Source organism: Oryza glaberrima, chromosome 10 (genome assembly GCF_000147395.1).
Source record: "Oryza glaberrima chromosome 10, OglaRS2, whole genome shotgun sequence".
NCBI lineage: Eukaryota > Viridiplantae > Streptophyta > Magnoliopsida > Poales > Poaceae > Oryza > Oryza glaberrima.
The window spans coordinates 1,232,370-1,304,458 of record NC_068335.1 but is presented as its reverse complement, the minus strand read 5'-3'; the positions used below and the strand labels follow the sequence as shown (position 1 = coordinate 1,304,458).

Sequence of the window (72,089 nt, the reverse complement as noted above, 5' to 3'; positions counted from 1 at the left end):
CGCTGTTGTTCTCTGATAGTTGTTGGCCTACCTGGCCCTAATGTAAGTATTTAACTCTTTTAGCCTGAATTCATTCGTGATATGTTGTGATCCAACTATGTATGTGTGTACCAACTACTGATCCAGGGATTGGTACGGATAAACACAGAAGATTTCCGATTTCCAAAATCTGGGGTCTACAGGGGGTAATTCGTACTTTTTCCTACTAGAAATGACACATTTAGATATTATAGAAGGTAATTGTCCCGGTAATATATGATTAATGATTCGTTGTTACGATAATATTCTTAATGATAAATCAAGATATATAAATCCATTAATGTTATATATACAATTCTTAAAAAATATGTTAAAACATATTTATTCATAATTGTTATTAAACATTTACGCCAATTAAAATAAATAACATATAAATATATTTAATAGATAGAGAGGTCATAGTCGCGTGAACACACGACTTAAGATGCTAGTTGTCAATGAAATAGTTGTACTAAAACAAATTAATCGCATTGGTACAATTATCATCTGTCATCCACCAAATATCAATCATGAATTTGATACACAAATTGAGAAAGAAAGGAACAATTAAACTCTGAGTAGTAACAGCACGTAGCTCTGTTAGTTCTAATCAATTTTTTACTTTTTGTTTGAACTTGTGTGTGTGTATATTGAACTTAGACTTGCATGCCGATGGAGTGATTGCATATAGGTTTTGAGTTAAATTTAGTAAGAGGTCCAATCAAATGATCATTTCTATATTTTTCCTGTGTTTTGCAATCCTCTATTTTACACTTAGACCCTGTTTAGTTCACGAGACGAAAAGTTTTGGCGTGTCACATCGGATATACGTACACACATTTAAAGTATTAAACATAGACTAATAATAAAATAAATTACAGATGCCGCCTGTAAACTGCGAGACGAATTTATTAAGCCCACTTAATCCGTCATTAGCGAATATTTACTGTGGCACCACTTTGTCAAATTATGGAGCAATTAGGCTTAGAAGATTCGGCTCGCAATTTACACGCAATCTGTGTAATTAGTTTTTTTTATGTATTTAATACTTCATATATGTATCCAAACATTCGATGTGATAGGCAAAAAGTTTTTGTTTGGAAATTAAGGGCCTATTCACTTAATTTCAAATCATAGGAATAGGAAAAACGTAGGAATAACATAGGAATGCATATGCAAAACTAAGGATAGGAAAAGCATAGGAATGGCTCTTACAGATAGTTGGTAGTAGGAAAAATACAGGAATCTTTATATTAAGTTACCACAATCAAGATTTGAATACTCTAATAATTTGTGTAACTTAGGTTCAGATACATAATGAAACGAGTGATTTGCCTTGATCCTACGCGTAGGAATAGAAAAATGAGGTCCAAAGTGGATGTTAATTTTCCTACCAAAATCCATAGGAATCACATATAAAGGAATTCTTCCTTTGCCATAATCCTACAAAACGAATGGATAAATATTGATTATTCCTATAAGAATGGTTTTTCCTCCATATTTCCTATGAAACGAACAAGCCCTAAATAGAGCCTTACATTCCCGATAAAATCATATGTTTTTCCTATTCCTCTATTTTTTTATTTCTACGATTCAAACGGGCCCTAACTTATATTTTTTTTGAGATGGGCCCTAACTTATATTTGAAAGCAGCAAAATAGAATTAAACAAAAAATTCAAGTATTAACGCGTTAATTGATTTGTATTAAAGATGTACTAGTATAATATATTACCAGTAACGCTAAACACCAAGCATCATGCTACGCATTACGTAGAGTACCTCACTATGGCCCCCTTTCTCTCTCTGTTTTTTTTCCTAGTCCCAGGTGTATTCCCCCTCCCATCCCTAATTCCCTATGGGTCCGTATCAGCAAAGTTTGGCTTAGGTTGAGGGGTGCATACGATTTTTTAGCAGCACGTAAAATGTGGTAAGCTATTAAATACTATGTTAATTGAGTATTAATTATTACAATCTTAAAAATCAGGTCTATTTGACTATTTTTAAGAAAAACTTTTATATACAAAGTATTTAAAAACATAACGTTGGGAAACGAGTTCACGGTAAATGAAGGAATATTTTGGTCGAGTTGTAGAATCAAACTTAGTCTAAATCTAAACCATCCATAGGTGAATGTTTTTTTTTTTAAGACTGATCACCGGAGAGGATAGTTCCCTCCTGAATTTTCATTAAGAAGGGGTTAAGTACATAGTACAAAGAGCACATCAGGTTACATTAATTAGATCTTAAGGAGGAGAGAAGATCTCTGTACTATGTACTTAGATTAAGAGGAGAAACCAGGCATCTGAAAATGCTTAGCAGGCACCTGCGCTGGAGCAACCAGCCTTGCCAGGTCTTTGGCACTTATGGTATTGAGCTGAATTTCCATGGAGCACCAGAATGAGGCCGCGAACGAACACTGAATAAGGTCCTGTTCGAGAACCCAACTGAGGCTGTGTTTAGATCTAAACTTTCAATTTTTTCCATCACATTAACCTTTCATACACACTCAGTCACATCGTACCAATTTCAACCCAAACTTCCAACTTTGGAAGGAACTAAACACAACCTGAGGTGAGATTAAGTTTTAAATTTTCGTGGCACGCTTTTTTCAAGCGGTTAAACGGTGCGTTTCGTGTAAAAATTTTCTATATGAAAGTTATTCTAAAATATCAGAGATTAATCCATTTTTTTAAGTTTGTAATAATTAAAACTTAATTAATTACAAGTTATTACCATCTCGTTTTATGTAAAATACTTAATCCTTATCTTCATCTTTACCTTTAGGAGATTCAAACAGAGCCTTAAATATGTGTGATGATGTTTCATCAGCAGCATTGCCGAGCTCACATTGAGGCAACTGCACAATCTTCTTCTTGTGGACGTTTGTGGGGAGGCGCTCTTTAGCAAGAAGCCATGCGAAAAACTGAATCTTTTGGTGGAGCTCGGTTCTTCTAGACAAACACCCAATTGCTACATACCTCTACGAGTAAACAAGAGGGCAAATGCAGAAAAAGTAAGCATTTACCCCTTTTCGGTTTAAAGAAAAATCAGAAAACTCACAGTACCCTCTCCTTAAAAATAAGAAGAGACAAAGATTGAGAGTTCGGGAAAATAACATGAGATATATATAGATTGGAAATATTACACAGTAAACAAATTATTTTGACAAATAAATTATTTTCTCAATGGAAGCTACCAAAGCAGGAAAAAAGAATAGCTAAAATAACCCCTCTCTAAAACAAGGAGAAAAATAAAAACACAATTTTTTTTTCTGGCTAAAAGAAGAACACCAAGCAGTGCTCCATCTCTATCAACAACGGAGCTAGCTCCGAGGACAGTTAGGCGGGCACCGGGCTTTATATCGCTGTCATTGCACGTTTGTAGAAATGACATCAGCGACAGGGAAATATTAGCCTGTTTCTTTCTCGGACTATTCATTGTACTATTAAAATGAATTATTTGCTACATGCTTCAAAAAATATTTATCTCGAAAAACTTTTAGAAAATTTATTTCTTAAGCTACTTGTTAAGCTATTTATTAAATATATTTATTCATTTTATCTCTATAATAGATACTTCCTCTATTTCACAATGTAAGACTTTCTGTCATTGCCCACATTCATTTAGATATTAATGAATCTAGACATATGTATGTATTTCATTAACATATATATGTATATAGGCAATGCTAGAAAGTCTTACATTGTGAAACGGAGGGAGTAACTTATACTACTAATCCACTCGATAATCGTCGTATGGGCTTATGAAGATGCTACTGGCTCAGTCATCCGTCTCATGACTCCATGTTCGACGCATATATCTTCATTTAGAGGATGAATAATGGATTGATTGTTGTTATATGAAAGTTCTCCATAACTTTACTCCCTCCGTTTCATTCATTTTACAAGACATGTCTTACTTTATTTTGAAGTTAAACTTTATTAAGTTTCTTTTACTATGTTTAGAGAAAAATATAGTAATATCTATAACACCAAATTAGTTTCATTAAATTTAACATTAAATATATTTTAAAATTATATTTATTTTATATAAAAATATTGCTACATTTTTCATAGAAAGAAATTAAAGTCAAAGTGATCGGGCGATTAAGGTTTAGAGTTTTGACGCAAGAATTAGACGTCACCTCTACTCTACATTTTCTCCTATATATAAACCCACTGGTGAGGCTCAAGGCTTAATTATTGTCTACTCCCTCCGTCCTAAAATATAAGTACTTTTAGCATAGTGCCAAGTCAATCATTTTTAACTTTGACTATTAATAGCAAAAAAATAATAAAAAATCATGTAAAATTGATGTTACTAAATTTATCATTAATCAAACTATCATAATATGCAACTCTTTCTATTTAAAACATTTTATTTTTATAGATATTGTTGGTCAAAGTAGCATCTCGAAGACTGTATCGAGATCTTAAAAATGCTTATATTTTAGGACGGAGGGAGTATTATATTTAAATTCAATCTGTTTCTACCGACCACACAGACAAAATTTATGTCCCCGATCACTTCTTGATCGGGATGAAATCTGGTGGTTTTTAACTCCTGCCAATCTGTAACGACAGTGGCCGATACAATCGTCCGACAAAATCATCCCTTCTTCCATAGCTCCATTCCCTGAAAATTATTTTAAACTGTGCCACGGTGTCTTCCGTGTGGCATTCAAGCATGTGATGTGAATGGGCAGTCGACGTGGAGGGCTACGGATTCCATGGAGTTTGTGTGCAAATCCGCCACTATCTTGAAGATTGATACTATTACAACAAAGGACACAAAATGATTCGAAGGATAAACATTATGGACATGATGTAAGTAGGACCACATTTTTTTTTATGATTGATTTGGCACCACTGCTACAATAATGCATCCTTGGTTAGCCTAATATATGCTGATTATAAACCATATGATTTATCAGAAAAAATATATTTTGTAGATAAAACTTTTATACATGTGTGTTTAGAGATTTAAAACTGAATATTAGAAAACAAACTATTCAAAACTACTAAGTTTTCAAATTAAATTTTGGCAGCGGCTTAATTATAAGCTAGTATAGGTAAATGGTGGGAGGAGATCATTAGTAATTTTAATTATGAATATAAACTTGCACGTCTACTGATCCTATTTAAGAGCCTTAGCTCTTCGCCATAAGATTGCACTTGTAGTACTTAACTGCACGAAGAACACCATGGCACAACGTGTCCAAGAAGAAGATGAGCAGATGATGAGCACCGATGACTTGATCCAAGCTCAGATCAAGCTCTACCACCACTGCTTCGCCTTCATCAAGTCCACAGCACTTTGGGCCGCCATCGACCTGCGCATTGCGGATGTCATCCACCGCAATGGCGGAGCCGCCACCTTATCCGACCTCGCGCTCAACGTCGGGCTGCACCCGACCAAGCTCTCCCACCTCCGGCGGCTCATGCGCGTGCTCACCGTCACTGGCGTATTTGCTGTCGAAGACCGCAATGGTGAGGCCATGTATACACTCACCCGAGTCTCTCGCCTTCTCCTCAACGGCGATGGGGAGGGAACGCACGCCCTGTCCCAAATGGCGCGTGTGTTAGCCAACCCACTCGCCGTGATCTCTCATTTCAGCATTCACGAGTGGTTCACCACCGAGAAGGCAACCACCATGACACCCTTCGAGGTGGCGCATGGTTGCACGCGGTGGGAGATGATAGCGAACGATGCCAAGGATGGCAGCGTGTTCAACGCCGGCATGGTTGAGGACAGCCGTGTCGCCATGGATATCATCTTGAAGGAGAGCTGTGGCATTTTCCAGGGCATCAGCTCTCTTATTGATGTTGGTGGTGGCCATGGCGCTGCAGCTGCAGCCATAGCAATGGCATTTCCAAACATCAAGTGCACTGTGCTGGATCTGCCTCATATTGTTGCTGAGGCTCCCGCCACTCATAGCAACATCCAGTTTGTCAGTGGTGACCTTTTCAAGTTCATTCCAGCAGCCGATGTTGTTCTACTTAAGGTACATACTTAAGTGACCTTTGATATGCTGTGCTTTCAGCTGTTGAGTAGCTTCTTTAATTAATAATTATGAGTACTAATTTGTGTTAGTTTTGCATGTGATTTCAGTGTCTTTTGCACTGTTGGCAAGATGATGATTGTGTCAAGATTCTGCGACTATGCAAAGAGGCAATCCCGGCAAGAGATGCTGGGGGAAAGGTGATAATTATTGAGGTGGTTGTCGGGATTGGATCCGAGGAAATTGTTCCTAAGGAGATGCAACTTTTGTTTGATGTTTTCATGATGTACGTCGATGGCATCGAGCGAGAGGAGTATGAATGGAAGAAGATTTTCTTAGAGGCTGGATTCAGTGACTACAAAATCACCCCGGTGCTAGGTGCCCGATCAATCATCGAGGTTTACCCTTGATGCTTCCGAAGGTGTACATGTGCATCTCTCCGTGGAACCTATTCTAGTTCAGACAATTGAACTAAATACATAACATGTTGGTTATAAACATGTTTATGTTAGTCTTTTGACTTCCTTTCGTTCATGAGTCAGTAGCCTTGAGGCGTGTGCATATTCACCCTGAGGCCATCGTTTTTTCGTTTTTCTGTTGTCGTATGAGCTACAGTATGTGCTCTGTGGGATGGTACAACTTATGTACGTCGTGGCTTGAGTCTTGGGCATATTGGTAGCCCGTGATTTCCATTTTTATTTTCATCACAATAAGAGGAAGAGAAAACTGAAAAGCTGCAATGCAGTTCGCAGCGCCAAATCTCTCTCGCTTTGTCTGCACACCAAATGTTCATGTGTGTTCATCTGTTCTGGTGGTAACAAGTGGTATTAGAGCAAGCATCGAAGATCGGTCATGGCTCTATGCCTGGATAGGAGAACCATTTCTTGACAGGGTCGAGGAGTTGCTCCCGCTCACCACTGCCACATGCATGCCTCAACGATGGCCGAATGAGGGGTAACGTTGGCAAAGAGGTCATGGTGTAGTGGGTGGTATCCCAAGCTAACGAGGAAAAACTACACCGAATGGACAACTGTGACGAGGATGAGCTTGCAGGCGCAGGTCTTGTGGGAAGCCTGAACAAGCTTAACTAAACAATACTACCCATATTCTCATATATTGGCATCAAAATTAACAACCAAATTTTTTTCTTTAAACATGGCTAAAATGCACGTAAATATTTGCCACAACGTGTAGTCAAAATAAGGTGCTTAATTCGATATTACTGACACCTCAATGATTTGCTAACACATTCGTAATCCTAAAATATAATTATTTCCTAGTTACAAAGGAAATAGCTAAACTTTAAAACAGGGGACTGTATATTTATATTTTGAGAAAATATATATACCGCTAATACACTAATCGTGTCTACGTGGTAAATTTATTTTGGTTTTGCTAAAAAACTGTTTTTATTTAGGGAACTTTCGATTTTTTTCATGTCTGATGCGCTTTAAGATTCATGCGCCTTTTTAGTTAGGAACTTTTTGATTTTGTTTTGTCATCCGATGTGCTTTAAAATTCGTGCATGGGAACCTGAAGAGGATCGAACCAGTTACCTCGCGTGAGTGGCATGGCTACTTTTTGTTTAGTTACATTCTATGAATGTATTGTAGTTACAGTATAATTGCACTCCAATTACAGTATAGTTACTTTGAAAGTTTTCCAATAAAAAACTGTCGAATGCTATATAGATACTCCTATTTATTTCCCACATGTGGTGGTGAACCTCGATCGTTTATCATATATAGCAACAACTAAATATTATGGCTTGTCCCTAAACCCTAAACTCTAGCACCAATAATTCATCAAGTCTAACAATTAAAGAAGATGTTTAAGAAATGAAATTTTGCTGGTTGCTCGATGCTTTTTTAGGCCATTCTAAGAGGATAATAAAAAATGATGTGCCTAAGTATAGGTCAGTGAGGCTGGCGGCAGGCCAAAGGCAGCCCATCAGTCGACGCCCAGGCCAACTACCCAATGCCCAACGCTTCTCCCACGCAAACGTTGCCCAGGAACTACTGCAGTGCAGGGATTCTCATGGTGGCAATCTGGTTCATCTTCAATTCGTTGTCAACGATTGTGTCATCTTCCTGCAAACAAAATTTAGTTAATTTAAATCTTAATTAGTTATCAAAACTGATTCTCTGGATAGGCGTGCTTCCCGGCCGCTTGCAGTTTGGTTCAGACCAATGTAATTACAAATTCATCACAATTTATTTCGAATCCAAGAGAAAGATGAGCACAGCACATCACAATTTATTTTACTAGCTTCAGCAGGTGAACTTCAGCAGTATCCATCCATTTCCCCAGTTGATGAGTGCATAATATTTCTCTTTGATGTAAAAATGATCTCAGCGTAAACATCGCACATTGTTGATCGATCCTTTGGTGATGGCTCTGTGCACTTTAGCCCAAGCTTAGCCAATTCTATGGATGTTTGCATTTCAACCACAGCATGATTTGGGTCTTCACCTTCATGATAATAGGTGAGAGTAGGGGCTCTAAAATTTCATTGATTTGATGTGGAAATATGCTGACTCCACAAAGCTGTGAAGTTAGGGCGCTTTCCTATGATTATCTCTGGAACAATAATTCCATAACTATATACATCATCCTCTATTGAAATTTTGCACCCCAAGCCATACTCTGCGATCAATATTAATTATGCAAGTTGATAATCTTTCTTAGTCAGTCAAAAAATATGATACAGTTTTGCATCACTTCCGTGAAAGATAAAATGGAGACAATAGAAATGGACAAAATAAGAATGAAGCAGGTGATCACCTGGTGCAATGTATCCGATTGACCCTCTCAGTCTGGTAGTTCTTGATGCATCACCCAGGCTTATAATGTTGTTCTGAAGAAACTTTGCAAGTCCAAAGTCACTAAAGGATTCATCATTCAAAAGGATATTGCTTGGTTTCAGATCGCAGTGAACCAAGGGAGGAGTACATCGGTTATGAAGATAGTCCAATGCAGTGGCAATGTCTGCAGCTACTCTTAACAGTTTTGGGGGGCTTTGACTGCGCACTTTTGGATTGATCCAGACTTCAAGGTTGCCATTTTATCTAAACTCAAGAACAAGTGCTTTGAATTCATCCCCGCAAAAAAAAGTGCTTTGAATTCAAACCCTGATGTATCAAAGGTTGAACATAGGCCAATCACTCTCACAAGGTTCCGATGGCGAATGCTTTTCAATGCCTCATATTCAACATAGAAACTACTTGGGTGCTCCATTTTGGTCAAGTCTAAATACGTTAATTGCAACGTTGCGTGCACCAAACTTCAATTGACCTTTATATACAAACCCAAATGTTCCTGAACCAACGAGACTTCTTGAAGAGAAACCCTATGTTGCTTTGTACAAATCATTGTATGATAATTTACTAAGACACTTGAATGAATGGCTGACAATAATTCTCTTAGGCCCATTTCTCCTCCTCAGGCAACACATGCCATGGTGACTATAAGAATGGTAGTGATTGGATCCATTACACTGTGAATATAGGATGTCTTCTTCCTGTTGGATGACAGTTCCTTGCAAGGTGGTAATTGTATCACTAGAGAACTTACACACACCTTTTTATTTCCTTGGATGAACACATCGCTTGAATTTGCAAACACACCTCCTTCAGGGACTGGCCCCTCAAGGTTATTTAAGGATAGATTGAGAGTGCATAAAGATTCAAAAGTCCCAAAATATACTGGGATGTCACCAGACAAGTTGTTTTGGGAAAGATCCATTTCATCAATGCCTCTTAAACTCATAGGAGATAAAGTTTAGTGAGCCGCTCCAGGTTGCCAATTGATTGAGGGATTTCTCCAGAAAGCTTAAGATCGATAAGTTTTGAAGATTTCCAAGTGTGCTGGGAATTTTGCCGGAAAGTAAATTATAATCCATTTGCAAGACAGTGAGACTAGTGAGTTTTTTTTTATCTCTGCAGGTATGCTGGCGGTTAATTGGTTTTGTATTAGAGTCTTTAGAAGGATTTGGTTTTGCTCATATTTCTGAAAGGTTGGCAATAGAACTTGGTATTATTCCTTTTAGATTGTTTTCATCCAACCACAAATTTTGTAAGTGGGTGCAGTTTGTTAGCGAGGACATGAAAGTCCAATCTCCAGCCTCAAGCTTATTGCCACCTAGATCTTAGTTTGTAAACGTGGACAAGGATCCCAATGAGGGATAACATCAGTGAAAGAGTTTATGCAAAAAAATCTCTCTGAGATTCAAAGCATTGGCTAAAGAAACATGAATTGGTCCTTCAAATTTGTTCCCTCCCAGTATCAAATTTGTGAGTCTGGGAAGGGTATAGCCAATGTTAGTGGGTGTTGTCCCAACAAATTGGTTGGCACCAAAGTTAACATAGGTAAGATTTGAAATTGTTTAAAGTCCTTGTGGAACGACGCCTAATAAGTTGTTATAACTCAGGTATAGTATTTTTTTTCTAATCGCCATGCTGCACGTTTTGTTTGGCTATGTGTCTTCTTTGCCTTTAATGTCCTCCCTCCCCGCAATGCAAAAGATATTTTGGGTAATTGGCTAAGGGGAGCGCCTTGGCCCACCAAAATATTGATTTTATTTGGAGCTAGTGCGCTTTATTGGTCAATTTGGAATTACCGTAATGATAGAGTTTTTAACCATAAGAAATTGTCTAACATTATGCAGGTTATCATCATGTGTTCCAATCAGCTCCACTCTTAGTATTTGATGCTTTCATAGGAACAACAGGATATTATGCGCATTGGTTCTACATGCTTGGAATTGGTAGTCAAGAGCTTTTATTATACTTTGGATAGCGTAGTACCTACAAAATTTCATGCTAGAATCTATATGATTTTAAAAATATTATTTCAGTTGATCCTTTTATTGGCGAAAGTTGGGAATTTATCCAATCACATCTATTATTAATTCCTTCCTTTTTTTATTAATTCTAAAACTTGTTGGCTGTGTGCCAATGGGCAGAAGCTGGAGATTTAATCCATTTCCATCATCTAAAAAAATATGTAGTTCTATGAGAAATTTAATGTTAAATATATACTATTGTGATACATCACGTTAAATCTAGGGTTCTATGATAATTTAGTTTTGTGAAATCTATATCTAATAAAAAAATTCATTAGGTTTCCGGGATTTTTACTCGTCCGTATCAAATTTCCGTTCATCTCCTGATTCGACCGTCTGCGAGATCGCATCACCTCGTTTCTGTCTCGTACGCACGTACAGATCAAACATGTCCCCTTGAACTAGAGATCAAATCTAATCCATCTGAGCCAAGAATTATGTATAGAAAAGAGAAAATAAATCACAAAATCACAAATCCAACAACAATGAATTAAAATCGTCCAAGAAAACTAAATCACAAAAACTAAATCACCGGCAGCACTGCTCATCGGAGCCGAGGACGCCACTGCCCCAAGGCTGTGGTGGTTGGTGCGCGTGCTGCTGTGTGCCACGAGAAGAGTGGCGCTGCCGGAGAAGAAGGTGATGTCGCTGAGGAGAGGATGTTGCCTGCCAGGGAAAGGGCACCGCCGTCCAGGGGGAGGGTGGTGCGAGGTACCACGGCTGAGGCACCGGCCGCCAAGGGTAGGGCGCCGGCCGCCAAGGGTAGGGTGCTGCCTGACGGGGAAAGGGCACCGCTGGCCGGGGGGTGGGCTTCCTGGTTGAGGGGTAGGAAGAGCAGCATCGCCGGTAGGGAGAGGAGGAGGGGGAGCGGCGCCGCCGATTGGGGGAGAGGGAGGGCGTCGTCGACTAAGAGGAGTGCGCAACAGAGAAGGAGATAAGTCGGGCGGGTGGAATAGAGAGACGAGGAGGAAAGAGGGAAATGATAAGGGCGGGACGTAGAATCGAGGCGTGCATGCGAGCCGCTCTCTCGACCGATGGGCAGTTTTTTTCCTAAGAAAATAACCCTCACAACTTACTATATATGTCGGGTTTTTTTTATATAAAAACCGGTACATTTCTATTTTTTATTAAGAATCGGCATATATAGAGATTTATAGGGGTCGGTTTTTAACTTTTGTCTTTTCCAAGGGTAACATGGATTGAGAAATGCTCTATAAATGTCGATTTCAAATGAATCGTCACATATAGGGGTGTCCCTCGTTAGTGTTTCTGTATAATTTAATCTGCCAATGCCATCGTATATACTGTACATGCACCGGATATAATAAGGGCGGGTAAATTTCAGAGTAGACTCTCAATTATCCTAATCCAACACATCAGCCAAACATCTATCACAAGACTAAGCCCATCAAGTGTAAAAAGAAATTAGTTTGGCGAACAATCTGTTCAGTGAGGCGATTGGAACCAACTAGAACAAGTTGGTTTTGTTAGAATAATTGGGCTAGGCCCAACTTATCCTATTAAATCTCAAAGGCCTATAATAAGTGTTAAGGATAATAATACCACCTCAGGATTTAAGCGAGGAATATCTCAACCTAAATAGGGAGTTATTAGAGGCCCCCTGTTGACTAGTTGAGGTGGGGGTCGGAATGCCACACGCGTGCGCGCGCCGGGGCGTGGGCGAGGGCGAGGCATGGCGTGCCTGGCTGGCTGCGTGCGTCACGTCGCTATTCTTTTGCAGCTACTAACCACGTTCCCACGACTCTCCGCAACAACGCGTCCACGTTCCCACGACTGCCTCTCTCTCCTGATAGATAAGGAGGCCACGAGTCCGATCTGTTACGAACGCTTGCTTCTTTCCCGGTGTTAGTTCCTCCTCCTCCGCGCCAGTGCTGTTATCGCTTCCTCGCTTCTGATCTCTTGCGCGCACGAGAGATTGGAAGGAGCAGTGCCTCCGAAACCACATCTTCACCTGAGATCTGCACCGGGTAGGCGGGTGATCAGGTTTTTGGGGAGTGCCTCCGAAACCACATCTTCGCCTGAGATCTGCACCGGGTAGGCAGGTGATCAGGTTTTTGGGGAGTGCCTCCCGCACGACTGCTCGCCATGTCTGGAGTTGCCGCCGCCGCTGCTGGAGGAGATGGCTGTGGTGGTGCGTCGCCAGGAGCTGGAGCCGGAGGTGGTGTGCCAGGTGCTGGAGCCGGTGCCGCGAACGACAACATCAATGGAGACAATTCTGCCTCACAATCCAGCGGAGGGTCATTCTCGGGGTATATCCTTCTCCTGTTCCCTTTGTTAGCGCTATCGCTTTACTATTATGTGCGCTATGTTCCTGTTCCTGACATTCATGATGCCTCTAGCATGTTATTGCGTTACTGTAATGTTCCTGTCCCTGACATTCATGATGCGCATAGTATGCTACTGGTTATGTTAAGATCACCCTACACCGCTTATGCCATGATTATTGCTTTAATATTTTGGATTAAAATATGCCGATTCATGACTATATTTCCAATAGGTTTACCGGTGGAGAATTTTTAATTTTTGAGTCAATTTAGTGATTATTTATTCCCTGTAATCTCTTGAAAAAACTATTGTTTTATTTACTTTCTAAGTTTAGTCAATGCATGTATAAAAAAAAATTGTATAGGGAGTAACTTATGCTCTCATTCCGCATTGTTCAGATTTCATTCTTATGTCTTTTATACATTCGGTTATGATCCTTAAAATTTTGAATATGTTTTTTCAATGTTGGTGCATATTTGATTTTACAATCTCACATATGCTAATGTTGAGACATTTGCATTAAAGTTGTAACATTTTCTATGTATCTGATCGTGATCATGTCCGTATGCGACACAAGATCCGTGCCATGTATAAATTAAATAGAATAATTTACCTGGTGCAATGTAAAATAGGCTGTTTTGAAAAAAAAAAAACCTACCTGCTGTCTAGACCTTGACACTAGATTTGTTTTTGCATGCAACATGAAGAATATTTTCTTAATGCTGTTAGATCATGGAAGTTGAACTTTGCTAGATTGATTATTGAATTATTAGCCGGTACTCCGACATGTTTTCCGAGTCCAAATTAAATCGGCATGTTTTTACGAGGGAAGAGAATAATTGATCGATTAGATTTCGGTAATTAATTACGAACCGAGTCGAGTAGGTTAATTTGCACACTACACTCCGTCGAGATATCAAAACCGGCGGCATCGTCGTCGTCGTCGATGGATCGTTCGTACGTACGTTGTCTTCTTCCTTCATCGATCGATCGATCGATCGATTGAGTCATCATGATGATGCGCGCGGCGTCCTCGTGCTGCCGCCGCCCTTGCATGCTGCGCGCAGTGCTGCGCGGCGTCCCGCTCTGCGCCGGCGTGGCCGCCCGCGCCACCGTGCGCTCCGTCGAGCGCTTCGCCCGCCGCCTCGCCGTCGGCTTCGTCACCGGCGGGATCACACTCTCCGACGTCCTGGTGTATATGACCATGACGGAGGCGGAGGGCCTCTCGCCGGAGCCGGTGCCGCGCCCATCGCACACTGGTAGAGAAACCCTTTGTAGTCCCGGTTCGTAACCTCCCTTTAGTCCCGGTTTCCAAACCGGGATTACCAATCCGGGACTAAAGATCGCTATCTTTAATCCTGGGTGAAATAACCGGGACTAAAGATCGATCTTTAGTCCCGGTTGGTAACACCAACCGGGACTAAAGATGGCTCAGCCGTTACTAACCAGTACTAAAGATCGAGCTGACCTTTTTTTTTTGCATGACCCTGTTGCTGCAAACATATATATGCATATATAATATATTTCAATAAAATATATGTATTTATATATATATTTCAATAAAATATATGTGTTTATATATATGTTTCAATACATATGTACATGCATAATATATATGTATTTATACATATATATGTTATGCAAATGCATATGTGTGTGTGTGTATATATATATATATATGACTAAAATATATTTACATTATAGAAAATGTGTACACATGCATATAGAAACATATGTAGTCATGTATTAATTACAATCCATTATATGTCCTAGCTAGCTACGATTTCGACGTAGTAGTAGTCGCTAGCTCAGAAGCTAAGGACCAATGAATTGTGTTTCCGTCGTAGTAGAATTCACCCTTGGGATCAAGGATTTGTTCGTTGATGAATCCCATGAGTTGTTCTTAAACCGCCGCGATAAATTCCTTGTGCGTGGTCAGGTTATCCCTCATGCGAATAAACTATATGAATGTATGAAATTGATTAGTAATTAAACAAGAAATCGATACGTAATGAAATTTTGAATTTATTTGTATGTACATTGAGCTCTCTTGTGGTGATGATTTGGTCTGCAAGGCAGTGGCAATACTCGCACACGTAATAGCCGCACAAGTTAGTTCCCTTCTTTTGCTTTGCGCACTACAAATAAATGACAAACAACGAGAGATCTAATTAATATACACTTGTATATATTTGAATCGGAGAAATATAAATGTAGAGCATGTGTACTCACAGGAAATTTGAACTTCCGCCTAAGTCTTTCTCTCCATTTGTCGCGGACCAAATGACAGAACCGATACCAAGCCCTACATGGAGTTTAAAGCTATGATTCGTAGTAGCAATTAACATAACAAGATTTCTTAATTAACAGAGGAACTTATGACGGTACCTGTCTATAAGTTCGAAAACCTTGTCAAACGTAGACTCTTTTTTATCCATTGAGTCATATATGTTGACGGTGCAGGCCGACAGGTCGAAGAGTAAAAGCACCCAGTGGAATCTGCAATGTGCGTGCGATGCATTACATATGAAACACTTAGCAAGTTCGTACGGGAATGAAATTTGGTATAGGAAGACAGTAAAATTAAACTAACTCTGTGTTGTACGGCAACAGTATGAACGTCTTGTAATGCTGCGGATATTGGTCGAGCATTGCGACGTTTACTTTCCGACGGTCGATGAATCCAGTATCGAAAACCCCCCGCCGTCGGGCCCTTTGAATCTCCATTCTACAACGATAAAAGGGAGTACATTATTTTCTATAGTTTACTTATATACAAGGACCTAATTAATTAAAGGAGACGTAGTAAGAAATCTAACTGAATGATATACTTACAAAATCCAGCAACTCATAATAGAGACGTCGAGGGCGTCCAGCTGGTATAGTTCGTAGATTCCCTTGAAATTGATCCAGAGAATGTCATCTCCTTGCAAGAAGTCCGTGTCCCTGATCCTCGCTCCGATCATCTCTCTACCGGTGGCGCTCATCTCCATGTACAGCTGATGGAACTTGTACATTTGTGTGGGTAGGGACTGCAGCAGCTCAGGCTTGACAAGCGGTTTACCGAGTTCGTACATGTATTTCACTTCCGCCTTTTCGATTGGTGCGACTCCTAGCAATTGATCCGTAGTTAGACCGGTGTCAGTAATAAATTCTTCTATCGTCATTTCTTTACCGGTCACCAACGGCTCGATCTCCTGGTTTGGTTGCTCTCCAAGCTGAGGGACTGGTTTGGACATTCCAGAAGATGCTTTCTTCAGCGTTCGCTCATAGTCCGATAGCTTAATGGCCTCCTTGGCAGGTGCAGACATACCCCTGAAGAAGTTCATGACACTCGGGTCTATAGGAATCTTCTTTTCTGGACTTCAAGGCTTGAATTGTCTCTTGACTTCTGATGCCACGTAAGCGTCAAGCTCCTCTTGCGTGCAATCGTACCCCGGGTCCTTGTTCTTGGCGGCGTCAACTTTCGCCTTCTTCGTTGCCCTTGTGTGGGCAAGCGGTGGAGCTTGGGGGGCCCTTGACTTTTGAAGGTGCCGGAAGAGGAGCTTGCGGAGGAGTCGGTGTAGGAGCCCGAGGAGGAGTCGGTGCAGGAGCCTGAGGAGGAGTCGGTGCAGGAGCCTGAGGTGGAGACGGTACTGGAGCATGAGAAGGAGACGGTGCAGGATCCTGAGAAGGAGATGGCGGAGCCGGAGGAGATGGTGCACGAGACGCCGCTTGTCGCCCAGGGAGGATAATGTACCGCCTGTGCCATAGAATAATGGCATGGCTTGTGTCTCGTAGATACGTCTCACCGTCTCCTCCAGGGTAATCTAGCTCGAGGTCCTCGTACGCGCCTTCGACCAACTCAACTTCGACCTTGGAGTATCCTGCTGGAATCGGCCTGCAGTGGTAAGTACCTGAAGGGTCCGTTGGGATGGCCATGCCCGACGCCACCTTCATGTGGTGAGAGATTATTTATTAGTAATCAACATATATAAGCAGCAACTAGCGGAATGGGCAAATCTAAAATATATAAACTACGAGCTTACCTTTATTGATAAGTTCTTGAAAGGAATATGCTAAGTCATGAGACATTTATGTTTTAACAATCTTATATTAAAACTCAAATAATCTTATATGCTAAGACTAAACGAACAGTCATGTATGCTAAGTGTAACTGTCGTATATTAGAACCCTATACAATCTTAGAAGCTAAGTCTAATTACAAATCTAATAATCTTATACTAAAACTCAAATAGTGATGATATATGCTAAGACTAGGTGACGTATATTATAGGACCCTAGCTAGTAAATAATTATATACTAAGTATAATTACAAATATAATAATCTTATATTAAAACTCAAATAATCTTATATGCTAAGACTAAAATAGTCATGTATGCTTAGTGTAACTGTCATATATTAAAACCCTACACAATCTTACATGCTAAGTCTAATTACAAATCTAATAATCTTATACTAAAACTCAAATAGTGATGATATATGCTAAGTCTAGGTGACGTATATTATAGGACCCTAGCTAGTCAATTATTATATACTAAGTCTAATTACAAATATAATAATCTTATATTAAAACTCAAATAATCTTATATGCTAAGACAAAAATAGCCATGTATGCTAAGTGTAACTGTCGTATATTAGAACCCTACACAATCTTACATGCTAAGTCTAATTACAAATCTAATAATCTTATACTAAAACTCAAATAGTGATATATGCTAAGTCTAGGTGACGTATATTATAGGACCCTAGCTAGTCAATAATTATATACTAAGTCTAATTACAAATATAATAATCTTATATTAAAACTCAAATAATCTTATATGCTAAGACAAAAATAGCCATGTATGCTAAGTGTAACTGTCGTATATTAGAACCCTACACAATCTTACATGCTAAGTCTAATTACAAATCTAATAATCTTATACTAAACCTCAAATAGTGATATATATGCTAAGTCTAGGTGACGTATATTATAGGACCCTAGCTAGTCAATAATTATATACTAAGTCTAATTACAAATATAATAATCTTATATTAAAACTCTAATAATCTTATACTAAAACTCAAATAGTCATGTATTCTGAGTGTAACTGTCGTATATTAGAACACTACACAATCTTATGTGCTAATTAAGTCTAATTACAAATCTAATAATCTTAATTGCATTAGAAATATAACAATCATATATATATAATTACGTCACTTGCCTGGGCGAATTCCTTCGAGGGCTAGCTCTACCACTCCGGCTTGAGGGACGACTCTGACAACGTCTTTTCTACAAGATACAAAAAGATGTATTAGGATAAACGCTCGTTCTCATTCACGTTCGTTGGCTCGTTCACGTTCGTTCGCTCGTTCTCGTTCATGTTCATTCACCTTGTTCTCGTTCACGTTCGTTCGCTCGTTCACGTTCTCGGTGTGGCGGCAGCGGGACGGCGGTGTGGCGGCAGCGGAGCGGTGGCGGGGCGGCGCAGCGGCGGCGTGGCGCCGCGCGTGGCATCGGGCCGGCGCGTGGCGCGGCGGCGTGGCGCCGCGCGCGGCATCGGCGTGGCGCGGCGGCGGCGTGCGGCGTCGTGGCGTCTCGTGGTGCGGCGTCGTCGTGGCGCGGCGTCGTGTCGTGACGAGGTCGGCGTCGGCGTCTGAAACTCGGCGGCCGGCGGCAACCGAGAGGGAGAGAGAGAGAGATCGAGAGGGAGGCGGCGCGCGGCGGCTCTCACCCCAGAGATGCGGCGGCGGAGGAGGAGGCGGAGGCGGCGGCGACGACGACGAGCGCGAGACAACAACGAGATACGGCGGCGGCGTCGGCGCGGGGATGCCCTAGGCAGTGGCGGCGAAGGAGAAGCCGAGAGAGATCGATCGGGCAAAAACTTTTAAGTGTTGGTGGAGAAGACGAGGGCGCGCATCGGGAATATATATATAGCCCTAGATCTTTAGTCCTGGTTGATATCTTTACTCCCGGTTGTTCTCATCAACCGGGACTAAAGATATTTTCCCGCTATTTCCAAATTCTTTTTAAACCCAGTTAGGGTTAAGAACCGGGACTACTGATAAGCGCACTGAATATTATTTTCCATTACATATGTGTTTCTAAAATAGAAGATAATACATTACAATTATTTAATGTACAAAGATTAATGACAATTACTTTGAAAAATTATTGTTGTCTGTAATAAATTAAGTGGATAAAACGTAATAAGCAAATATATGATTTAAAATTAATAAAAATTCTAATAATCATATATACTTAGCATATGAATGATATTATTAAATTGGTAAAAACTCTAATTAACATATGTATATACATACGGCATGATTTAAAATTAATAAAAATTGTAATCATCATATACACTTAGCATAGGAATTATATTAAATTAAATTGTCAAAAACTCTAATTAACATATGTAAATGCCACATGCATGATTTAAAAATTTTAAAAATTCGAATAGTCATATATAATTAGCATATGAATGATAATAAATTAAATTGTGAAAAACTCTAATTAACATATGTAAATGCCACATGCATGATTTGAAACTTTTAAAAATTCTCTATTCAATTATAATTAGCATATGAATGATAGTAAATTAAATGTTAAAAACTCTAATTAACATATGAAATTGCCACCTGCGTGATTTAAAACTTTTAAAAATTGTAAGTATCGCATATAACTAGCATATACATGATTTAAACTTGTTAAAACCTCTAATAATCGTGCGTAATTAACATATGCCATACATCAATTGATTTATATGGATAATCAATACATCCAAAATAGTTTACATCGTGTATACAATAATTACGGCAATACATCGGCGGTGACGGTTGACCGCACGTACTTTCTCCTCACTATTGTTCTCTCCTTGTGATCGCTACGTGAGTAAGGGGTGTCTTCATTTGATAGGAGGATGCTAGGGTCAATCGTCACCGTGAAAGGGGGTTGCCCATCCAACTGATCGTAATCCTCGTCAGTCTTGTCCTCAACTCCGACGATTTTTCTTTTGCCTGGGAGAATCACGTGACGCTTAGGCTCGTCAGGCCCTCTGCCCTTCTTTCCTTTGCTAGACATGTCCTTCACGAAAAAGACTTGCATTACATCATTGGCAAGGACAAAAGGTTCGTCCGAGTATGCAACCTTGTTAAGGTCAACCGTTGTCATCCCACTGTCATCAATCATTACGCCACCACCAGTCAACCTAACCCATTGGCACCGGAACAGAGGGACCTTGAGAGGACCATAGTCAAGTTCCCATATGTCCTCGATGGCACGTAATACGTGTCAGTTGTTCCATCGTGTCCCATGGCATCGACACGAACAGCGTTGTTTTGGTTCGTGCTCATCATGTCTTGGGCTCTCGTGTAGAATGTGTACCCATTGATCTCATATCCCTGGAATGTCGCGATCAACCCAGACGGTCCCCTCGCCAGGAAGGCAAGTTGTTGGTTGATCGACTCGTTACCCATGAGATGTTGTCATATCCACGCGGGAAAAGTATCAATGTGATGCCGTGTAATCCATGCATCGGACTTACCGATGTTCCTGGCGCGAACTAGAGCCAAGTGCTCCTCGATGTAAGGAGCTACCAATGAAGATTGTTGTAGAACCGTGGAATAGGCTTTACGGAATAAATTGTTGTCTACCGTCATTATTGCTTTCCTTCCGAGAGTTCCCTTTCCCCGTAGTCTCCCTTCATGGCGTGATTCAGGTACCCCGATTGGGCGAAGATCTTCGATAAATTCTACGCAAAATTCGATGACCTCCTCTGTTCCATAACCCTTGGCGATGCTTGCCTCTGGACGAGCACGGTTACAAACATACTTCTTCAGAACGCCCATGTACCTCTCGAAAGGAAACATGTTGTGTAGGTACACAGGCCCGAGAATACTGATCTCTTTCACAAGGTGACAAAGCAGATGCGTCATTATATTGAAAAATGAAGGTGGAAATATCAACTCAAAACTGACGAGACATTGCACCACATCATTCTGAAGGGCTTCTAATCTATCCGGATCGATGACCTTCTGCGAAATTGCGTTCATGAATGCACATAGCTTTGTTATTGTTGCCCGGACATTGTCTGGAAGGATACCCCTTATTACAACTGGTAGCAGTTGTGTCATCAACACGTGACAGTCATGAGACTTTAGGTTTGTGAACTTCTTCTCCTTCGTACTTATTATTCGCTTGATATTCGTGGAATATCCAGACGGTACCTTTATGCTCTCCAAGCATTCAAACATACTTTCCTTCTCTGCCTTGCTAAGAGTGTAGCTGGCTGGACTCAAGTAATGGCTTCCTTTCTCCTTTGGTTCCGGGTGAAGGTCGCCGCGTTGTTCCATATGCTTCAGATCATTACGTGCTTCCAGTGTATCTTTCGACTTTCCGTATACACCTAGGAAGCCAAGAAGGTTTACGCAAAGGTTCTTAGTGAGGTGCATCACGTCGATTGCGTGGTGTACGTCCAAAAATTCCCAATAGGGTAACTCCCAAAATATAGAGTTATTTTTCCACATCGCCGCGTGACCATCTTCGCTCTCTATAGGCTAGCTTCCAGGCCCCTTTCCGAACACTACTTTAAGATCTTTAACCATAGCAAACATTGTTTTCCCGTTGCGATGTTTAGGCTTCGTACGGTGGTCAGCCTTATGTTCGAAGTGCTTGCCTTTCTTCCCCTTGTATACAACCTTCCTACAGTGCTTAAGATACGTACTTTCTGTTTCATCCATACAGTGAGTGCAAGCCTTGTACCCCTTGTTGGACTGTCCGGATAGGTTGCTAAGTGCAGGCCAATCGTTGATGGTTACGAACAGCAGCGCTCGTATGTTAAACTCCTCCTGTTTGTCCTCGTCCCACACGGGGACACCTTCCTTCTTCCACAACAGCTTAAGATCTTCGACCAGTGGTCTTAGGTACACATCGATGTCGTTACCAGGTTGCTTGGGGCCTTGAATAATAATCGGCATCATTATGTACTTCCTCTTCATGCATAGCCAGGGGGGGAGGTTGTAGATACACATCGTAACGGGCCAAGTGCTATGGCCGCTGCTCATCTCTCCAAAAGGATTCATGCCATCCGTACTCAAACCAAACCGTATGTTTCGTGCGTCCTTTCCAAATTCTTTAAATTTTCTATCTATGTTTCGCCACTGCGAACCATCGGCGGGGTGTCTCAGCATCCCGTCCTGTTGACGCTCTTCAGCGTGCCATCGCATCATTCTAGCATTCCCCTTGTTCCTGAACAAATGCCTTATCCGTGGTATTATAGGGAAATACCACATCACCTTAGCAGGAATTCTCTTCTTTATTAGCTGCCCGTCAACTTCTCCTGGATCGTCTCGTCTAATCTTGTATCGTAGTGCAAACAGGGCATGCTTCTAGGTTCTCATACTCCTCACCGCGATATAGGATACAATCATTCGGACATGCGTGAATCTTCTGAACTTCCAGTCCTAGCGGGCAGACTATCTTCTTAGCCTCGTACGTTGTCTCGGGCAATTTGTTTCCCTCTGGAAGAATGTTCTTGACGAGTTTCAATAAATCGCCAAATGCCTTGTCACTAACCCCATTTTTTGCCTTCCATTGCAAGAACTCCAGAGTGGTATCCAACTTTTTGTGCCCCTACTCGCAACCTGGGTACAATGAAGTTCTGTGGTCCTCTAACATCTTGTCCAATTTATGGGCTCCCTTTTCACTTTCACAGTCCTCCTTGGCGTCCTGCAACATCTGACCAAGATCATCCGCAACGTCGTTACCATCAGCATCCCTTTTTTCCTCGCCCGTTTGATTTCCTTCAAATCCAATGTACTGAGCAAAGTCCGAAATATTGTCGTCTTCCACTTCATCTTCTTCCATTTCAACACCTTGCTTTCCGTGGGATGTCCAACAATTATAGTTTGGCATGAACCCCGACTCAAACAAGTGGAAATGAATAGCCCTGGATGCAGAATACTCCTTCTGATTCTTACACTTATTGCATGGACAACAAATAAAACCCCTTTGCCTGTTAGCTTCGGCCACTCTCAAAAAATAGTGCACGCCGTCAATAAACTCTTTGGACCGCCGGTCAGCGTACATCCATTGCTGATCCATCTACATGAGTCGAAAAAAAATCGTACAAATATAATTGTTCTTACAATAATGACAGCCATACAATAATTATAAGATAATTACAAAACAGTCATACAATAATGACATATCTTTATTCATTCAAAAATCATAAAATATTACACCAAATAATTCTTATTTACTATTTCTAAAGTTTTAAACTAATTTTAATGTGTTTTACTTCTTTTAATCTTCATTTTAGTTTGTTTTCTAGTATTCAAGATTAACTTTCACTATAGTTTTCCTTCTCAACTATTTTATAAAACCTTCTTTAGCAAATCAACTAAATTTCTATATATTCTTTCTTTCCCACACAAATTTTCTCCCTCATCAACTTACAACTAAATTTTGGAGACAAAAAAGTGTGCAAAACATAGCTGCAAATGTAATATGACAAAAAAACATTGGAGGATGAAGTTGCAAACCTTTTAGGCACCTTCGATTTGTATGTAATCACCAAAATAAATTCACTAGAAATTTTGGCATGACCTCCCCTCTTTTTTGAAGAAATTTTGAAGCTTGTTCGGGTAGCTGGAGGAGGAAGAAGACATATATATAGGGGTGGGACTTTAGTCCCGGTTGGTGTTACCAACCGGGGCTAAAGATCCCCGAGATCTTTAGTCCCGGTTGGTGTTACCAACCGGGACTAAAGATCCCGGGGGGCCTGATAGGCCCTGACAGCATTTGAACCGGGACTAAAGATGATACCAACCAGGACTAAAGATCAAATATGCCCGTTACCCTTTTTAACCGGGACTAAAGATCATCTTTAGCCCCGGTTTTTATTGCATCCGGTACTATTGTGGAATTCGACCAACCGACGAAAGATGGTTTCTCCACCAGTGGCAGGCGGCGGCTGCGGCGGCGCCGGATCACCTGCCGCCTCAGCTGGAAGAGAACCTTGTCGTCGCCGTGCTGGGCGGCATGGTCATCCTCGCCGGCGCAGTCATCGTCGGCCGACGCATCGCCGACGAGGTCAAGAACCGCAGCTACAGGCGCCATTTCGACAGCTACGAGTACGATAAGCGAACGCTCGCCGCCGGCGACGTGGCGGCATGGCTTGAGGCGTGGGAGGCGGCGACACAACATGTCTGACACTGATTACTTGACTTGTACACGATTGATGGTTATCAGTTACAAGGGCATCTACAATGTGGATGAAAAGTGGGTATTAGGCATTAAAATATCCTTACTACTAGGTAAGATACATTGTGGAAGTAGTAAATAGTTACTACTAGGTCATATGGCTACTACCGGACAACAAAGAATAAGTTATGTTATTTGTACAGTGTCAATGAGTATCAACGAATTGTTTTCTCGCAGTTGGAGTCATGGCAGCTGATGATTGGTGAGTTTTTATAGTGGGCCCCATGTTATACCCTACCATCCTGCACATACAATGTGGAGTTCATATGCTGCTACTACCGCCTGACGTACGGGCCCACGTTACTACCTAACTTGGTCATAAACATTGCTGTTGCCCTAAGCCGTGTTACAAATTATATGCGGTCTTCAACATTTATGTATTGTACTCAATGTACAAGCATTATAATATAGGTATGTGCAATACTACAAAACCCCTCGTAGCTTTCGGCTTATAGGTGCCGCTTTATTTAGAGCCGGCACCTATATACTTTTTCCCACCACCATATGATTAAAAAAAATATAGAACCATTACATTTGAGTAAACCGACATCAAAACTATTGGCTTATTTTTTTAAAAAAATCAGCACATATAATATATCATAAAAACCATCATCCGCACTGCTCTTATCCAAACTGCACATAAAAACCACCATAGAAACCGCACCACCCCCTCTCTCTCGTCCACTCTCATCCTCTACCTCCAACTCCTCTCCCGGTGACGCCCCTTCAAGCTGTGCTACCCCGCCCCTCCACCTTCTCTCCCTAGCACCTCTCCTCCGAGTCGCACCACCCCTCCTCCTCCTCCTCGCCGCCTTCGAGCCATGTTGCGGCAGATCTGGAAGCCTAGAGATCGGGCGCCGCTGGATCCGGCCTCCTTCAGGTCGGGGCTCACCGGATCTAGCCGCCAACTACCTTACTCGACGCCTCCAGCTCCAGCCACCACGTCCATGACCTTATCATCACAGATGTGGAAGAAGTTTGCATGGCTGCTGTAAAACCTCCTCTAGTGGACATGGACGTCCTTGTCATCCAGCTCCGGCTACCACGTCCACGTCCATGTTCACGATCTTAACATCGCGGATATAAAACCACGATTTTTTTTTGAAAAATGTGGTGCTATAAATAGTTGACAATTAGTCCTAAACTTAATTACCCTGTTTCTGCATCAGTTACCGATATCGGAGTACACACCACATAATTTCGGCATGCAAGATGGGTAGCTAATATAGACCATACACAATCAGCTCCCGGGGGTTTACACAAGAAAAATAGTATATTTGCTGTAATATTTAATTAGGAAAAGAGGCCATAATCAGTTGCCTAATATTTCTCCATCCCTCAACCGATTTTTGAATGGCCGAAATCTCATCAAGATTCGTGCAAAATCAGGTAACCCTATCTCATCTCCTCTCCTCCCGCCCTTTGGTCCATCGCTAATCATGCCAAATCCAACGCGTAACATCTCCATCTGTGCCGCCTTCATTGCCTCACCAGCTAACCAGCATCGCCGTTGGCAGGGCTAGACTCCCCTGCCACACACTCTCCTCCGTGTCCCTCCCCTTCTCTTGCTCCTCCTACATGTTGATGACGTCACCCTCTTCAATAACTCCGACAAACTTCCCGTGCCCCACATCCCCTACCCTATGTTTGGCAAGCAGCACCACTGGATCCGCTATGCAGTGATACCAAGGGAAAATAAATTATGAAGGAGTTGCATGCATCGATCAAAGCCGCACAGCCGCAATACTGGTTCGGATGCGGTCCAGGCATGATGACCAATGAAAAATTGCAGAAGGATTTAACTGATATCCCGATAATCACTTCTTATTAAATCACAGCATGCATGCAAGCCGAGGAAAGAGCAACCTATCACAATTAAATCCATCCACGCATGCACACAATATTAAAAGGAAATATATTGGCTATTGACTTTACACGACGATCAAACATGAATATTTTTGTTTTGGTAAGGTAATGTGACGATCAATTGTGAATTGTGAATGTAAGGAGTATTATAATATCATCGTTGGACGAAATTCAACCATGTCTATATAGTTTATTTTTGGATTTTTTTTATACAAGTGAGGAAACAAGCAACACACCACACTAGAAATAATATTATTTGAATAAAAAATCACAAAAATAGTTGATGCCCGGATATCATTGCTGAAATAGTAGCCTGTCGAACTGGATATATTCGATAGCAACATATCGAACAGCAGAGTAACGACAGATCATGCAATCGAACAACGGGGGTTCGACTAGCTAGGACCCGTCGAACAACGTATGAATGTGGCAGAGCTTGTCGATCTTCCGAGGTTCGGCAGGCCAGCATGCTGGGTTGCTAATGACCTTTGTGGTTTGACAGGTGAATATTGATTGGTAAATATTTGCTGCATCATTGAAGAAATTGAATGATTAATTCTGTGCATATGTGTAAAACTATATGATTAGGCTAATTTACCTAGGGTCATTAGGACGGTCATTAGTGTCTCAACCGTATTATTTTAATGGTTTAAGTACTACTTTAGTGGAGTAGGAGTATATGGTTAGATGGCTATGCCCTATCGAACAGCCAAACATCGGTAGGGTACTCAAACCTTCACCGTTTCGATTCTTCGTCGTTCGATATGTTGCTGTCGAATCTCTCCAGTTCGATAGGTTACTATTTTTACAATTATATCCGGAAGCCAATTACCTTTATGATTTTCCATTAAAATAATATTATTTCTAAACAAATTGTTTAGTTGGTAGTTTTTACACCTTAAGGACACGCCCCTCTCAAATTGTCAACGAAATAGATATACTAAAAAATTCCCTCAAAAATAGTTATACTAAAATAAATTAATTGCATTGGTAAAATTATCACATATGTCATCCACAAAATATCATTCATGAATCTGATACACACATTGACAAAAAAATGGAACAAATTATAGTCTGAGTAGTACGAGCACGTACCACCACTAGAACGGTAACCACCATCTCAATCGGGCGGCAACCCCCATCTCAATTGGGCACGACGTCCGTCATAGCCTAGAAGTCACAGATGTGAAAAGTTATCTCAATCGGGCAAATGGCCGTCACGGATGAAGCTATCTCAATCGGGCCTTAATTTAAGCCCGTCACTGATAGTTTTGACCTAGACGACCAGTCAAATTATAGCCCGTCACGGATAACCTATTTTAATCGGGCCACAACTAGCGCCCGTCACAGATGACTGTTAACCTCAATCGGGCCTAAACTAGAGCATGTCACGGATGACACTCATCTCAATCGGACCTAAACTATAGCCCGTCACAGATGACCCTTATCTGTGACGGGCATTAACTATAGCCCGTCAAAGATGACCCTCATCTCAATTGGGCACTAAGTTAATGCCCGTCACAGATGAATAATCCAAAAAAAATAAATTTTATTTTTTGGCTAGCCTCAGGCCTTTGCTAGCCATGCCATTCCGCCTCTCTCAGGCTAGGCTAGTCTTTTTTGTCCTCACTTATGTGAACCCGGGAAAAATTTCCCGGTCGGTCACTGTAACACCCTGAAAATTCGACCGACAAAAATCTAAACTCTAAAAATACGGATTTTCAAAAACTTTTTAAATTAATTGCATCATGCCGATCCTATTCGCCTATTTTATTTGGATTTGATCTCGAAGTTTATTAACCGTGAGTAAAGAATAGTTAATTAGGAATAAACCATAAAAACAAGTTGGTAAAATAAATATAAACTAAAATAAAGATTAGGTGTGGATAGAAATAAATAAAATATTATCGCGACCATATTTGGATCAATTAAATTTAAATACGATGGGATAAGAATTAACCCTAATTAAAACTCAAATAAATTATATAAAAATAAAATATGAGTAATATTAATCTAGGGTGGATTCATTAGTTAAAATAACACAAATATTGATTAAACTTCCTATATACAAAAATTAGGAATTATGGAATCAAATTTAAATAGAAAATAGGCTAAAATCGGGAAAATAGGAAACTACACTATTCATTGCCCCCTAGGTGTTCGATCGCGTTCCCTAGCCCTAGCCCCTCCTCTGCCGCGTTGCCCTCGCGCCCCGCACGCCGCGCGCCGCTCCGCCTCCCCTATGCCGTCGCCGTCGCCATCACCGCGCATGCCGTCGTCGCCTCGCCGCCCACCCGTCGCCATCGCCGCCTGCCGCCGCGCCGACGTCGCCGAGCCGCCCCGAGCCCGCGCCGACATCGCCACCCCGTGCCGCGCGTGCTGCCGTCCCGTTGCCGCGTCGCCTCGAGCCCCGCGCAGCCGTCCCGTCGCCGCGTCGCCGCCCGTCGCCGTCAAGCCGGCGCCGCGCCGTCGCTGTCGCGCCGTGCCGTCGTGTCGCCGCCCATCGCATCCCGCCCCGAGCCGCGCGCCACCGCTGTCGCCGTCGCCATCGACGTCCCGTCGCCGCGCGCGTCCCATCGCCGCTGCCACGCCGCGCGCCGTCTCGTCGCCTCGCGCCGCGAGCCCGCCGCCTTGCGCCCCGCGCCGCCGTCGTTTCACCCTTCCCCCTCCTTCCCCTCTCTTTCTTCCCCTCTCCCCTATAAAAACCCCGGCCCAATCCCCTCCTCCACCCCACTCCATTCCCTCCTCCTCTCCCTCTTCCCCTTCTCCACGCACCGCCATCGTCGCGCCGCCGCGCCGCCGTTGTCGTGCCGCCGCGCCGCCACCTTCGAAGCCGCCGCGCCGTCGCCCCGGAGCCGCCGCGCCGTGCGTCGCCGCCTTGCGCCGCCGTCGCCGTCGTCGCCGCCACCGCCGTCGCCGCCCGGGGAAGCAAAGAGCCGAGAGAGAGAGAGATAGAAAGAAGCCGGGAGGGAGGAGAGAAAAAAAGAAAAGAGAGGAAAGGAGAAAGGAGCCGGGAGAGAAGAAAGAAAAGAAAGGAGAAAGAAAAAGAGAAAAAAAAAGAAAAGAAAAGGAAAGGGAGAAAAAGAAAAAGGAAATAAATAGGAAATTAGAGAGAGATTAGGAAGTTTAGAAAATTTAAAATAATTGGAAATTAATTATAGATTAATTATAGTCTAGAATTGCAAAATTTAATATAAATTATGGATTATTCTTGGCAATTTCTATAAGAAATCAGTTCGCGGTAATAATTTAGATGTGGTTAATAACTAAACAAATAGATGAATTCTTATAGATTATTATAGATTATTTTTGGGTAATCCCTATAAGTAATCGATTCACGGTAGAAATTCGGATTTAACTACTAGGGATTTTACCCGTGTATTATATTTAATCATTTAGTCATAGACTAAATTAAATCGTATAATATTTCTAGGATTCCGTCCGATATTTAGCTCGCGATAGAAATTTCTAACCTATTATATGGATATAATGCTCGGTTAGATTAAATTAAAAACTTATGACAACAAAATATTTATACCCGCAAAATAGTTTGAATCGAAATTGGGTTTGCCTTAGTTCGCGAATAGTAAAGTTAATATAAAAGAATTGACTTACGCGTTCGACTCCCACTTGGATTTATTTGGATTTTACTTGAATTCTAACCGAATTCAAAATCGATTCTTCGCACGTACTTGTAGAGCCCGAGAGAGTTGCGGATCCAAGCGAGGACCAAGACCCGCAAGACCTTGAGCAAGGCAAGTCATCACTATTCCTTGAACATGTTGATCCCAATTGCGAAATTATTTTGTTTACAAATAAAATTGCATGCAATGATGAACATCCTACTTGTGATTATGCCATGCCTTGATTATTGTTTGCCCTTATTCCTTCGTAACCATGTTTACGTATGAGTCCCTAGTCAATTATGACAATTGCTTAGAAATGCTATTCTAGAATTATGCATACTCATATTTATCAAATGCTATATGCTTGGGCAATTACCTTTGGGAAGGTAATTGAGATGTGGCATGTGGAGACATGAGCGCCACATTGCCATGATATTGATGACATGATTTGTGAAAGGAAAAAAAAATAAAACTAAACAACTATTTTCGACTGGGGCGGACGGAGGATTTGGGTGGTATCTGGAAAAGGCTAGTACCGTCCCCGGTCAATTAAGGACCGAGCCATGAAGTTAAGCATGAAACGACCCCCGTACAACCGTACTTCTCGAATGGGTATAGACCTAGCGGATTAGATAGCCGAGTGGAGGCAGTATCCCTGCATAGATGGTTTACCCCTGAGTGAGGCAGGTGCGCTACGATGGGACAGCCGTTGAGGTAGGGCCGAGAGGCGTGCCCTACATCGGTGTCGCCATTAGTAGGACTGCCATGAGTGTGTGAGAGAGAGAACTTAACTTGAACTATAATTTAATGTGTGTGAGACTTCTCTTTCCCGGGAGCGCCAGAACTCCTCTCACTGCTAGAAACATGGACACCTAGAGTGCATGAGGATTTAAGTTCATGGAGCGGGTACTGCCAATGCGAGGTTATCGAAAAGCTTTGCCGTGACGCGTCTCATGTGTTGGGACGAGGCTCATGTGTTGGGCAGTTGCGGAGTGCGGGTAAAGTGTACATCCACTGCAGTGTGAGTAAACCAAATCTATTCGAATAGCCGTGCTCGCGGTTATTGAGCACCGGGACATGTATTACACTTGGCTAGACTCTAAATTCTTAACCTGTGTGGGATGGGATATTGCATGATGATTTTTATGCTGATGGAGCCACTTCCTAAGAGGAAGGAAGGTGGACGTCCTCAGAAAACCATGACGACTCGATGGCGGGAAGCTATCCTTGGGATCACAATGGATGGTGGACAGAACCGTCATTGTTTAATATGAACACTGGTACTAAAATTTGATTAGTCTGTGCTAGGTCTTAGGCTTGCGAAAAGAATTACAAAACCGGCTTTGCGCAAAGGAACCATAGCTATCCTTTGAATACCCCTATCATGTGCATTTCTTGCTGTGGTGGCTTGCTGAGTACGGTTGGTACTCACCCTTGCAAATATAAAATTAATCAGGAGCGGGAGATGAAGCTTCGGAGGATCCCTATGCCTACTACCAGGAGGGAGAAGAAGACGATGGCGCTCAGTAGGTCTTAGTTACGGTCGTTGCCTGTGGCAATGGCATGCCGCTGCCTGAATTCCGCTGCCTCATCTATTTCTGCTTTTGGATGTATTCCGGACCGCTCGGTTCGATGATTTAAGAGAATGCCTGCGGGCTTATGATGTAATAATTAGCACTGGACTCTCGTGTATGTGCTTTTGGGTATTTCAGCTATGAACTCGTGTGTACCAGACTACTTGATCCAGGGAAATGGTACTGTTTACACGAATGATTCCTGTTATAAAAACGGGGGTCCACAGTCACCCATCCCGAAATTGCTCAAGCACGCTTAACATCAAAGTTCTTTAGAGATCGGCTTTCGGAAAAGAAGTTGTAACTTATTGTTATAAGTATTCTATTAATCCTATTAAGCCCTGGCCAGGATGTCACACCCTAACATCCTCTATTCACATACATTCATTCACATACACAACCATCAATATATTTAATACAACCACATTCACATAACATCCATTTTGATCACATATTTCACATCCATTTACATATTTCACCAGCAAAACCGAGTTAATTTTATAAAATATATATTTAGCAAGTATTATCATGAAGATGAGGCAAATCAGACTTCTAGGCAAAAATGAATTTCGAATTGAATGTTATGATACTAAATGAACTCATATGAAAAAGCTGTCGATAACAAAGTTGTATAACTCATTGAGATCTATCAAAAATAAAGCCCGTCACAGATGAGTCATCGGTGACGGGACCTATACTAATGCCCGATTGAGTTGACCTATCTCTATCGGGCATTAAATAATGCCCGTCACCGATGAGTATTTTTCCATTTTCCATATGAAATGTTTATATTCAATTTATATGGTATTTTTCATTTTCAATTTATGAGAACTTTAAATTTAGTTGTAAGCCGATTTTTGTGTGTCAAATGCAAAAATCACAAACAACAAAATAACTCCTCGAGATCTACAACTATTGTATCGGTCCTTTGTACAAATAAATTCATTTGAACAATTCAAATTTTGAATTTTCAAAATTTGACAACTTCGAACAAAAATTGGGGTTAATAAATGATTTCAAATAGAAAACTCACTAAAACCAAAGTTGTAGAACACATCGAGGTGCAAAATTTTTATTTTGGTCATTTCTCCATCTCACTCTATTTGAACAATTTGAAATTTGAAATTCAAAGTTTGAGAAATTCAAATAGAATTTTTTATTGTATAACTCATCAAGATCTATAACTTTTATTTTGATCATTTTTCTATATAACTTTTTTTTTTGAAAAGTTTGAATTTGAATTTTTGAAAATATGACAACTTCAAATAATATTTTCAAATACTAAATAATTTCAACTGAAAAAGTTATCAACAACAAAGTTGAATATCTCATCAAGATCCAAAATTTTTATTTTGGTTATTTCTTCATCCGACAAAGTGATAGTAACATTGCTCACAAAAGTGATATATCTCTTATCTGGTTTTATAAACTGTAAGACAGATATGTAAATTTTGTGAACAATGTTATTAACACTTTGTCGGATGAAAAAATGACAAAAATAAAAGTTTTAGATCTTGATGAGTTATATAATTTTGTTGTTGATGACTTTTTCAGTTGAAATCATTTAGTATTTGAAAATGTTTTTTGAAGTTGTCATATTTTTCAAATTCAAATTCAAACTGTTCAAAAAATATTATATAGAAAAATGATAAAAATAAAAAGTTATAGATCTTGATGAGATATACAACTTTATTGTTGATGACTTTTTCAGTTGAAATCATTTAGTATTTGAAAATGTTGTTTGAAGTTGTCATATTTTCAAATTCAAATTCAAACGGTTCAAAAAATGTTATATAGAAAAATGACCAAACTAAAAGTTGTACATCTTGATAAGTTATACAACTTTGTTGTTGACAATTTTTTCATTTGAAATCATTTACTACCCGTAAAATTATTTGGACTCATAAAATGAATTACTATACTAATTATTTTGCTATAGGTCAACTTACAAATATAAACATTTCATATGAAAAAGAAAAATACTCACCGGTGACGGACTTTAGTTAATGCCCGATGGAGATTAAGTCATCCCAATCGGGCATTAGTATGAGCCCGTCACTGATGAGTCATCTGTGACGGGCATAGTTGTTATCTCAATCGGGTCTCAAGTCGGTGCCCGTCACGGATGACCAACTTGAGGCCCGTTTGAGATATGGAATGTTATCTCAATCGGACCTAAACTACGGCCTGTCACTGATAAGTGTCATCCGTGACGGGTCTGAGTTTTAATGCCCATCTAATATGTCTGTGCGACTATCTCAATCGGGCACATTTTCGGCCCGATTGAGATGACTTCCTTGTGACGGCCTGCTATTTCTAGGCATGTTAGAGGCCGTCACAGATGGAAGAATCTGTACTGTGCACTGTTCTAGTCAAATTTTTACTTTTCGTTTCAACTTCGATTTGCATTGCCAATGGAGTGATACTTTTTAGATAAGGAAAATATTTTACATCTCTGGTGTCTTCTGTTAGGCAGACAATCAGGATGATGAAATGATATAACACAATCATTTATTTTATCAACTGTTTAAAAACTTTATTTAGATGGTATGCAAAAAATACTGCCATAACTACTTTAAGGTGCGAAATGGCTTTCCCATCTTCTCCAATAATATAGTGTAAGCAACTATAATTAACTATTTCACTAGTCACTACTTGCTTTGTTCGTCACACGTAAGGGTGCAAGACGAACATATATTTGAAAGCAGAAAAACAGAACTAAACAAAAATTCAAATATTGACATTAATTGGTTTGTTGTTAAAGATGTACTATCATATATTAATAGTAACGCTAAACATCACACATCGCCCTACATATCATGTAAGATGCCTCACTATCGCCTTCTCTCTCTCCTTTTTTCCCTTCTCCCGGGTGTATTCCCCCTCCGGCCCTCCCGGCACGTTCCCTCCCATCCCTCCCGGCAAAGTTTGGCTTAGCATTAAGGCTGCGTCTGATATAGAAAACGATTTTCTCCATTAGCGCGTGATTAATTAAGAATTAGCCTAAAAACTTAAAAAATAGATAAGTAAATATCGTATAGAAATTTTAAGACCGAGTATGTTTAGTAGTTTGTACAGCGTGCGTACGAAAACTGAGAGAGAGAGGTGAGTTGGGAAAGTGAACAAAAAAAAAAAGTAAGCCTAAGGTGCATAAGATTTTTTTTGGCACATAAAATGAAACAAGCTATTAAATACAACTAGGAAGGAAGCCCGCGCAGATGCGCGGGCAATTTATTATTTATTTTTATAAAAAAATACTGAAAAAAGTCATATATCATTGTAAAAAACAAAAAGAAGAAAATATTTATACCGTGAAATAGACCATAGATTTTGATATACTAAATGATAATGTCTATCATATTCAAACAAAAATCGCTTTGTTTCTGTTATATGTAAACTTACCTATGATCATCCTTAGCAAACATACAAAGAAATACTCTATATTGTCAAAATTATTTGTACTTATTGTTAGCACAATTTATATGAGAACAATATAATTTAAAAAGATAAAATATGGTTCCATATGACATTATGGATTGTCCGTATGTATGTAAGTTTTTTCTTGCGAATGCTAGTCTCTCATATCTACATACTTCTTCATGTTTTTTTGGACAAATATTTTTCTCTCATAGGAGGTAGGGTCTGTGTGTGCATTCATAGCGTGGATGTGCACACGTTTATATGACTGCCTTTTACATTGTTGGTTAAAAAAATACTTTCAAGAAAATTGGCGAGGGTGGTATGAAGCAGCGCCATGGCAGCGTGGCTTCTTTATCAACCTCGCAAAGAGTGATCGCTACATAGATGCATAATTTGAGGAGAACCTTAGGGCTACAAAGAAAAAAAATAGAAGACTACCAGACGGGGTGGACCATATATGCACTCTTCTTTTTTTTGTTTTTGACATCTCTTTTGTGTCAGAAAACTACCAGAGAGAGATTAGCTAGTTCCTAGGAGCGAGAGCTTACCTGAATCAATCTAATTTAATGGTTCAAAATAATGGATTCACCCATTTAAGTGCAAATCGATGGCTATATATTTTGTTTTCCCCTATATTTTTTCTTAAATTTTATCCTATTTATTAGAGCATCTCATGCATCTTCCAAGTGTTTGTAGGAGTATAGGAACGCTATTACCCGTACTCACAATCTACTTGTAGTCAACTATTGTTTATTGTGATTTCGTGGCATCCTATATTTACCTATAATTTATTGTTAATGGTTTCCCACTTAGTATCTTTGGTGCTTGATGTCAACCAATTATTAGGTGTACTTTGCATGGATGTATTATAAGCAATATAACTTGACGATTGGTGACACTGGTTTGTATATAGAACTTATTACATAGGATTTAGCAGGGACATATAATTGATATATTATACTATTCTTGATTCAACTTTGTACAATCTATCACAAAACTGCATATTTAAGAATTTATTTCATAAAACTATAGATTTAGTGTATTTGTTTATCACAGAACTATACGTTTAGTGTCTTCATTTATCACAAAACTACAGATTTAGTGTCTCCGTTATCAAGAAACTATAGGTTTTAACAATGCTAAAACCTGTAGTTTTGTTATAATGAAGATACTAAACATGTAATAATTTTGTGATAAGTGAAGATATTAAATCTGTAGTTTTGTGAAATAAGTTCTTAAATATGTAGTTTTGTGATATATTGTGCAAAGTATCTGTAGTTTTTTGTGATAAACGAAGACACTGAATCTGTAGTTTTGTGAAACAAATTCTTAAATCTGTAGTTTTGTAATAGATCATGTAAAGTATCTGTAGTTTTATGAAATTTACTTGTTTTTAAAATTTTATTATGTTTTAGCTCTCAACAACTTAGGTAAAAGAAAAGAACAGCTGGTGCATATACATGCTTGAGTGGTGAGCAGATTACCGGATTGGTCATTTTATGTCAGCTGTGATTTTTATTTTCCAATCTGTATTTTTTTTGTTTTTATATTTTTTATTTCGATCCTTTTTGGGATGGATCGTACTTAATTTTGGCTAATAGGCCGGGCTGGTCATCATTGTATCTCTTAGTTGTGAATTTTTCTTTTCAATCTGTAATTTTTTTTTGTTTTTATCCTCTTTATTTCAATCTTTTTTCGGATGGATAGTACTTACTACGTATTTTCTCTCGTATAGAAACGGTAGATTAGAAGTGAGAGATTATATTTTTATAGATCTAATAATCTAATGGTCCAAAACAACGAATCCGCGGTTTAAGGAAAAATTATGGGTTAGATGTTTTACTTTTTTTCTTAGAAATCTCTAATTTATTATAGCGCCATTTGGCGATGTATGAGCATTTGTAGATAGTCACATGATGACTTAACCGTGTTTATAGGAAGTTAAATAAAATTTTAGTATATAATAGATATACTGATATACACGATGTTTAATTTAATAGATATTTATTATTAATGGAGTAGAAATTAAGGAGGCCAATGTGAGCAAGGAGAGAGGACGTAAAATTATTTGTCATGACATCACAGTATATGTTATTAATTTTTGCTATTTGCAGGAGCTTTGTCAAGCGATGTATTTCTTATATATCAGAACACATTACCAATATAGATAAATAGAATATGTTGTAAAAAAAATATAATTATTTAGTTATCTATTTTTTATATTATAATTTTTTTATCTAGAAAATTAGAAGATGGAAGGAACAAAGAAGAGAGAGGATGTGAGGGGAAGGAACGTACGTAACGCTGAGGAGATGAGGCCCATGAGGGAGGGGAGCCGGACAGGATTTTTGGCAGATGGGATTTTGCTTTATTTTGTTTAATTAAAATAGATCTAATGGTGTAAAATAATGGGCCCGCTATATTAAGTGAAAATCGAGGGTCAGATATTTTGCTTTTTTAAAAAAATTTCTTGGATTTCTCTAATTTATTAGAGCGCCAAGTGACGGCTTGAGAGCGTTTGTAGAAAGTTTAATGGACTTTTAGTATATAATAGATGTTAATTGAGTATTAATTATTACAAACTTAAAAATTAGATCTATTTTATTTTTGAAAAAGAACTTTTATATACAAATTAATTAATAAAATTATTGTTTAGTAGTTCGAGAAACATGTTCACTGTAAATGAAGGAATATTTCAGGTGAGTATTGTACAATCTAACTCAACCTAAATCTAAACCATCCATAAGTAAATACTTAGATACTTATGGGTCCGTCTCCACTACCACTAGTAAACAAGAGGGTAAATGTGAAAAGTGAGCATTTACCCCTTTTCAGTTAAAAGAAAAATCACAGTACTCTCTCCTTAATGATATATAAGAAGAGCCATGCATTGAGAGTTCATGAAAATAAAACGAGATATAGATTGGAAAATTATCACAGTAAACAATTTTGTTGACAAATAAATTATGTTCTCAATGGAAGGGAAGCTAAAATACCAAAGCAGGAAAAAAGAATAGCTAAAATAATCTCTCTAAAACAAGGAGAAAATTAAAAACAAATTTTTTTTCTGGCTAAAAGAAGAACACACCAAGCAATGTTCCATCTCCATCAACAACTGAGCTAGCTCCAAGGCGAGTTAGGCGGCTGCCGGGCTTTCTCGCTGTCGTTTGTCGAAGAAAATGAGAAGATGATGAGCACCGAAGACTTGCTCCAAGCTCATATCAAGCTCTACCACCACACTGTTTTGCCTATATCAAGTACGTGGCGCTTTGTACTAGGCGAAGCTTTCCCATGCACATCCCATGGCTCTTGCGTGTGCTCACTGTCTATGTACCATCGAATGTGATTATTTATCCAAATTGTATGGACACTATTTTTTTCTGAAGGATATAATTGGGGATCTAGCACATTCATTCTCAAGGTCTATAAAACATTGGACGAAAAAAAAATAAAAGGACATGCCCCATTGATCCTAATGGGCCAAATGATAATAATGTAGATTGATTGCTACAAGACTCTTTATAATTGTAATTGTATATTTATAAAAAATACAAGAAAGATATTTGTAGTAAATATAATTATTCTTTGGAATAAATTTTGTCTACCCTTTGTGCATGAAATTCAGCTAGTTCTGCTCAATGTAGGGTTACATATAAGACTGATTAACTTAGACGCATACTAATTATTAAAATAAATTATGGAGGAGTTGCATCAATCAAAGCTGCAGTACCGGTTCTGATGCCGTGCATGCTGCCCACACATGATGAATAAAAATTGCGAAAGGATTTAACTGATCTCCTGATAATTGTTCCTTATTAAATCACACCATGCATGCAGCATGTATTATGTATTGTTTAGTAGTTCGACAAACGTGTTTACAGTAAATGAAGGAATATTTCAGCCGGGTTATAGAATCGAACTCAGTCTAAATCTAAACCATCCATAGGTGAATACTTATGGGTCCCCCTCCACTACCACTAGTAAACAAGAGGGCAAACATGTTAGGTGAGCATTTACCCCTTTTTAGTTTAAAGAGAAAATTCACAGTACTCTCTCCTTAAAGATAAAGAAAGACATAGATTGAGAGTTCATGAAAATAAAACGAGATATAGATTGGAAAAATTGTTGTAGTAAACAATTTTTCCAATCTATATATCGCTTTATTGTTGTAGTAAACAATTTTTTTGACAAATACATTATTTTCACAATGGAAGCTAAAATACCAAAGAAGAAAAAAACAATAGCTAAAATAATCTCTCTCTAAAACAAGGAGAAAAATAAAAACAATTTTTCTTTGGGCTAAACGACAAACACCAAGCAATGTTCCATCTCCATCAACAAATGAGCTAGCTCCAAGGCTAGTTAGGCGGCTGCCGGGCTTTATCGCTGTCATTCACCAAACATTCGTAGAAATGACGTCAGCGACAGGGAAATAGCCTGTCTTTTTTGGACTACTCATTGTACTACTAGAATGAATTATTTCCTATACGCTTGAAAAAATAGTTATCTCGAAAAACTTTAGAAAATTTATTGCTTAAGCCACTTGTTAAGCTATTTATTAAATATAGTTATTCAATTTATCTCTATAGTAGATACTCCATCCATCCTAAAATATAAGGCTCAATAACTCATAACATAAAGACCAAGAAATAATTTAATCACAATCTTGATTTGATCACATCCGGCATGCACAGTGTGGAAGAAAAGTGGGTAGTAATATGCCTTACTACCTTCTTTGCCATTATGAAGGTGGGTAACAGAGGAGGTAGTAACTAATACTATACCAGACAATAGTACTACTACCCGGTAATAAGCATAAAAAGATACTAAAAATCTCTCGTCTATCTTTTTTGCTCAACTATTGTTTTACAAGTACGTCATATATTACTATCCACATATTGTGAGAAGTAGAAACAACTATAACATAGTTTTGTAGGTCCCATCTTGCTACCCACTTGATAAACATACATTGATGATGCCCAAGTAAGCAATGTGATTGGAGAACTTGAAGGTAGAGGATTTAAAATAAACCAAATTTAAATGACTATAAAAGAGGTGATAATTAATGTATCATGCATACACGTCTTATATTATGAAACATGGAAAAAAAACGGTTGTTTCAAGTTATAGTAATAATCCACTCATTAATCGTTGTATGGGCTTATGACGATGCTACTGGCTCAGTCATCGATCTCATGACTCCTTGTTCGTCGGATATATCTTCCTTTAGAGGATGGATAATGGATTGATTGTTATTATATGAAAGTTCTCCAGAAATCAAACTTTACTAAGTTTTTTACCATGCTTAGAGAAAAATATAGCAACATTAATAACACCAAATTAGTTTCCTTAAATTTAACATTGAATATATTTTGATATTATATTTATCGTATGTTAAAAATACTGGAAAGAAATTAAAGTCAATATTTATTTTATGTAAAAATATTGCTACGTTTTTTACAGAAAGAAATTAAAGTCAAAACGAATTATAGTACGAAACGGAGGGAATACTCTATTTTGGAATCGGAATCTCTTACTAATTCCATTTGACCCCTAGAAGTAAACAATAAAATTATATGAGAAACAATGCAACAGAAAAACCATCACTTGCAAGGGATACATCCAAAGGATAGGTGCAAACAAACGGTGCAAATAAATTGTGAAAAATCTGTTGGAGTCTAATTTACTTTGGTTGGTCTTACCCTAACATAATCACCTATATGCTTTAACATGGAAATTAATCTACTGAGCTGCTTGTGAAGCTACGGAGGCCGGATTCGTTGATTTATGCTACGTACTTACGGTTTTTCTTCTTGTTTCTCTTACTGTTTTCCTTGTGATGTTCTCTGTTTGACATAGCGAAAACCTTCTTAATGCCAGCGGCACTAGCTGGAGATAGCCACACGAAGGTCTTCCAGCGTTTAACCGATAGGACGATTAATTAAGGTTTAGAGTTTTAATTTGACGCAAGAATTAGGCGTCACTTCTACTCTAGATTTTCTCCCATTTATAAACAATAAACACACTGGTGAGGTAAAGTGAGTGTAGCTTAGTCAATCTCAAGATATATCGGCCCCGGTGCTTATACTGGTAGGATACGTGTTTATAGGTGAGCGTGTTGCAGGCGCCTACGTTTGTACAGTGTTTCAAGAAAAAATAAACACACCGGTGAGGATTAGGGCTTAATTATTGCCTATTATATTTAGACTCAAAATCTGTTTCTACCAACCACCCAAACAAAATTTACCCCTCCGTTCTCTTCTTGATCGGAAAGAAAACCGGTGGTTTTTAGCTCCTGAAAATCCGCAACGACAGTGGACCGATACAATGGACCAACAAAATCATCGCTTCTTCCTTATAGCTCCGTTCAACATCGAGAGGCACTGTGCCACTTTTTTTTCATTATGTAAGTAGGACCACATTTTTTTCATGATTGATTTGACATCACTGCTGCAATGCTATATCATGAGTTAGCCAAACGTTGATTATAAGCCATACAAACATATAAAAAAATGTATTTTATAGATAAAACTTTTATATATGTATCTTTAGAGATTTAAAACTGAATATTAGAAAAAAAAAACCACGATGAAAAAAAACTAAATATCAATTTCAAAATCAAGTTTTAAAATTTAATTTTGGTGGCTTATAAGCTAGCTATAGGGTAAATGATGGGAGCAGATGATTAGTAATGTTAATTATGAATAAACTTGCACGCCTACTGATCCTATTTAAGAGCCTTAGCTCTCGCCTTAAGATTGCACATGTAGTACTTAATTGCACGAAGAACACCATGGCACAACGTGTCCAAGAAGAAGATGAGCAGATGACGAGCACCGATGATTTGATCCAAGCTCAGATCGAGCTCTACCACCACTGCTTCGCCTTCATCAAGTCCACGGCACTTAGGGCCGCCATTGACCTGTGCATTTCCGATGCCATCCACCGCAATGGCGGCGCTGCCACCTTGTCTGACCTCGCCCTCAATATCGGGCTGCACCCGACGAAGCTCTCCCACCTCCGGCGGCTCATGCGCGTGCTCACTGTCTCCGGCGTATTCTCCGTCGAAGACCACAATGGCGAGGCCATGTACACACTCACCCGAGTATCTCGCCTCCTCCTCAACGGTGATGGCGAGAGAACGCATGCCCTGTCCCATTTAGTGCGTGTGTTAGTCAACCCGCTCACCGTGGCCTCTCATTTCAGCATTCATGAGTGGTTCACCATCGAGCAGGCAGCCGCCATGACACCCTTCGAGGTGGCGCACGGTTGCACGCGGTGGGAGATGATAGCAAATGATGCCAAGGATGGTAGCGTGTTCAACACCGCCATGGTTGAGGACAGCCGTGTCGCCATGGATATCATCTTGAAGGAGAGCTGCGGCGTTTTCCAGGGCATCAGCTCTCTTGTTGATGTTGGCGGTGGCCATGGTGCTGCAGCTGCAGCCATAGCGACGGCATTCCCAAACATCAAGTGTACGGTTTTGGATCTCCCTCATATCGTCGCCGAGGCTCCCACCACCCATAGCAACATCCAGTTCGTCGGTGGTGACTTTTTCGAGTTCATTCCAGCAGCTGATGTTGTGCTACTTAAGGTATGTACAATAATTCAAGTGACCTTTGATATGAGTGACCTTTGATATGCTGTACTTTTAGCTGTTGAGTAGCTTCTTCAATAATTATGAATATTAATATGTGTTAGATTTGCATGTGATTTCAGTATATTTTGCATGCTTGGCAAGATGATGACTGTGTCAAGATTCTGCGGCGGTGCAAAGAGGCAATCCTGGCAAGGGATGCTGGGGGAAAGGTGATAATTATTGAGGTGGTTGTTGGGATTGGATCCAAGGAAATTGTTCCCAAGGAGATGCAAATTTTGTTTGATGTTTTCATGATGTACGTTGATGGCATCGAGCGAGAGGAGCATGAATGGAAGAAGATTTTCTTAGAGGCTGGATTCAGTGACTACAAAATCACACCAGTGCTAGGTGCCCGATCGATCATCGAGGTTTACCCTTGATGCTTCTGAAGGTGTAGATGTGCATCTCTGCGTGGAATCTATTCTAGTTCAGTAGCCTTGAGGCATGCGCGTGTTCACGTCGAGGCCATCATTTTTTGTTTTTCTGTTGTCATATGTGCTATAGTATATTGTGCGCTGTGGGATGGTAGCTCATGCATGTCGTGGCTTAAGTCTCGGGCATATTGGTAGCCACGATTTCCATTTCTATATTCATCAGAATAAGAGGAAGAGAACCAAAAAGCTACAAGGCAGTTTGTAGTGCCAAATTAATCTTTGTCGCTCATACTCTGTTTTGTCTACTCACCAAGTGTTCATGTGCGTTCATCTGTTCTAGCGATAACAAGTGGTATCAGAGTGAGCATCGAAGATCGGTCATGGTGATGTCTGGATAGGAGAACCATTTCTTGACAGGGTCGAGGAGTTGCTCCCTCTCACCACTGCCACACGCTTCGACGATGGCAGCATGAGCTGTAATAGAGGCCACAAGTTAGTGGATGTGGTACAGGAGTCCGGGTGTGTAGTGTCTTACCCCAAGCTAACGCAAACGAACTAGTAGCGAAGCCAGAAAGATTTGCTATAGAAATTTCATCATCAATTCATTCATCAACGTAGAAATTTAATGGAGTTTTCGCCGGTGCATCTGGACGGCTGCCTGGGGTAGCCTGGTGGTGGCTCCGCCCCAAGGACGAACTACACCGAATGGACAATTATGATGAGGGTGAGCTTGTAGGCACAGGTCTTATGGGAAGCCTGAACAAGCCTAACTAAACTATACTACCAATATTCTCATATGTTGGCATCAAAATTAACAACCCATTTTTTCATTAAACATGGCTAAAATGCACTTAAATATTTGCCTATGAAAAAAGTACAACAACATGTAGTCAAATTAAGGTGCTTAATTTGATACTATCGACACCTTAATGATCTGCTAACACACTTGTAATCTTAAAATATAACTATTTCCTAGTTACATTTTAAAACTAAGGGACCATATATTTATATTTACAGTGAGTAATACACCAATCGTGTCTACGTAGCATATTTATTTTTCCACATGTGGTGGTGAACCTCAATCATTTATCGTATATAGCAACTAAATATTATGGCTTGTCCATGATACTCTAGCACCAATAATTCATCAAGTATAACCATTCAAGAACATGGTTAAGAAATGAAATTTAGTTGGCTGCTTGATGCTTTTTTAGGCCATTTTAAGAGGATAATAAAAAAAGGTTCCTTTACGATGCACCATACTACTAGTGATCTAACGATTAAGATCTATTCTATACTAAAAATTCCATACCTATAGTATGGGTTATATATATCACTAGTATGACCATTGACCAGTGTAGGTATATTATGGATAAAGAAAGAAATGGCATATATGTATTTTGTTATGTACACCTAAGGTTTGCCCTTGAACTCGATCTATCCCAACATCTCCAGCAAAGGCTCCCACTTCAAAGTCCCCAAAGATTAAATGGGGGCTACCCTATTTGGTGAGGCCTCAAATAATGACTCCAATCCAGCAGTAGCCACTATTTCTTATCCTCTATATTTTTTTTCTCTTCTATTTTGACATATACTCCATATTTACTCCATGCTTCACACCACAATGATTCAAACATAGATATTTCTAATGCATAAAATTCACTATATTCAAATCCACAAATTCAAACACCACAATTGAAATTTAAATTCAGAAGTTTCTCTTCATGTTGCTGGCAACTACGTCAACACATTCTTCATCATGAATCTCCGTTGTTTCTACCCTACCCGATTCATCAACAAACACATCAACCTTACATTAATCTTTGTGGTCTGAGGTAGGCACTGCGATCTGTCAACCACCTTGCACTACACTGCCAAAGTTCGTCTGAGACTCTGAAGAAGTTCGAAATTTTATTATTGGAACCTCCTGAAGACCTTTGCAGCCTGAACATAAACATACCTAGTATAGCCACCAGATGCAAAAACATCTTGGTTGTTCTAGATATTGTTCAACCATGCGTTGCTACGGAAAACTGTTGCTACGGAAAACTAATACTCCCTCCGTTTCGAAATATTTGATGCCGTTGACTTTTTAGCACATGTTTGACCGTTCCTCTTATTCAAAAAAATTTAAGTAATTATTAATTCTTTTCCTATCATTTGATTCATTGTTAAATATATTTTTATGTAGACATAATTTTACATATTTCAAAAAAGTTTTTAATAAGACGAATAGTCAAACATGTGCTAAAAAGTCAACGGTGTCAAACATTTCGAAACGGAGGGAGTATTATGATAAACAATCGAGCAGAGTTCAACTTTCAGCATCCAAGTGCTTTAAGAAAATATTCTCCATGCTGCGAGCGAATACAATCTCGTGTCAAGATACAGACACCAGGCAATTTTTCATTTCAAAACAACCTATTTCACGTTATACCAGGTAAATTATCCTCGTTCCAAATGGCCCCACTGGAATTTATTTTTTGTATGTTCCAAAGGAGCCCTTAAGTCGCTAGCATATACTTCCATCTTCATCGACTGTGGATCAGGGTTTTGCTTTCTATTTAAAAAACACAACCAAATTTTGATAAAAATAAAAGTATAAAATGATTGAATTATTATTAACCGGTACTCCGACATGTTTTCCGAGTCAAAATTAAATCGGCGTGTTTTTACGAGGAAAGAGATCGATTAGCTTTCGGTAATTAATTACGAACCGAGTCGAGTAGGTTTTTGCACACTCCGATCGATCGACGGCCTCTGTCGAGTTATCAAAACCGGCGGCATCGTCATCTTCTCCCCCATCGATCGATCCATCGACTCAAGTCTCAAGTCTCAAGTGATCTTTTTAGCTAGCTAATTAATTTTTTTAGATAATACTCCCTCCATCTACTTTTGATAGTCATATTTCTAAATCTGAAAAATCTATTTTTGATAGGCATATTTCAATCCAACAACCTATCATCTTAATGACTTTCTCGGATTTAATGCATGACTCTCCATTCTTCCATACAAGATTAGTTGCATGGACATCGAGAAATATAAATATTAATGAATCGCTTGTTTACGAGGAATGACTAGTAGCATGTTTAAATGGATGATAAATAAAATCACTTATTATTAGTCTGTGTGTCAAGATGAAATATGACTATCAAAAGTAGACGGAGGGAGTACTAGCTAGCTAGCTATAGTTAATAAGTAGTCATGATGATGCGCGCGGTGGCGACGTCCCCTTGCATGCTGCGCGCCGCCGCCACGGTCTGCGCCGCCTTGGCCACCCGCGCCGCCGTGCGCTTCGGCCGCCGCCTCGCCGTCGGCTCCGTCACCGGCGGGATCACGCTCTCCGACATCCTGCTCTACATCACCATGACGGAGGAGGACCTCTCGCCGGACCCGGAGCCGACAGCCACGTACTACGATAAGCTTCCGACAAAGCGAGCGCTCGCCGCCGGCGACGTGCAGGCTTGAGGCGGCCGGCGACGTACGGTCAAGCTGCCACATGTCTGAGAGATATTATTTGACTTGTACTAATACGTGCGAGTGATAGTCTCAGTAATTAATAAGGGTAGTGGGTTACTCGTCCTAACCGGAGACCACCTCATCCCGTATATAATTCTCCCTTAGTTAATGATGTGTGTCTTTTTTAATCTCTTTAGTGATGACTTATATATTTTATATATTTTGAATCACATATTAGTTTTAAGATTGATTTGCATCATTGTATTCTACTCAAAATATGTGACAAAACGAGACCCATGTTGAATATATTCAAACATTTCATTGATCCAAAAGTAATTTATTTAAATTATGGAAGTAACTTAGATATGCAATAGAAGTAACTCTATATAGTATTACAAATAATTACATTACGACTGAGTTGATGTAAGAAACTATATGGAATAAATTCACAAGCAAAGTGTTGAGAAGATTTTTAAGTAAATATATTTATGAAAGTAAATTCAATAAAGTCAGAAAGTAATTTATATAAATCATAAAAGTAAATTAGCACAAAATGAAAGTAAGTTATTACAACATTAGATATAAATCCGTTATAGGGACAAAAATTAAATTTAATCAGCATAAATTATGAAATTAACTAAAAATAATAAAAACAATAATAGCAGTAATCAACTCAGAGCTTTACTTATGTGAACCTAATTAATGGTCCGTAAACATATGAGGTATAAAATGACCATTATAAAAGCAAACAGAGTCTGCATTAGTTAAACAGATTGAGATTATGCATGGTTGGAACAACAGATACCTATTAGTGTTATCTTACATTTGAACCCAATATCTTGGAAGCAAGGCAGTAACATGAGCTATATATGCACAGCAGAGAGACAAATAAGAAGGATTTGAGCAAATGTCCATAGAGCAGAAAATGATTCACTCGTTGCAACAACTTGTCTCAAGGACATGAATATAAGAATGTTAGATCTCTATCATATCTTGGGTACGATCTGGTCAGAAATCTGCATACTATAAAGACATTTGCCCCTTAAATTAAATAAATACATTCAGATATTATGAGAAAAACAATTGTGCAGAGATATAAAATTGTGCTAAAAGCAGCAATTACCACCCATATGAACGTACCAGCAAAGCGCATCATATCATCAACCAAAAATACCGTTCTTCTTACCACTTTCTTACTGGATAACTGAAACATTTGGTGCATATCTAAGATCAAATATGCCGTAGGCCATGACCAGCCTGGTGATTACATGGTGCAGTATTTTACAAAATAATATAATTGATCTTACATTAGCCACCCATGAGCAAGAAGAAAAAGGCAAGATTGGGATCCATGATGCATGGCGATGCCGCAGACGAACATTGGAGAGAGATAGGTCAAGGACTCAAGGTCCTTGAAGTACTCCATTATCTTAACTCGGCAATAAAGCCGATGATAGAGGTGAGAGAAGAGTGGCATCGAGTGAGGGGGTTAAAAGAAGATAAAGTGGAGGAGCGTCGAGTTAAATGCTCCTTCCGTTTGGAGAAGTGGAGGAGGCAGCCATGCGCCATTGGTTTCACTCGAGGGAGATGGAAGGAATTGTTAAATATGTGATTCTAATTTTGGGCCCACAATATATTCGGATTAGTTTTCTAGTAGAAGTTTCTATTAAGTGTCTTTCTTTTATTCCTTATATATACTCTTGTAAGCCGTACGGGATCGAAGGGGTGATGTTCCCATTATTATTCCCCTACGTTTATAATCAACCCATCTATAGTGATCATTGCCGGTCGGCATCCGTGGTTTTTTCCTACAAGGGTTTTCTATGTGAAATTTGTATCTTCATTGTGCATCTATTTTCGTAACAGGAGGAAGGTGAAACGAATTAGCGAAAGATTGGGTGGAAGCGAGGAAGGGAAGCTAGCAGCCCTGACGGTGTCGTGCTTCCTTGCGGTGCTCCTAGCGTTGGGAGGAGGGCGAATGAGCGTGGGGGTTTCCTTTTGTAACTGGGGATGGCAACAGTGTGGGCTTGGTAGTGAATTGGGTTCTCCTATGCATAAAACTGGGCCGTGGTCATCTAGAGAATAGTACAAAGGAACTACAGATCAAAGCCATTGAAATTTGAAGTGACGTGGCTTAACCTCAAGCTAGGAAAATCCTGTTAACTACATTAAGTGGGGAGCACTGGTATAGTATTATAGGATTAAATGTACTAAAATATCGATCTTTTTTATGACATTTGTTTCATTTTCACCTTTCTCATGTAGTAAAGTTTCCTTTTTATAAATGTTAAGAGTCGATGTTAACCCTTGATATATATTGATGTTCCGATCTACTTTCCCCTCTCACTCTTCCATGTCAATAAACTTATTAATGACTAAGAGTTTGTATTAATTGTTGACTGTTGTTATACATGCCCTAACGAACCCATATAATGCATAGTCTCTTACAGTTCAAAGTTCAAGAGAACATAGATTTATCAGCCGGGAAAGGAAATAAAGAGCAAAAATAGGCTTGTCATTAATTAGTTGCTTCTAAAAATACCATTTTATTATGGACCATGCATGCCCATTATGTACTTGCAAAATCTATTTCGAGATGCATCTCGATTTAGACTTAACAAGCGACACGGACAGTTACGTGAGAAGTACTAGTACCGTTACACACATGCATGCGAGTAGTTTTTGCTATTAGGTTATGCATATTTTTTTCTTCTTATGAAATTTTCTCTTAAATTACTTATCCGATCTATAATCCGATTACACCGTTGTGTTCGTAACAATTAAATCTTTACAACAAGATCTCACATGATTATATTTTGATGAAAAATCACAAATTACTTTTATGATATGTCTAAATTACTTTTAGATTTCACTATGTTACTTTTTAGACATACAAAAGTAAATTCAGTAAAGCCTAAAAGTAATTTACATATATTATAGAAGTAACTTAGAACAAAATGAATGTAACTTTGGCATGTCATTTGAAGTAAATCCGTTTTAGAGATAAAAACATGACTCTATTTAGAAATTAAATTAATCAGCACAAATTATGGAATTAACTAAAAACAATAATAAAACTAATCACCTCATAGCATTACAAATGTATAGGAAGTATTTTAATCAAATCAAAAAATAACTTATATATATGATAATTATATATATGATAACTTGTTCAATAAAAAAAGGTATTAATTAAAGTTACTTTCTTTTTTTATAAGTTACTTCTATAATATATGTAAATTACTTTTAAGCTTTTACTGAATTTACTTTTGTATATCTAAGAAGTAATTTAGTGAAATCTAAAAGTAATTTAGACATATCATAAAAGTAATTTGTGATTTTTCATCAAAATATAATCATGCGATATCTTGTTGTAAAGATTTAATTATTACGAACACGACAATATAATCGGATCGTAGATTGGATGAGTAGTTTAAGAGAAAATTGTATTTGAAGTATAGGTGGATGGTGTCTTTTATAGATGGAGTGGTAGCTGGTTTAGACAAACCAGCTACCACTAGCTGTGTAGTCTCGTCCTTCATGCATCTTTGCACAATCCTGTGACTTGCACAACAATATAATGTCTCACGTAAATTAGGAACAAATATATTACCATTGTGTAATAATATTTCCATGTTTACAAATTACAAGATCATAGTCGTGGCCAAGTTTTAAGTCAGCAACATATGCATACATGCATACGGTCACCCCCAATGTCACATACGTCTCCATCTTGTACTCATAGTACATACGTAGATGCAGGCTGTGGTGGGCAGGGTCGCCGGCGTGGCTGCCCGCGCCGCCGTGCGAGCGGCGGCCGGCGACGAGCTCTCGTGACCGTCACCGGTGGGATCACGGTGACGGACTTGCTGGTGGCGATGACGGAGGAGGTGGCCGTGGCGCCCCTCCCGCCGGCGGAGGCGCCGGCCATCAGCCACACGGCGGCGGCGTTGAGCGGCATGGCCGTCTTCGTCGGCGCCGTCGTGGTAGGATGCCACATCGCTCACGCGGTCGAGCGGCGCCGCTACTGGCGTCGCCATCGTGACAGCGACGGTGTGTACGCGGCGGCGCGGACGCTCGCCGCCGGCGACGTGGCGGCGTGGCTTCGCGCGTGGGAGGCGGACAGGATTAACCCACGCGACTAACAGAGATTATTACAAGTAATGGTTTATACTTACATCAGTACCTATGTTACTAAACATTGAAGTAAGATAGAAGGCGATGTCCTTTTCTTTTCCCAAATTTCAAATTAGAGTATAGTTGTTTTCATTCATTTTCCTCTCAGAGAAAAAGGGACAAAACATCACAGTTATTTCATCTGAACAGGCAACATTAACATGATAAATGTACATGTTTGTACATACGAGTAAGCTCCAACAAGGACTTTGTCAGGTACACAGATTGTTCTGATCTATGTGTGGCTTTCATCAATTTATAAATGTAGTAAGGGTGTACTTTGCAGCTGCTTGTATTATGTCCTAAGCATATCTTGGGGAAACAAATCTCTAAAGTGAACAAAAGTGAAATCAGCAAGACTTGCGTTCCAGACAAATTAAGTAAAACACTTTACCTTTTTTTCACATTGATGACTTTGCATCAAGAATAAGCACAAGCACAAACACAAACGAGATAGAAATATAGAATGCAAAATAAAATTCATCCTCTCCATTTATAGGGAGAACAACGCTAACAGATAGAAACGGTGTCGTTATACGCAGGAGATTACTCCTCTATTTACTTACAGGAAGAATAAGGCTACTAATTAAACAGAAAACTACAGCAGGTTCAACAAAAGGGTGCAAATATTTCAAGAAAACATATCTACTACAAGGCAAACATGAAAAGACTAGGCCCCTAAACGCAACTACTATTGATGCAGAGATGTTTTATGGTGATTGGAGATACTAGAAGTAATCAAGTAAAGAGGTATAAATACCTCCAATATCTTCTAACCACAGCAAAACATCTCACCAGATGGTAACTGATAAACAGCGATTAGGATGGAGAGGTCGTCATGTCCACACTGTACGAGGACTCGTCAGCGCTGCAATAGCCGGCATCGCTGTTCTTCACGTCATCCCATCTCAGCACCTCCCGGATGTACCTGAAGGCGTCGTCGACGGTTCGCCGCTCCAGCGCCTTCGTCTGGAACACAAACAGCTTCCGGCCATCAGCGACGGAGGAGTAGAGGTCCTTAAACTTCACGGCGACGTAGTAGTAGGCGTGGCTGGCCAGCGATGTCTGGCTGGTGTGGTGAGGCCTGACGGGGCTGAAGTCAGCGAACCACTCGCACACTGTCAGTGGCACCCTACTGATCTTCTCCTCGAAGGCGTCGTACTTGTTGAGGAGGAGTACACAGGGGGTGTCCTCAAAGGAAGGGTGCCTGATCACATCCTCAAACAAATCCCGGCTGACGATCATCTTGTTGCAGGGTTCTCCTGAGCTCTGCACCCATGTTTGGTCGTAGTCCGCAAGCGAGATGCAGAAGATTATGGCACGGATGTCCTCCAGCATCCCGAGGCACTTGAAGCCTCCAGTTAGCCCCTTGGAGTTCATGCGGATCAGTTGATACCTGCAGAAGTGCAGAGATGTAACAGAAATGCGGTTCACATCCATGAACTACCATTCAGATTTGCTGGACTTGGTTAATGCAATGATCGATCGATCAGATAGTCTGAAAAATCTTACTTTGTTTGTATGGCTGGATTGCCAGCTTTGTCAGCGTATGAGTCAGAGAGGGGACCTCGGTCATCAAGCGAGAATTCAAGTGTAGAGAGGCCATTCCATTGGTTTACACCCTCTGCATACAAGATATCTGTCTCGGTTGGTTCATATTCATTGCTGGATATTTCAACCACCTGCAAACATATGCAAAAAATCCAGTCAGGGCAGTTGACTACAATCTCCTGCCTTGATAAATTTGCAACTAAAGAAATAATATTGAATTGTGAGTTGTGACAGAAGAGCGTTGGTTAGAGCCGATTACAGAAGCAACAAAGAAAATTGTGCATGTTTATTATAGGACCAAAGCATTTCTTATTACAAGGCTGGATGCAACTTAAGCAATTGCTCCCTAATCACTAACGATAAGCTCAAAAGCAGAGAGAACTCCATTCAAGCTTATCTAGCAAGACCAAAATCAGATGATCTGTAATAGTTAGACACCATTTACAATCAAGAAACATCCATATAATCATAATCTGTATGCACATCATAAATTGGAGGGACGCTAGATATCTTCTCTTTTTCCTTCAATACATTAAGCCAACATGTAATTTATATATTTTAGAGAGCAGCTAGATTGTAGTTAAGTAAAAAAAGATAATGTTTTATCAGGAATTATGAATAATTCAGCAGAAAATACGTTATTGTTACTCAGGTCAACAAAACAGTTTAAACAACATGAATGGTTAGGTGGTCAATGAAGAAAAAGAAAATCAGGGCTATAGTTTAGTTGGAAAACTAAAACTAATCTGGCTCTTGTGTTAGGAGCACATCTATTTGTGATAGTTACAAGTAGTCGAGTGCTTACGCAATGAAGAATGGCATGTGTTAAAGAGACAGAAATGTAAATTCACACAAAGAAGATAGTAACAAACTGTTGATATGAACAATGTCAGTTATAAAATGTTGAGCACCGAAAAAGTGGACAACAGTAGCATATCATAAAATCAATCTTACCCTATCAAGAAAATAACTGGCGACATCAGGAAGAAAGTGCAACTCATTTTTCCTTTTATATGTGGCTTGAATAGCTGGATCTTTCCAAACCTCTTCAACGATAGGTGCATACTCGCGAGTTGCAGCAGGAAAAAAGGCATCAAGGTTACCCAGGGCAACTATCTCCAGCAACCAATTAGCAAAGTGCATCAATCTTTGATTTAGTGAATACAAAGATGACGTGCTCTGCACTGCCTTCGGTTCCCCTGTTGGAAGTTCACATTCAGTAACATTTTCTGAATTTCAAAAAACATTTGGCAACATGCACAGGAATAGAAGAACAATAATGTTGTCACTCTTTATTTTATTAAGTAATAAATAGCCAGTACAACCAACATGGCCCACTGTTTCATAAAACAAGAGCAAGTTTTCATGGCCTCAAAATCTCTAACCCAGTCCAGCATCAGTTTACAGAAATTGATGTGTCTAGACAATTTGGTGGTCCAATATATCTAACAGGGCATTACATACTAGTCAATAAGTAATGAAAAGTTTGCTGCAGTTTTTCAGGTAAATATGCCTTGAAAAGCTAATAACAATTTGAATATCGTGTTTTTTCTATAGAAATCAAAGAGTACCCTTTGTGGTAACCGGTAAAAACAGAAAAGTCAAAGAAAATGGCACTTCATAGTATATTCCCTGAAAAGTCGGTTCAGCATTTCTGATGTCTTTCGAATTTTATTAAGTGAAGAAGAATTTTATGCATGTGATATCTGTTGCATAACTAAAGAAATGAACATATGGCAAAATGAATTCACAGCAAAACTGAGCCAAATCGTTACCATCTCCCTTGTGATTACTCATGCCAAGCTCTTTTTCTTCCTCCAAAGCCTCGTCCTCAAAGCACTCCCGCCATTCAAGCAATGTGCTGAGGTATTTGTAAACATTGCTTTGTATCATGAGCTTCAAATTAAGTATTTCTTCTGGGGAGAATTCAGTTCCATACAAGAATTTTGCCTACAAAAGGAAGTACATACACAAAGCCACATATAGGATTAGCCCGTTCTTCATCTAAGACAAGATAAGACATATTTACTGTAAATATTAGTTGGACGTAGAACTTGACCACTATCCATTGAGAAATTTAGAGATATGCTTTTGGGGAAGCTTACAAGTAATTCTGGAATTCAAACAATTTCATTCAGATGATGGTCTCAGTACTAGAAAGTCAAACCTAAAGAAAGATTGTCCATTACAACTAAAAGTCCCTTAAAACTTGAGGATTAATACTTCTGAGCATATGTAAAATCCAAAACTACCAATAACATAATGTACTTGACAACCAAAGCTCTCACATTTGCACATTAGCAAGGGAATAGACATTATCATCATCCCATCTTAATGCTTTTTGAATAAAATTTCACATAAAAATGCTTTGTTCTAAGCTATGTTCTCTGAGCAATAATATGGCAAAACTAATACAATTGGCAATAGACATGGTAAATATAGGCAAGTAAAAACAAACACCTGCTTAAAGATTGTGCTGGATCCAGAGCCTTCTAGTCCAACCAATAAAAGTTTCTGAACTTTTTTCTGCTCAAGGTATTCTGGAACAAACCTACTTGAGTACAAAGTAGTATCTTCTTTCAAACCACGGGGGATTGGCAGTGAGAAAAGGGTAGCAATAAGACGGGTTGATGCCTGGCTGACCAAAGTAAATGCAACATATTACTCAGCTGATTTACATACATATCTCCAACCAGAAAATTTTTCAGAAAACAGATATACCTTTTGCCAAATATTTCCTTTTATTATGTTCTGGCCCTCCTCCTCGTACGAGCCATCATCATACAACCAGAAATGAGTATTTCGTGGGCACTGTACATTGGCCAACTGAAGGAAAAGCCAGTAAAAACTCTGATCAAGATCTTGAAGAGGTGATGAATGATCCCCTAAAAAGTTAAGTTGCCCTTTTAGATTCAACAGCAGGAAAAGGATTAATCCGCTAAGCATACATACTAATGTGAGATCAAACTTTAAAACTCTGTCCAGTAGAAGAGTAGAACATAACAATGAAATAGATGGGTTTGTATGCAGTACAATTTAAAATGGAAACAAAGTCCAATAGAAAGCTGTACGTTATTTTAGATTCACAATCCTTATCCCAAATGCTATATATAGTAGCATCAATCACCCACCAAGGCAACAATAAAAAATATGCTAATATATCACCAAGAGAAATGTGTTATCAGGCTCCTGTATCAACCTCTCAGGGGAATTCCTGAGATAAACCAAATGCATACAGACAAAACTTACCAAGGAAAATCAAAGATTAAACTATTGGCCAAAAAAAATTTTGTCGGGCTACCTTCCTAGTTTAAATAAAAGAGTGGAGCAACCTCTATGTTCTCATCAAAGCTACCGTGTAGAATGGATCAGAGAGCACATGGGCTTGACTCTACCCAAATATTACCTTAAGCATCCTAAGTTCGGTCTTTGTGATCTCCCGCCCATTTATGAACACCTGTGTAGTGCCATTGCTAGCATCTGTTTGTAGTTTCCCACCAATGCTCAGCTTTGAACTAACAATCCTATCTGGCCTCTCGCCTTCCTGATACCAGATGTTCCGTTAAATATATAACCAGATACTGCTAAGTTGAACATGAGGAAGTTGCAGGACAATGTAACCATTCACGGAGATATGAAGGATAACACCATATGCTAGTGAAACATTATTGCTCTTAGGAGCAAACGTTGATTATTTGCTTCTCCATTAATGGAAACACTTGAAGACGTCGAACACACCTGTCTAATAAAAGAATTACTAAACAAAACATACATCCGTTCTTTCATTCTTTTAAAAAAAAGCACAGTTGAGTTTCTGAATTAGAATAATGGCTAAAGATTCTGTAGTAATGCTTGGTGTCCATAACAATTATAGTTGTGACTCCAGATTAAAAAAATGTCATTGTTAGATATTGTCGTTTGACTTAGTCAAATGTGGCAGAAGAAGAAAACCAATATAATGCAGCTAGGTAGCAAGCCTCCAAAGACTATCTGATTATGAACAAAAACAAACCATATACAGGAGACTTTTCTAAAAGAGAACAAAAATAAACACTACTTTTTCTATTCACACCACATTCCTACGCTTCAGCATTTTCCCTAAAAATTCATGTATTCAACATCTGATTCTACTAATAGATTAGAATGAGAAATGCAAAATGTAGCTGTAGACTAGAGAATGCCATTGCAGCCAGCTCTTACCTTGCCCCAGAGCCCAGAGTCCTTGTCGTACCAGTAGCGGCCAGCGGCGAGGCGCTCCGGCGGCACGGCGCAGCCGAGCAGCAGATCCAGCTCCCCCTGCGAGAGGCCGCGGCCGTTGACGAGGATCTCGCCCGGCCGCACCTGGTTCGCGGCGCACCCGCGCTCGGTGCGCATCACCTGGCGCACCTCCGCCGGCGCGAGCAGCCGCGCGAGAAGCCGCGACCCCTTCCCCAGCCTCGCCCGCCGCCGCGCGTCCGCCACGGGGCGGCCGATGCAGCCGACGCACTTGCGGCCCTCCGGCATGGACCCCATCGCCCGGAGCACGCACCCGGCGCAGTACCGCGCCCCGCATGCCAGGCACTCCTCCCTCTCCCCGAGTATCCCCACCCCGATTCCCCCCTTCCCGCACCTCGCGCACGCCCCCCGCCGCTTGCTTCCCTGGTTCAATGGCGCCTCCGGCGGCGGCGGAGGAGGAGGAGGAGCAGGGGGTGACGAGGAGGAGCAACGCGGAGGGGAGGACGCCGGGGACGTGGCGTCCGGGGAGGAAGAAGGCGGCGAGGGCTCGCACTGAAGAGGAGGAGGAGGAGGAGGTGAGTGGCGGCGACGAGGCGGCGACGGGCGGAGGAGGCGGGAGATGCGGCGGCGGTGGCGCGCGAGGGGTGGCAGCGGCGGGCCGTCCGCGGAGGAGCGTGGCGGCGGGCGTCGTTCCGCGGCGGGGCCGGCCACGTCGACGGAGACGAAGGAGTAGTCCAGCTGCTCCTCGTCCGGGACCGGCGCGCCCGCGGGAAGCAGCTTGCGGAGCGCGCGTGCCCACGCCGTCTCCGCCGGCGGCTGCGCCGAGGGAGGGTCAGGCGGCGGCGGCGGGGGCGGCGGAGCGGGAGGTGAGGACGCCATTGATGGCGAGGTCGCGAAGCTAGCAGCAATGGCGGTGGTGGAGAAGACTAGGAGTTTGAAATGGGTTTATGTACAGCGACGGGGATCCTGATACCCCGTCGCCGACATGTGGGCCCCACGCGAGTTATTACCGGGCGATTTTAGATTTACGGATGACGGGGACGTCTCGCTGCGTTGCGTGTGGGACCCGATTTAGTCGCTGGCTGGTGGGGCCAAGCCGTCGGGGAGGAGCAGAGGGTGTCTCAGTCACTGGCGTGTGGGGCCTGTCTTAGGTGGGGCCTGGTTGTCCGTGAGTAGGCATGTGGGGACACGCACGCATGGGGTGGCAGGGAGGAGGGGAGTAAAACTATGGGATGGATGGGGTTGGGAATTTAGGAGGGATGGATGGGGAATCCAACGTTATTTGGTACCACAGCAGTTGCAGCAGCCAAATGGTGGGCCCCACTGCCTTTATAACACCGTAAAAAAAATCTACACAACTTTATGTAATTTCTCTTTTTTGCACGTATAGAAATATAGCCATTGGTAAGTTTGTTGGTTAATTCGATACTATGTGCCATTATAAGGCAGTGTTCAAGTGGGAAAGATAAAGTGAGAAAATTCCACGTTTTTCGAACTAATACATGATGTGTTTTTAATAAAAAGTTATAAGAATGTTACTTCCAAAAGTTATACTCCCCCGTCGCATAATATAAGTGATTTTGAGTTTTTGCTTGTAACGATTGACCACTCGTCTTATTCAAAATTTTTTGAAATTATTATTTATTTTATTTGTGACTTATTTTATTATCTACAGTACTTTAAGCACAACTTTACTTTTTTATATTTGTAAAAAAAAATTGAATAAGACGAGTGGTCAAACGTTACAATAAAAAACTTAAAATCCCTTATATTGTGGGACGGAGGGAGTTTTAATTTATTTTTCAAATTTAAAATAATCAATACTTAATTAATCATACGCTAATGGCTTATCTCGAGTTATGTATCTTCTCAATCTTTTCCATCCTCTTCTCTCAAACATAATCTTAGTTTATCTGTTTTGAAAAATATCATTACTATTTAACTATATGTGATTATAATTTAGCAGGAATTTAAGATGTACCTCTACTTATCCTCCTTTGATACATTTTTCTAGATTTGTTGTTGATTGCGACTTTATTGTATGAGCGAAATCAGAAGCTGACTTCATGTTAATAAGACTAATGGTGACATGTTAACATGTTAGTGCTTTTCCCGATTTCGTAAGAATGAAAATTACGAAGGGATCACTATCAAATGGGTCTTGAATCTTGATTTCAACAAAGCCGGACGCGCCCATATCATCGGAGGCAACTAACTAAAGTAGGGAAGATCAGCCTATAGTAGATAAAACTGATGCGTTGTTGTGAAAGTTTAGTACTCCCTCCGTATTTTAATATATAACGCCGTTGACTTTTTGATAAACGTTTGGACTTTCGTCTTATTCAAAAAACTTATGTAATTATCATTTATTTTATTGTGACTTTATTTATGATTAAATATTATTTAAGTATGACATAAGTATTTTTATATTTACATAAAAAATAAATAAGACGAATGGTTAAATGTTGATTAAAAAGTTAACGGCGTCATACATTAAAATACGGAGGGAGGATATATTAACCAGCTTTGCATCCCTAAGCAACATGGACATGTCATTATCCTTCTCTCGTCTCTGTACGGAGAGACTAGGTGATTTTGTCAAGGTAGTGATATAGCGCCTATTGATTGACGTATAATATACCCGACTTGTACCGACTATTATCTTGTACAATTGCCGCCAATTTGTTCGGAGCCTCAAATATGATGCCTATATACCCCTCCGTACTCGTAAAGGAAGTCGTTTAGGACCATGCTTAAATCAAACCTTAGGAATATAAATCATAAATAACTCTCAAGTTGTTGAGTTTGAAAATGTAAAAATTATATGAATAGATCTGTCTTGAAAAATACTTTCATAAAAGTATGCATATATCACTTTGCAATAAATATTTTTATAGAAATAAGAAGTCAAAGTTGTGTTTTGAAGACCGTGTCGCTGTCCAAAACGACTTCCTTTATAAGTATGGAGGGAGTATATGGTAACGTACTGCAATTATTATGTTCCATTAATATCTCTCATAGTTTGTTTGATGTTTTATCAGCCACAACTAAAATTTAAAATTTAAAGTTAATCTTAGTTGTTTTGGGTTTTTTTTATCGTAATCTACTTTGCAGCATTGGTTTTTTTATACCATGAACAATGCAAAAAAAATTTGTCATTGCTTATTAGCCATAGCTTAACCAATCACAACCTAATCGAGGATAGTTTTGTATGAATTTTTGTGTTGGCTAGATTCTAGAGATTAGGTACAAAATTCACTACTACAAAAAGTTATTTTTATGCGGTCAAAATCTATTTTTTCCGTGCGGTTTGGTCACCCGTCTACCCAAAAGTGTCTGAAAAATTACTATTTTTTCCATGCGGATGCTTATATTGTCCGCACACGAAAATAAAAATCACGAAAAAAATTCCAAAAATCCCATCTGCCACTGCTCGTCGTCGTCGTCGCCTTCACTATCGCTATCACCGAGGCCACCATCGCCCTTTCGTCTGCCGGATCTGCCACCGCTGCCGTCCCTACTTACTCAAATATAATAAACCAATGGATAGTAGAGGTAGCGTGGATAAAGATTTTTGTCTCAAATATAATAACTTAGTAGGGGTAGTATTTTATAAAAGATTATTTTTACTGCTAAATTATACACGCTACCCTACTGTCTATTGGTTTATTATAGTCCTAATTAGTCCGGGTTTATACACCACCCATCCATAGAAGATAACTAAGTTTATTTGACCATGTCCTGTATAACCATATTGAAGGATAAAGCTTGGCTATATTTTAGGATGGAGAGAATAGGTAAAATCATCATTTATATATTTATTTGGCTGATAAATTTTGATTGAACATTAAAAAAACTTTAAAATTAATAAATATGATTTTTAAAGCAATTTTCTTATAATTCGTTTTTCACAAAACACGTTGTTTAGTGGCTTCGAAATCTTGCACGGGAAAAACAATGAAGGTAAAGCTAGGATCATTGACTTAAGGAAACAGTCTAATTATAGAACTAAGGGAAAAGTGCACCGAAGGTCCCTCAACTTGTCATCGAATTATAAAATCGTCCTCCAACAAAAAAAACCAGATATATAACATCCCTTAACTTATAAAATCGTTCGCTTTACATCCTTTGGTGGTTCTGACTCCAGTTTTGTCTGACGTGGCAGGTGAGTCAGCATGGGACCCACGTGGGCTCCAAATGTCAGTGCGCCACGTCGTCGGGTTCTTTCCTTCCCCTCCTCTCCCTTTCTCACACTCATCTCCCTGGCCGGCAGCAGGCCGGCGGTGGGGAGGAGGTCGCGGGACGAGGAGGTCCGACGGCCGGCCGGCGATGCGGCGGCGGGAGCACGGGGGAGATCGAGCACGGCGGCGGGCAGAGTGGGGCGACGGCGAGGCGGAGCGGCACCGCACGAAGCCGGCTCATGTCTACCATAGCGTCGACGAACGACGCCGTCGTCGCGAGGAAGGAGGAGGCGGGGGGAAGCGGGCGGCGGTGGAGGAGCTCCGGCGTCGCTTTGACCGCGGGCGCTACGAGCTGCGTCGGCGGCGGTCGGAGGTCGCTGCGGCAATGGAGGAGCTGCGCGCGTCCTCCTCCTCCTCGAACCTGTCGCCGCCGTCGTCGTCGTCGTCCGCGGGCGCCCCACCCCGCTCCGTGCCGCGGGTTTCGTGCGCCACCGCCTTGCCGGCCCTCTCCGCCTGCCGCCGCCTCGGTGTCGGTTCCCAAATCATGGCGCAACTGAGGTTCGCGGTACTGGCTGTTCCGTCGTCAATAGCGAGCCTAACAAGGTGGCGGCGTGGCCGGTTGGAGGACGAACTCCGGTTGGAGGGCGCCATCAGATGCGAGCCGCTTCGGCTCGATGAGGCGCTCTGGAGCAGATTATCTATCTTGTCGGTAATCTAGTGGCTGCATCTGATTGCATCGACTGTTCAATCTGATTACTTCGTGTATTTCCCCTAACTCTCTCTTAATTATTTTTCTTTCGTCAGAGCAGATAGTAGTGCAAAGCCATGAAAATTACTAGATCAACATACAAAATTGTGCTTCAATAGAATTTTAACTAGGATGATTTCTTGATTTTGTTGTAGACACAGCCCTTCTCATATGGATCAATAGGCAACATGACTACATGAGTCAACCATCCCTTTGAAAAAGTACTGCATGAGTGAAGTCACATATCGCTGCTTTCGAGTTGGAGAACAAATCTCGCCGTCGCCGACGCGTACACCTCCCGGCTCATGATCACCCATGACGTCGACGGCGGCGGAGGAGGAGGAGGCGCCATTCGAGCTCGCTCAGACGACGCCGTACGGCTGCTTGGTGCGTCGCCATCGCCAGCCCGCGCACCGCCGACTTCTACGGTCTCTACACCTCGCGCACAGCCTCCAGGACGAGTCCGGCGGCGCTGTGCCACGACGGGGCAACGAGGATGCGGACGGCGGTGTTTCCTCCGCCGGCCGCCGTACCTCCTCCTCTCCCCACGGCGGCCTCCTCCCCACAGCGCCGCCCGTCGCCGGCCTGAGTAAAGAGAGAGAGCGAGAAAGATCGAAGAGGGGAAATAAGAGAGAGGTGATGAGGTGGCATCTTACAGGTAGGTCCCACGATAACTCAGCCGCCACGTTAGATAAAACCGGGGTGAAAACCACCAAACGACCTAAAATAAACGGTTTTTGTTAAGTTGAGGATGTCCTAAAATAAACGGTTTTTGTTAAGTTGAGGGATGTTGTGATTGAGAGACGATTTTGTAACTTGATGATAAGTTGAGGGACCTTCGGTGTACTTTTTCCTAGAACTAAAGGATAGAACCTGCATACATGATCGTTGTGGGCCAAAAGGCCCAATATGTTGGGGTTCTCCATCGTATATATGGCCCAATGAAGAGAGTGCAATGAATGCTGCTCGATCTGGCCTTCCGGCCTGTCAGTAGTCAGTACCTGCACTTCTTAATTTTCATCAGGTTTCAATGCACTAAAGAAAATGGTACACGTAATTAAGATTTCTTACAAACCTTTTTATCAACAGTCACTCAAACATGCTACTCCTAACTAGGAGTAGTTAATTAGATAGATCCCAATTTATTACTCCCCTCGCCTTTGTAGCACATATCACTTAGTGTATCTTATTCACCTCCATCGGTAGTCCACATTCTCTAATAAGTCAAAACGGTTTATTAGAGAAAAAAAATAATTTGTATGTAATATTTTTATATATACTCCCTCCGTATAGAAAAAAAACGTCGTTCTAGCCATAACCTCGTTTGCGATTTAAACGACGTTCTGAACCGCAGCAGGCTATGTGGACGGAATTACCCTCGTCTATTCGATAGCCGCTCCCGCAATTAATCCGCAGCACGCCCGCGCTCGCCTCGTTTAATTCCTTAAGCGTCGCATGCAGGCATGCAGCACGCCGCTCAACCTCGCCGCCGCTGCCGCTTGCGTCGCGCTCGCCGGCCGCGCTCTTGTCACGCTCGCCGCCGCTGCTCTCGTCGCACTCGCCACCACCGCCGCTTTCATCGTGCTCGCCGGCCCCGCTCTCGTCGCGCTCGCTGCCGCCGTCGCGCCGCTCGTTGCGCCCGCTCACCTCGTTTCTATTCTTAAGCCGCACGACGCTCGCCGCACCTGCAGCTCGCCGCTCACACTCACGCTCGCCGACGCCGCTCGCGCTCACGCTCGCAAAGCCATGGAGGTGGTGCCAGATTCGAAGATGGAGGTAGCACTGGTCTTGTCGGAGGTGTTGCCGGACTCGGAGATGTTGCTTCCACCGGACTTCGCCTCGTCGGAGTTGTTCTGCCAGACGCAGAGATGGCGCCGAACTCGGAGATGGTGCCGGACTCTTTTCCGCCGGACTCGGAGATGGTGCCAGATTCCTTGCCGCCGGGCGCTTTTCTATGCGCTCGCTGCATCTCGTCCATGAGGACCGCCAAGCATGGAATCGTGCGCACTCGTCACTGTGGCCGTGCTCTCGCTGCGGTCTCGTCCACGCGGAATACATAATCGGTGCCATGATTTACGGCCTCGACGAGTTCGACTGCGAGCTTTTCATTCCCGATCTAGACAATGTTGTGATGCATGGCAATAGTATCGAGTTACCTACACACGTGCTCAAGATGCTCGACGAGAAGCGCGAACATGAGCTCACTGCCGGAAAGGATGATGCCAAAGCAACGGTAAGATAACACAACTAATCGCATTACAATGATGTCTCTATTAATTGAGTGCATAAGCTAACTAGCTAGCTTCATTCTAAATGTTTGATGCAGCAAGAGTAGCCTCGGCTTCATCTAGCAAAGATGGTTGACAATGCATAGAAGTTGATAGCCGATCTTCTCTTTCTAATGTTCCTTTTTTTCATGTGAGGAATCTTGAAGTTGTTGCTTCCTTTCACCTTCATAGCTTCCATCAAAACACTTTCAAGTGTTAGAAACATTCGGTTTGCTTTGTGTGGAGAATACTCCATGAATGCCTACAAAACAGGTGTGCAAGAAATGAATCAATGAGAATATTGCATGTTAAAGAAGATGAAAAATGTGTGAACATTTCGATCAATTTACCTCCTGAACCGTTGGAATTAGTGCCTCTACTGTTTTCGCATTCTTCTTGTATTGAATTGCTTGAATAGCTCAAAAAAAAAAAAACCCAAGTCAAGAATGTTGAAATCCGGAGAATTGGGTGGTTGAAAAATTAGGCGAATATCAAATCCTTCTTGCTTACCAGCCTCACAAAACAACAGATCATCCAATTTTAAATGGGAAGGTGCATTATCCTGTTGAATGAAGATTGGTTTGCCCGCATCTTCTCTTGGCTGTTTGGCTCTAATGGCAGGCAACACTTTGTTGATCATGAAATCTCTAATCACGTCTCTTGTGATCGAAGTTATGGGCTTCATAACCAAGTCTCCATGGATACGGCCGGTTCTCTCATTACCTCTTCTAGCCGGTTCATAAGTAACAAGTGGAAAACAACCAATCTTACCATCAAAAATGCAATTCCCATCCCTAAACCTTGGCCGAGCACAAACACACAAGAACATGAGCCTAGGGATATAATTCTTGTTCTTACAAGTCCGATGGGGATCATCTTCTTCGGGCAACAAATAATATTTTTCAGATTTTTTATGGAGGTAGAACCATTTTTCATCGATGAACACAAAGTCAAAAAAAATCCTTAAACCTTGGATCAACAAGCAAACCCCTCCTAATCATGTCAACACACCACTTTAACCTAGACTTCTTGTTAGCTTCGGTGAGATATGGTTTGATGCTACTAGAGTGGCGCCTAAGCAAACCTTTTTTCAAATACCTTTGTATCCTCCATTTGCTCATGTTTAATTTACTACACACATCTTCTATGGTCATTCTATCCTTGATAGGAATGTTACGCAATTGTTCCAAATCAACAGGTATTGTCTTACGACCAACTCTACCCTTCTTTCGACTGCCAAGGTCAACCGGAATGAAATTTGCAAGTGGTATTTTACCTCGCTTCCACAGGCGCTGAACTGCACGAATGTGTAGACCAAACTGATCTGCAACAACTCTTGTATCTTTCTTGCCTAGTTTCCCATTCTTGCTTCTAGCCAACAAAGCTTGATAAACTTGTTTTCTCACTTCTTCGGTCATGTCTTTCCTTCGATGGTTTACTTCAACGGGAGCCACGACATGTTCTAGCAAAAGGAAGAAAATCAAGTTCATTGATAGTACAAATAGCCATGGCATGTTCTAGCAAAATCTAATTGTATCAAAAAGCAAGTTGGCTTACCAGCGAGGTGTTGTACATAATCGAAATCGACTACACCAAATTCATTTAGTGGCAAGTTCAAATCAAAACCTGTAAAAAAAAAAGGAAAACAATGATATGCGAAACGATAGAGAAGAAGAGATAGCACAGTTGCCGTACAAACATGCACGAGAGAAGAAAAATCCTGTCAAACAGAGAAGAAAAGTACCGTTGCCGTGCTCCAACGGAGGCTCGTTCAGATCAAAGGCAAACTCGCCATCGCCATCTTCGGCCATGTGTACTGCAATAGTGAGAGGAAGCTAGCTAGAACTAGGAGATGGCTCAGTACTCCAAACGTGAAAGCAAGTTAGCGTATAAATACGGGCAAGCAGTAACCCAAGCGTCGGCATTCTCAGCACGCGCGCGCAAAAAAATTACCACGGCATACACGCGTGAATAGCGGTAACGAGCGCCAGGCAAAAATATTTCAGCATCACGCGCGGCAGTGAACCCAAACTAAAAAAGCGAAACAAAAAAACGCGCCTAAACGCACCTGCACGAGCGCCATGCAGCCAACCAAGTATCTAAGCCCGCCCAAAACAGTGCCATGCAAAACCAAGCAACCAGCTTGCCCCCACCAGGATTCGTACCTGGGTCCTGCGGAATCCAGCCTCGGCGCACTAGCCACTTGAGTAAAGTGTGTTTCTCGTATTGAATGCTACGCGCAACCGTATTTAATAGGGGCAGACAGGGAAAAATACCCATAATTAATCACTTCTTGGTATGCTAAATTCTGTCCTAAACGTCATTTTTTACCAGTATAGAGGGAGTATATTCTTAGTGTGGGATCATAAAGAGCATTTCCCACCCTAAAAGTTAGCCAATGAGGTGAGGGGCTCCCTCACTTATATACTATTACTCCCTCACTCCCAAATTGATCACCATATAAGTTTATGCACCAAGACCAAGGATAATTTAAATCACATCAACCAAGACACCATGCACACATTCTCCCACAATGCATGCATCGATTAAAACCCAATGCCAATTACACCCTAGCATGCACACATTCTCCCATACAGCATTAATTGTATTCCGATGAATACGGTGTCTATGCAGTTATATGACGATCAATTTGAGAAATTTTGGATTCTATTACATGATGATCAATTTGGGAATGAAGAAGTAGGTCCCTTGCCCTTCCACAACCAATGTGGGACTATTCAACACTTAGCAACTTAAAATTTAATATAAAAAATTGTGTTGAAAATATGTTAAAATTAACTTCAAAATTAAGTTTGAAAATTTAAATTTTGGTTTTAGCTTTGGCTTATTAATTAGGCAGCCTATTATGTTTTCAATTTTAACCATCAATAGCTTTAAAATGGTTAGATTACAACAAAAAAAAGTTGACTGTATTTAATTTGTAGTACTTGTGGTGCAACATATTTTATGATAGAATATTTTTATAATTTTTATATAAATATTGTGAGATTGATTGAAATTGATGAATATCAAAATTAAGTACATGCACGTAAGATCGAGTTTTAATTATTTCAAACTTAAAATGGATTTATTTGATATTTTAAAGAAACTTCTATATAGAAAAATTTTGCACAAAATAAACCGTTTAAAGTTTGAAAAACGTGATGAAAATCAAGTTAAACATTTTCATCTTAAACGGTTTCAAACGGAGGGTGTGATATAGGTTGATAGGGGTAGGATAGGAAAGTAACAGAAAAGAAAATTAATCTTTTACAGCCGTAAATAGTTTGAGATAAAATTGAATTTTAAGTATAACTATATTTTAAAATAGAGTTATCAAAGTTTCAAGCGTACGAGACACGTATATATGATGACAACCATTTGAAAATAGATAAAATATTTGTATATATATTGCACGAGACTTGTAAAGTTTTATGTTAAAAAAAAGAAGAAATAACGTGTACTTACATATCTTGCTTCAAAGGGGGGAGAGAGACCGGGGGGGGGGGGGGAGTATGGTACGTTTAGCCATGCATATGTTTCAATGGAGAAAAAGGAAAAGTGTAAAGTACACCGCCAGTCCTTAAAGTTGGAATGGGGTGTCACTTAGGTCCATGATCTAGGAAAATCATCATTAGGATCCACGATCTTGTATAAGTGAATCATTTAGGTCCAAAGCACCTCTGACCGGACTGACCTGCTTACGTGGCCGTCCACGGTGGTAGCATTTTTGCATTTTAGCCCCCCCCCCCCCCGCCCCCGCATCTTGGCTCCCCCATTCCCGATCCAACCATTCTCCCCCCCAACTACTCCGAGGAAGGGCGGCGATTAGGGCGGAGTCGGCGATCGGGGTCAGGGTGGCCGGAGACGTGTTCTCGGCGGCGCGGGCGCTGTCATCGGAGGCGTCGGAGGTGCAAGATGGACCTGACCTTGTGAGATGAAGGTGCACCTACGCCTGTTTATAGTGAGTGTCGTCGTCATCTTTTAATACCTTTCATTTGGCAAGTTTAATATGTGATTGAGGTTTGGAAGTTTGTTTCTTCAAGAATTTTGGTCAATGGCAGTTTTTTTTCTAGGGTTTCATCTAGCATGCAATTAGTTGATTTTGTGCTGGTAAAGGTGTGTTTTTTTTAGCAATTGTGATGTAATGTTGGGTTTAGTATGTTGTCTCATCCCAAATTTGTGTCGGCTGGTTTAGTTGATATAATATAGTGCACAAATTCGGGATGAGACAACATACTAAGGGTGTGTTTGGATGGGAGGTTTTGGGTGGATAGGAGATGGCGGCCTATTTTTTTGTGCCTGTTTGGTTGGTGGGCGGAAGTGGGATAGGGCGGCCCGAAGAGGAATACACCTCTCAGATGTCGGATGGGGGGATTCGAGTGATTTGCCCGGATGCAGCCGCCCGAGCACCCGAGCGAGCAGGGCGAGCGCCCGAGGCGGGTCGCTTCACCCCCTCACCGTGTGTCAGCGCCAGCCATGGGTTGAGAGGCAAGAGCGGTGGCGGCGGAAGGCGAGGTCAGCGGCGACTGCAGCGGAAGCGGAAGGTGAGGTCAGCGGTGGTGGCGGGGAGGGGCGAGGTCGGCGGCGACGCGAGATGCGAACGCAGCGGTGGAAGGCAAGGTTGCGGCGGCGGCGGGGAGGGGCGAGGTCGGCGGCGGCGGCGCAAGATGCGAGTGCGGCGGCAGCGGGAGGCGAGGTCGGCGGCGGCGTGAGATGCGACTGCGGCGGCGGCGGGAGGCGAGGTCCGGGCAGTAGCGGGATGGGAGGTCGGCGGCGACGCGAGATGCAAGAGCTGCGGCGGCGGAAGGCGAGGTCAACCGGAGCGAGAGGCGAGCTCGGCAGCGACGGGGTGCGAGGCCTTCTTTTCTTTTTTTTCTTTTTTCTCATTTTCTTTTTCTTTTTTTCTCTATGTGGATTTGTAGTATATATATAATTTGTGATTTGTTGGGGAATTTGTGATTCGTAGTATATATAAATTTGATGGGGTATACTCACCCTCTCTAAGTGAGAGGTGACCACACCTACTCATTCACCCTACTCCCTCCAACCAAACAAAAATTTGGATCATCAAATCCACCTTCATCCCTACAACCAAACAAAAAACTGTATCATCATATTCACCCAACCAAACAAAAAGTTGGATCGCCATATCCAACAAAATATGGACCGCCATATTCTATCCAGCCTTGACCGTAAACCAAACACACCCTAAACCCAACATTACATCACAATTGCTAAAAAGCACACCTTTACCAGCACAAAATCAACTAATTGCATGCTAGATGAAACCCTAGAAAAAACTGCCACTGACCAAAAGTCCCAAATTTCTCGAAGAAACAAACTTCCAAACCTCTCAATCACAGATTAAACTTGCCAAATGAAAGGGATTAAAAGATGACGACGACACTCACTATAAACAGGTGCAGGTGCACCTTCATCTCACAAGGTGAGGTCCATCTCGCGCCTCCGACGCCTCCGATGATGGCGCCCAATCGGTTGGCGGCCCAACGCGTCGTCCAGAACACGTCTCCAGTCACCCTGACCCCAATCGCCGACTCTGCCCTAATCGTCGCCCTTCCTCGGAGTAGTTGGGGGAGAATGGTTGGATCGGGAATGGGAGAGCCAAGATGCGCGCGCGGGGGGGGGGGGGGGGGGGGGGGGGGGCTAGAATGCAAAAATGCTGCCACCGTGGACGGCCACGTAAGGCAGTCAGCCCGGCCAGAGGCGCTTTGGACCTAAATGATTCACTTATACAAGATTATGGACCCTAATGACGATTTTCCTAGATTATGAATCTAAATGACACCCCGCTCCAACTTTAAGGACCGGCCGTGTACTTTACTTAAAGGAAAATAAAGAAGGCTAGAAATGCGACAAATTCAGTGAATTGATTTCATTGGGATTTACACGCTAGTATGACTCAGAATCTCAGACATGCAGTGTTGTAATGTGCAGTACGTGAGAATCTAGAGCTCTAAGCCCCAATCTAGCTAGCTGGCCAGGCAATACTCGCATGTCTCGTGATATTTTTCTCAGTATAAATGATCCTTTTCAATTATCACCTATATTAACTGGCATCCTATCCAATCTAAAATTTGACAATATTTTTAAGCCTTTTATTCTCAACCGTTAACTTCTCACCAACTGCTTCTTACTTATACTCCTTAGTACCTCAAAACAAAATACATATGTACTCCCTCCGTCCCAGAATATAGCAATCTAGGACCGGATGGGACATATCCTAGTCTGTCCAGATTCGTAGTTTTTTTTTAAAACCTAAGCCAACAATGCTGGTTTTATATTAAGAGAGGGAGAAACTGTACAGACAAGAGACAATGACCCGGTTTATAAGGGAAACCGGGCCCGAAAACCATACAGCTGCACGGTTAATTATGGGGAACCGGCTGAAACCCAACAGACAGAAGAGAGCATGGGACCTAACTACACAATTAACAAAAGCGGCATAACAGCCCCGACATCACAGAAGAGGTGTTATCGTTGCCGAGCTAGCCGCCCAAGCGACCCAGCAGTGCCGACTTCACCACCGCAGCGACACTGAAGCCACAAAAGTCACCAAAGTGAAAGCAGCTCCGACATCCACAATGGACATCAGCCAAGCCACCAAAGAGCCACTTCCTTCACATGGCCAGCACCAACTTTTTGGAAGAGACTACAACACGTCATCGTTGCCAAGCGTCGCTGCACCCCAACAACGAGCAGCTCCGACTTAATTCGTAGAAACAACCGAAGAGTGTGTCGTCCACCACAGAACGAAGCGGACCCAAGAGGCTTAGGCCTCGCCGAACACCAAGGAAAGAAAGCTTTTGAATCGAAGAGAGCATCAATAGTCATCGATGTAAAGAAACTTCCCCGAAGCGACGCCCCCAAGGAGGACACGACGCGTAACGCCGCCGCCGCTCGTCTGAACCGGAGCAAGGTTTTCACCTGGAGATTTGTGGGGCAAATGGGAGAGCGCCATGATAACGCCTTCAAGAAGGGAAACGGCGCCAACGCCGTCATCGTCATCGAACCGGCCAAAGGCACGGCAAGGCTTTCGCCAGCGTCTGCACATTACCCACACAAGTACCCCCACATCGATGGCCACACAATAGTCCACGACGTCTCACAAGCAGTCAACCCTCGACGCAACCTGCCATCACCCACACTCCTCTGCTGCACTGACCAGAACCGGCCAAGGCAGCCAAGGGATCAGTCGTCGAAGCTTGGCTAGTAACCGTCGCCACAAGCGCCCGCTGCAGCGCCGCCAAGACGCCGGTGGGCGCAGCTGGAGGCTGCCACCGCGCCAACAAGGGCCTCTCGCAACCGCCTCCGTCGCAGCACCAGCACCGCCAGCCGCACATCCATGCGCCGTCGCTAGCCTCCACGCTGCCGGCCGCGCCTCTACGTGCCGAACCGGCCTCCCACTGTCGGCAGCATCTCCACGCTGCCGAGCCGGCCTCCATGCTCCACGTGCTGGACCCGATTCCACGCCGCCGAACCGGCCTCCACGCTCCACGCGCCGCACCGGCCTCCACGCCATGCCGCCGACCGCATCTCCACGGGCTGCACCGGCCTCCACACCGCCGGCCTCGCCTCCACGATCCTCCACGCGCCACCACCACCAGAGCCGCGCCTGCATCCCCGCCACCCTCGCCAGCATCCCCGCCACCTGCCGCCGCCACTGCATCCCCGCCGCCACCCGCCTCCTCTCCTGCACCTGGCTCCAGATCCGGCGATGGCCGACGCGGATCCGGTGATGCCCGAGGTCGCAGGCTCCGTCGCCGCCGCCTTCACCACCGCGGCCCACACCCCGCCGCGTCACCTCCCGTCTCCGCCTGCCGCCGCCAACCCCGCGCCCTTGCGCCGCCTGTCGCCACCACGTCCACCTGCCGGCGTCGCCCGCGCACCCTGCACGCCTCCGGCCTCGATGACGGCACAACTCCGGCCGGCCTCCACCCTCAGATCCGCCCGCGCCAGATCTAGGGTGGCCGCCGCCGCCATCCTAGCAAGCTGTCGGCTTTGCCAGCCGTTTGCTCAGGCGGCGGCGAGGCAGAGGGGAGGAGGGAAGAACGGCGGCGGCGGTGGCTTGGGTCGCCGCCCGAGTCGCCCGAGCGGGAGGCGACGCGGGCGTCAAGGCCTCAATACCCACCAAATGTTTAACCGCTCCAAATTCGTAGTACTAGGATATGTCCCATCCGGTCCTAGGTTGCTATATTCTGGGACGGAGGGAGTATTATATATATGTTCCATCTCCTGCTCATACCCCCCCCCCCCCCCCCCCCTCTGTTGTTCTCACTCAATCTAATACCGCGATAATGAGTCACCTTCCACTATATGGCGACCCATGCTCATGGTGAAAGTGACGACATTCTCTTTAGTGGCATGGAATTAGGGGGCGGATTTAGAGGAAGACTAATTAAAAGGTTCAGATAATGGTGGCCAAATTAAGGATGGTATTGCTGGAGCGATAGGATCAAGGAGATCGATTACTGTTAGCACGTTTAAGGAGATCCCTAGTAATTGAAGTGATGGGCTTCACTTCCATTGTCCTAGTTAGCCGGTTAACACTACTTCCCTATGCAACCAAAG

The 72,089-nt window shown here is 41.5% G+C and overlaps 4 protein-coding genes and 1 pseudogene across 6 annotated transcripts; 3 read left to right on the top strand and 2 right to left on the bottom strand.

The window, feature by feature from the left end:
• Positions 1 to 5,181: 5,181 nt before the first annotated feature.
• On the top strand, positions 5,182 to 6,779 carry LOC127786162 (acetylserotonin O-methyltransferase 2). Its single transcript, XM_052313491.1, has 2 exons — positions 5,182 to 6,023; positions 6,131 to 6,779. Exons 1-2 carry the CDS (start codon positions 5,223 to 5,225, stop codon positions 6,428 to 6,430), a joined length of 1,101 nt encoding a protein of 366 aa, XP_052169451.1. The 5' UTR covers positions 5,182 to 5,222; the 3' UTR covers positions 6,431 to 6,779.
• A 34,864-nt stretch (positions 6,780 to 41,643) lies between these two features.
• Positions 41,644 to 43,176, top strand: LOC127752427 (acetylserotonin O-methyltransferase 3). The gene is made up of 2 exons (XM_052277771.1): positions 41,644 to 42,481; positions 42,607 to 43,176. Exons 1-2 carry the CDS (start codon positions 41,681 to 41,683, stop codon positions 42,904 to 42,906), a joined length of 1,101 nt encoding a protein of 366 aa, XP_052133731.1. The 5' UTR covers positions 41,644 to 41,680; the 3' UTR covers positions 42,907 to 43,176.
• A 7,175-nt stretch (positions 43,177 to 50,351) lies between these two features.
• LOC127752425 (extra-large guanine nucleotide-binding protein 3-like) lies at positions 50,352 to 57,219 on the bottom strand. The gene is made up of 8 exons (XM_052277769.1): positions 56,287 to 57,219; positions 55,493 to 55,630; positions 54,808 to 54,912; positions 54,547 to 54,720; positions 53,862 to 54,036; positions 53,041 to 53,285; positions 52,048 to 52,217; positions 50,352 to 51,931 (listed from the first exon to the last, which is right to left on the bottom strand). The coding sequence occupies exons 1-8, from the start codon at positions 57,178 to 57,180 to the stop codon at positions 51,355 to 51,357; spliced, it is 2,478 nt and encodes an 825-aa protein (XP_052133729.1). The 5' UTR covers positions 57,181 to 57,219; the 3' UTR covers positions 50,352 to 51,354.
• A 3,279-nt stretch (positions 57,220 to 60,498) lies between these two features.
• LOC127752430 (uncharacterized) lies at positions 60,499 to 62,260 on the top strand. Of its 3 annotated transcripts, none has more exons than XM_052277774.1 (2): positions 60,499 to 61,191; positions 61,386 to 62,253. In XM_052277774.1, exons 1-2 carry the CDS (start codon positions 60,499 to 60,501, stop codon positions 61,428 to 61,430), a joined length of 738 nt encoding a protein of 245 aa, XP_052133734.1. In that variant the 3' UTR covers positions 61,431 to 62,253. The 3 variants fall into 3 exon arrangements, 1 of the variants encoding a protein (XP_052133734.1); XR_008012361.1 differs by having other exon boundaries at positions 61,067 to 61,244; positions 61,392 to 62,260; XR_008012360.1 differs by having other exon boundaries at positions 61,067 to 61,244; positions 61,386 to 62,260.
• A 700-nt stretch (positions 62,261 to 62,960) lies between these two features.
• On the bottom strand, positions 62,961 to 63,288 carry LOC127752431 (uncharacterized; annotated as a pseudogene).
• Positions 63,289 to 72,089: the final 8,801 nt, after the last annotated feature.

Coding starts and splice junctions, on each gene's coding strand:
- LOC127786162 (XM_052313491.1), top strand. CDS start 5,223: ATGGCACAACGTGTCCAAGAAGAAGATGAGCAGATGATGAGCACCGAT. Junction 6,024..6,130: donor CCGATGTTGTTCTACTTAAG/GTACATACTTAA, acceptor ATGTGATTTCAG/TGTCTTTTGCACTGTTGGCA.
- LOC127752427 (XM_052277771.1), top strand. CDS start 41,681: ATGGCACAACGTGTCCAAGAAGAAGATGAGCAGATGACGAGCACCGAT. Junction 42,482..42,606: donor CTGATGTTGTGCTACTTAAG/GTATGTACAATA, acceptor ATGTGATTTCAG/TATATTTTGCATGCTTGGCA.
- LOC127752425 (XM_052277769.1), bottom strand. CDS start 57,180: ATGGCGTCCTCACCTCCCGCTCCGCCGCCCCCGCCGCCGCCGCCTGAC. Junction 54,721..54,807: donor AAGGAAATATTTGGCAAAAG/GTATATCTGTTT, acceptor TTGGTCAGCCAG/GCATCAACCCGTCTTATTGC. Junction 53,286..53,861: donor GAGTAATCACAAGGGAGATG/GTAACGATTTGG, acceptor AACTTCCAACAG/GGGAACCGAAGGCAGTGCAG.
- LOC127752430 (XM_052277774.1), top strand. CDS start 60,499: ATGTCAGTGCGCCACGTCGTCGGGTTCTTTCCTTCCCCTCCTCTCCCT. Junction 61,192..61,385: donor GCAGATTATCTATCTTGTCG/GTAATCTAGTGG, acceptor ATTTTGTTGTAG/ACACAGCCCTTCTCATATGG.